Raw genomic sequence first — 69,342 nt, 5'->3', positions numbered from 1 at the left:
TAAACATTTCAGATGAAACACAGGGTTCAGAGAGTTCAGAGTGAGGACCACAACCTGGACCAGCAGTTGGGGGGAAGTTGGTTCATTGGCGGGAGGCAATTTTAATTAGGAGAGACAAGATGTCTTCTTAAGGTCTGTCCACATTTGACGGGAAAATCCAGCCTTTTGTTGTTCGGTGTGTTGTTTTGGGGACTGTACTTGAGCTCTTCCCATTTGGAATTCTCTCCGGAAAAATCTGAATTTCTCCATGCACTCTTTTCCTGCTTGTATCTGCCACCTCACTTGTCAGGGCCAAGAACGTGCCCTTAAATTTTTTTTGTGTGCCAACAGTATTTTGTGCAAAATCGGGCATCCGGACATGAGCAGAGAACTCTTTACGGGTTGGGATTCCTCTGTGAAGAACCACAAAGTAAAAAAGAAGAGATACAGTAGTAATAATGATGATGATGAAAAAAGGGAAATCAAAACACACACACACACATTGCCCAGAAGTCAAATCCCCAAATGGTGGAATGGCAGGGTTGTGCTTGGTGGAAAAAGGGAGAAGGAGAAGGTTTTTGAGGTCTCCTAACCATTATGAAGCATCCCTATGCAGCATGCCCGTTACTGGAGACCATGGGAAGGGAGGGTATTCTTACACCCAGGTCCTGCCTGCAGGTTTTCACTGGGGAGGAGGCTGAACTGGATGGGCCCCTATTGGCCTGATCCAGCAGGCTCTCCTGAGGTTCTTACGGTCCTTTCTAACAATATATATATACTGTACGGTTTTATAGGACTGACTACATAATTATCGCCACGAGTCCTTTTGTCCCCTTCTTGCTCTGCTTACAATCTCCTCTTCCACCCGCCTCCCAAACAATTCAGGATAACAGCTTTATGTACCTGCTGACGTGAGCTGTGGTCCCCTCATGCTTTGTGCTGCTCTTTGAGGAGCCCAAAGAGTCTCTGTTGCTGTTTTCCTACTCAAGGAAGATGCCCCAAGCAAGGGTTTTGCTCCTGAGGAGATGGGGGGGTGTCTCAGAGAGAGGGGTGGGGGGCTCCGTGCCCTGCATGGCCTGACTTATCTCCCACTGGAGCTGGAACATCTGCCTACTGGTAGGGCCGGCACTTAAGGGGCTTCCTGGCTTTGGAGAGGGACACGGCATGCCATGTCTCAAATTCAGCAGCGGGTGGCAAGTGGCAAAGGTAGCAGCCAACCAGCCTCTGGCAAGGCCGTCTCCCCTCCCCACCCTCTCCCACAACCTGGCCATGAGAGCTGAAGGAATTCAGGGCAACCCTTTGACCTAGCAAGCTCTTCCCTTGCCCAGAGGTGCAGAATACAGCCAAGGGGCGCCCTCCTCTCTGTGGGGCTGGGGTTCCTTCTAAGAAGAGACCTGGCGAGCCGCTGCCAGCCGATTCATGGAGGAAGGGGGCTAGCGAAGGCTGTTTCCCCCATGGGCTATGCTCTGCCCTCCAGTTGGAGGCAGCCCTGCTTCTGACTAGCAGCAGCTGCTGGATGAGGGGAGAGGGCTCTGGGTGCTAATCCTCCTGCTTGCTCGTTTGCCACAGGAACCTGGCCCACCACGATGAGAATCCTATCTTCCTATGCAAAGAGGCAAGCGCTCCGCATTCATTAAAGCCACTATATACACCCTCATTGATTCATCCCTCCAAGCGGTCCCCAAAGCTGGAGGAAACCAGAGCCTTACTCTTCCTTGCGCCCCCTCCCTCCACAACTCCAGCAGAGACTGCAGCAGGAAGACAAAACGGCGGTCTCCATCTCCGCCCTTCCAAACGTTGGATGGAAAGGAAATGTGACAGACAGAGCTGCGGGGGGGTGGATTTGCTGCCCCCTCTCAATGTTCTTGACGGTGCAATTACAGCCCCCCACGGCGCCTGTGGCAGCTCATCCGAGCATCAATCAGCCGTGCAGCGCCTCAAAGGCCCCCCCCCCCGCAGCTCCTTCCGTCTGGGCTTCCCAACAAGCCTCTGCCCCGAAGATCCTCCTCTAGGCGGAAGCAGACGAGGCTGCTGCTGCTCCTCCAGCCACAGCGCTGCTGCCTAGTTTTGGGGAGGGGGGCGCAGGGTCCGTAGGAGCAGCATATGCGCTGCGTTATAACGAGTCAGAGCGCAGGTCCATCTATGTCCTCAGTACTGTCTGCACGGGCCAGCAGCAGCACCTTTCCTGGGTTTTGTGCAGAGAGGCTCTCCAGCATGGTGTAGTGGTTAAGAGCGGTAGACTCGTAATCTGGGGAACTGGGTTCGCGTCCCCGCTCCTCCACATGCAGCTGCTGGGTGACCTTGGGCTAGTCACACTTCTCTGAAGTCTCTCAGCGTCACTCACCTCACAGAATGTTTGTTGTGGGGGGAGGAAGGGAATGGAGATTGTTAGCCGCTTCAAGACTCCTTCGGGTAGTGATAAAGCGGGATATCTAATGCAAACAACTTCTTCTTCTTCTTCTTCTTCTTCTTCTTCTTCTTCTTCTTCTTCTTCTTCTTCTTCTTCTTCTTCTTTTCCCAGCCTTGCCTGCTAAGCGGCCACTGAGCCGCTGCTGCGCTTCCCCCTAAAACGAAAGTGGGATCCTAGTCCTCTTGGTGCGGATTAAATACCCTGTTTCCCCTATTTTAAGACGTAGTCATAAAATAAGCCATATCAGGATTTTTAAGCATTTAAGGAATATAAGCCATACCCCGAAAATAAGATATAGCGATAGGCACAGCAGCAATGCCGGCCGCGGCAGGAGGAGGAGGAGGGAAAAAATAAGACATCCCCTGAAAATAAGCCATAGTGTGTTTTTCTGAGGAAAAATAAATATAAGACGGTGTCTTATTTTCGGAGAGACACGATAGCTGCTGCTTTGGCTATCCCTTGTAACCAAGTAAGATTGTCTTCCATTAACAGGGAGTCCATAAGTGACTGTGGAGGCCAATTCTGGATCCACACGTCCTTCCACAGTGGACATAGGTTTCCAGGCGGAAATTGATCACCGTGCGGATTTGCCAAGCGTGCCTTCCTCTTAGCACGTTTCTCCCTTGCGTCCTGAGTTTGAGCGTCTTCAAAGCCCATGACACCTTTGGTCAAGGCCGTTCTCCAACTGGAGCGCATGCAGGCCAGTGTTTCCCAATTGTCAGTGTTTATACTACATTTTTTTTAGATTTGCCTTGAGATAATCTTTTGTTGACTAAATAGCAAACGGACGGCCGCCTGAATACAATACAGCTGCCCTACCACTGAGCCTACCTCGTGTGGGATGGAACACTGGGGCAGACAAGTCACAACAGTTCCTAGAGTGTCCACTAACAGGAACTCACCTGGAGGGACACCTGACTACAGGTCAGTTCCTGTTCCCTCAGACATGCAAATGAGTTGGATTAGACAAAAGCCCTAGCCTGCAATCACTCTCTCTCTTAGCTACTTCCTCCCTCGATGAGGACACATCTCCAGAGAATCTCTAGTTAGCATGGTTCTCACTCTAGGCCTGCAGCCAAGAGTGCGACCAAATGGAGTCTTACTTTACAAAGTAGTCTCCACATGTATATATCTGTAACTTTTCTAAGCAAGCCTGCCTTTCTGAGATTATGCTGTAACTCAGGATGAAACTGTAAGTAAACTCTATCTTATTTTATAAACACTGTGTTGTGTATTTCTTTTAAGAGGGACAAAGGGGACCTTTGCCAGGAAGTGTAATATTGAACTATAAAGTGTAATATTGTTATAGAGATTCTAGCGAATCTAACGCACATGCTTTGCTGCGCACAAAAGGGGAATGTCACTCTGCTGATATTGGAAGCTTGCTAACACAAGCTTGGATAGGATCTATCTAATAATATATCCTAATCCACATCCCTAACATTCCCATAAAGGGTTATTACGGCCCAGGACTGCGTATTTTTGTGTATTTTTGAAGGATTGCTTTGGATTGTGATTTTGAACTGAGTAGGATTTTTTCAGTTAGAACTTCCTGGTGAGCACATGGTCTATTGTTATCCAGTGTGCCTAGGGGATTAGCTACCCCTCCCCTCCCTCAGAGTTTACAGCACTGAGAACTCAGAGGCAGTGAAGATTATTTTGCATTTTGAGATATTTTTAGAGATTTTGATTTTGGAATTTTTGGCAAATTTTTGAATTTTGAGAAATTTTTAGAATTTTGAGATTCCAAGAAGGCTTTTGCAGATTTTGATAGTGGAGTTAAGCCAGGATTCATGGCTCTAGATGATGACAATTATGTATTTTGGAAACAACGCCTGATAGCATTTTTAGATGCAAGGAATGTTTTGGATGCCATTGAAAAACCTATGCCTACTGGCACAACAGCAGAGGATTTAGCTAAGATAGCAAGTTGGAAACGCATGAACAGCGAGGCCAGATACATAATTTTGAGTGGACTTCGCAACAGGCATCTAACATCAGTTAATAGCAAAGATGATGCAGCTAAAATCTTAAAAGATATTGAGCGCAGGTATGGAGCATCTACTAAGAACTCCTACAGGAATTTGATGAGCAAATTAACTGCGCTGAGGATGAATTCAAGAGAAGAATTCACTGACCATATCAGCAAATTTAGTGAAATTGTTCAGAGGATTGATCTTACTACTAAAGCCCTTGATGAAGAAACAAAGGTTTCATTTTTGATAGCATCTCTAGGACCAAGCTTCAGTTCATTCAAGAGTTGCATGGATCACAAAAAGGACCTGACTTTTGAAGAACTGATTGATCATTTGAGAGAGGAATGCAGAGATTACCTTGATTCTTCAGAAAGGAATAGAGGGAGAAAGGACACTAATTATGCTTCCAAGCATTTTCAAAGGTCCAGACAAACGCCAAAGGAAATAATTTGCTTTAACTGCAATTTAAAAGGGCACATGGCGAAGGAATGCCGGGCACCTAGGAATAAATCCCGCCCCTTTCCACCAAAAGGCGAAAAGAAGGGGGGTCGTGGGCGTGCAATGATATTGCAAGAAAGAAATGTAGCTTTCCAGAGCTGTGAAGAAAAGCGCAATAAGTGGCTTCTGGACAGTGCAGCAAGCAGCCATTTCTGTTATAAAAGGGAATATTTCAATGAAATAGACAATAATAAACAGTCTGAGATTGAAATTGCTGATGGAAATGTTATAAAGTCAATAGGTGCAGGATCTTTGAACTTGAATTTCAAAGTGAACAATGAGTCTTTTGATACTACAGTGAGTAATGTTAAGTATGCACCAAAGCTGAACTGTAATCTAATAAGTGTGTCTAGCTTGGACAAGAAAGGTTTTGAAATTATATTTAAAAATGGACAATGCAATGTGATAAAAGATGGTGAAGTGTTTATTCAAGCCAAACTAATCAATGATGTGTATGAGATTGATATTTCAGAGAATGAGTCTGCAAGGGTTGCACAACCCAGCAGAAAGGATCAACCAGATCTGGAACTCTGGCACAAAAGGCTTGGACACAGGGATACCAACCTTATCCTGAAAATGCAGAAGGAAAATCTGGTAAAAGGTCTACAGGTAAAGAATTGCAGTACACCAATGCCAAACTGTACAACTTGCATAACTGAAAAGGCAGTCAAGCCTTCCTTCCCACGTTGTACAGAGAAGAGAAGCACAAAAGTCATGGACACTGTTCATACTGACCTATGTGGTCCGCTGAATGTACCTTCCCTAGGAAACAATAAGTACATTCTGATATTTATAGATGACTTCTCAAGATATTGTGTTGGATATTTTCTAGAGGAAAAGAGTCAGACACCGGAATTGTTCAAACTGTACTTAAACATGGTGAAGAACAAATTCCAGAGAGCTCCTTCCACCTTAATTTCGGATAATGGTGGAGAGTTTTGCTCACGGCAGATGAAGGCCATCATGGCACAAGAAGGCATAGCACATGTAACTACAGTTGCTTACACGCCTCAACAGAACTCCATTGCTGAGAGAAAGTTTAGGTCTATTATGGAGATGACAAGGTGCATGTTAAAAGAGGCCAACTTGTCACAGAAGCTATGGGGTGAAGCGGCGAATACGGCGATTTATTTGCAAAACAGATTGCCTACAAAGGGTGCAGAACGCACACCATTTGAACTTTGGCACGGGAGAGTCCCAAGTCTGCAGCACATACGTGTGTTTGGAAGTGTCTGTTATCACCACGTGCCCAAAGAGCGCAGACACAAGCTTGACTCCAGAGCAAAAGCAGGTATCCTGGTTGGATATGCTCCTGGAGGAAAGGGATATAGAGTTCTAGATCCAAAGAGTGGCAGAGTAGACCCATACCATGTGGTTCATTTTGATGAACTAGGAAAGTTTGATACAAAGAACACTGTTATTGACTGTTCTAGAGAGTCACCAGATGAAGAGTTTATAAGTTTTCCTTTAGCACAAGGAACTAATATACCTTCTAGTGTCACAACACCCCCTACAGGCGACACCCCAGAAGACGCAGAGGTCCAGACCCCTGGCGGCACCAGAGACGAAGAGGAGGAGCTGTACGTGGACATGCCAGCGTTGGAGGAGGATGAGGATGCTGATGCGGTTGCACAACCAGAGGTCAGATGCTCATCCAGAACCAACAAGGGCGTTCCGCCACTACGACTGTCCTACTTTGCAGGGTCGGCGTCTCCACCAGAACCTTCCACTTGGGAAGAGGTAGAGCAGATGCCAGCCACCGAAGCCAGTCTCTGGAGGAAAGCCGCGCAGGAGGAGATTGACGCACTGCACAAGAACAAGACCTGGACACTCACAGAATTACCTGCTGGTAAGAAAGCAATTGGGAGCAAATGGGTGTTCAAGGTTAAAAGGGGTTCAGAAGGGGAGGTGCAACGTTACAAAGCAAGACTAGTGGCACAAGGTTTTTCACAGCAATATGGCCACGACTATGACCAAGTCTTTGCACCGACAGTAAGATACAGTAGCGTAAGATTACTTTTAAGCATCGCAGCATCAAAAGGGATGGAGGTGAAACACATCGATATAGCTACTGCGTTTTTGCATGGGGAAATTTCTGAAGAAATTTACATGAAGCAGCCTAAAGGTTTTATAAAGCCAAATGAGGCACATTTGGTTTGCAAGCTTCAAAAGGGACTGTATGGTTTAAAACAAGCAGCCAGAGCCTGGAACTTGAAATTGCATGGAATGCTGGTGAAACTTGGGTACAAGCAAGGTGAAGCTGACAAGTGTTTGTACACTAAGCAGAGTAATGGACAATTTTCTTATATTCTTGCCTTCGTTGACGACCTTTTAATCGCAACGTCAAATGACAGGGATTATAAAAATGTAGTCCAGCACCTCAACAAGGAAGTGCAAGTGAAGGAATTAGGACCAGTTGAGTATTACCTCGGGATTCAAGTGGAAAGAGAACAGGATGGTTCATTTCTACTTAATCAGAAGCAAAAGATAATTGAACTGTTGGAGAGTATGCAATTGCAGGATGCAAAACCCGTCGACACCCCGATGGCTACAGACTTCTTAAAGAACCAAGAGGATTCGAAGCTGCTGCCAAACAACACAGAGTATCGTTCAGCAATTGGTAAACTTTTGTATTTAGTTACCACATGCAGACCTGATTTAGCCAATGCAGTAGGGATTCTCAGCAGGAAAGTGAGTAGTCCCACTGAGCATGATTGGGTTGGTGTGAAGAGGGTGGTTCGATATCTTAAGGGTACAATGGATTGTAAATTAAAGTTACCAGCTGTCAGTAACCCTAAGCTCATTGGGTACACTGATGCTGACTGGGCGGGTGATAATTCTGATTATAAATCCACAAGCGGGCATGTCTTTATGTATGGGGGCGGAGCTATTACATGGGGCAGTTATAAACAGAAATGTATAGCTTTATCGTCTACAGAATCGGAATATGTTGCGGCTACAGAAGCGTGCAGAGAGATTTCCTGGCTGGACCAACTCCTAACAGACTTTGGCGTGGAGAGAAAGGAACCTATAAGCCTGCTGGAGGACAACCAAAGCTGTCTAAAGCTGGCGCAGAATGAGAAGTTCCTAGCACGCTCAAAACACATTGGGGTCAGGTACCACTACGTTCGCCAGATGATACAAGATGGACTTGTCGAACTGTCATACTGCTGCACTTCAGAGATGACAGCAGACATCCTAACAAAACCCCTGCCAAGACAGAGTTTCCAGAACCTGCGTGTCAAGCTGGGACTCTTGGGTGGTTGAATGAAGTTGCTTATGTTTTGTTTTGTATGTAATGAATGTTGTGAATTGCCTGAGAAGGGGTTTGTGGGATGGAACACTGGGGCAGACAAGTCACAACAGTTCCTAGAGTGTCCACTAACAGGAACTCACCTGGAGGGACACCTGACTACAGGTCAGTTCCTGTTCCCTCAGACATGCAAATGAGTTGGATTAGACAAAAGCCCTAGCCTGCAATCACTCTCTCTCTTAGCTACTTCCTCCCTCGATGAGGACACATCTCCAGAGAATCTCTAGTTAGCATGGTTCTCACTCTAGGCCTGCAGCCAAGAGTGCGACCAAATGGAGTCTTACTTTACAAAGTAGTCTCCACATGTATATATCTGTAACTTTTCTAAGCAAGCCTGCCTTTCTGAGATTATGCTGTAACTCAGGATGAAACTGTAAGTAAACTCTATCTTATTTTATAAACACTGTGTTGTGTATTTCTTTTAAGAGGGACAAAGGGGACCTTTGCCAGGAAGTGTAATATTGAACTATAAAGTGTAATATTGTTATAGAGATTCTAGCGAATCTAACGCACATGCTTTGCTGCGCACAAAAGGGGAATGTCACTCTGCTGATATTGGAAGCTTGCTAACACAAGCTTGGATAGGATCTATCTAATAATATATCCTAATCCACATCCCTAACATTCCCATACCTCGCAGGGTTGGCGTGCGGAGGAACGGGAGAGCTCTTTAGCTGCGCGGGAGGGGCTTGCTCGCTCTCCCTCTCCCCTTTTTTCCATTCGGTTTCCAAGTGCATCTCCGGAGCGTGGGCGGCTGCGGTGGCGACAACAACAGCGCCACCCCTGCGAGGCTGGCCCAGCTGCCCCCTCTCGGGAGGGCGGTGGGTCAAGAGGCTTGTTTATCCCTCCGCTTTCCCCCACCCACCACCATGGGCTCCCCGGCAGCGAATCCCCGGCTTTTCCGCCGGACGTGTGCGCGCATGTCTCGGGGGAAGCCGAGCGCCGGGGTTGAGGCCAGTGCGACGTGCAACCACCAGAAGCGGAGCCGCAGTTGTCCGCCCTTTCCAAAACAGGGTGGTGGTTCCTGGACCTCTGGAGGAGCTAATGGCTTGTAAAGGTCCCGCACTCCCTGCCTCCGCCGGCGGACAGCTCTTCTTGGCAGCTGTGACCTTTACATGCAAGGCCACATTTCTGGGTTGCTGCTGCAGCTGCTGCAAATGTTTCTCTTTGCCTCATCAATCTTGCGGGTCCGGGAGGCTGCGGACCTTTCCAATTTCAGCTTACTCAGACAGGCGCTGCCGCTGTGCAAGCAGGCAAGCAGGAATGGCGGTGATGATTATCCATTAAATTCAGGGGTGCCAACTTGAATAAAATATTGTGGGGGGAGGTAGGGCTCCGCCCCACATAATCAATCACATGACACAGTGCAAGCGCACCATCCAAATGGCAATGGCCATCAACTTGGGGGGGCCCTCCAATATTTAATTGGGGGGCCGAAGACCCCTTGGCCCCTAGGAGTTGCATCCTATGATTAAACTTAAATGCTGCCCTTCATCCAAAGACCACAGCGTGGTTGACAATGTAAAAGCACAGAATGCATAACATGACAAGGAAGAAAAAACAATAATGCCCCCCCCTCACAAACACACAAAGGGTGGATCTGCACACTGAGGGGAGGGGGAACGCTATAAATAAATCATAAATTAAATTGTTATAACAAAAGGGGGGAATGCCATTTCAAATCACATAGAAAAGTTTTGTGCTCGACAGCACCATCTGGTGTTGCATGCTTATAACGTGTTCCAAACACTGTTTTGTTGACTAATGTAGCTGTCCATTAAAAGTCACATTTTAAAGGCCAGATATTGTTTAACAGCCAAAGGCCTGGTTGAAGAGGAAAGTTTTCACCTGGTGCCTAAACATATGCAGAAAAGGGCCATTCTCATGTTGCACCCCCACCCCAACTCTCACCTTCCATTGGACTTCAGAATGGGGGCTCATGCTGCTGCAGCACCCCAGAGAATTGCACTCTCCAGGTGGGCAGGGTACAAACAATAATATGCACTAATAATAATAATAATAATAATAATAATAATAATAATAATACCTGCCTTTGCAGGGGCAAAATTGGACTTAATTTCACCCTAGTCAAAGACCAATTTGGAATCCACCACATGCATTTGTGTATACACACACACATACACACACACACAGGCTGGGCTCAGGGCCGGATTGAGGTTTGATGAGGCCCTCAGCTCCTGAAGGTAATGGGGCCCTTGATATGTCCCGCTGTCCTTTGTCAACAACAAATTGTCCATTTTTTGTGTTGAATACATGCTACGGTATATGGTCATTTATGCACCTAATCCATTTGCACATAACAAACAGGAGCTTACACAACACAAAACACTGTTGCTGTTCCTTTAGAAACACAATTTGCAAAGACTGCAGTCTGACATGCAACCTGTCCATGCAGAATGTCGGCACCCTATACAGTATATAGAAAGGAGCAAACCAGTGATATTTGATGGAGCAGGCAGGGCCCATGACTTATATCCTAGGAGCCAACACAACACAAATACATGGTTGCTGTAGGTAGGTTTAATTTTATTTGTTTTTTATCTTATATTTTGGAAACGTACCTCCAGGGTTGTTGTTGTTCTTTACTTTTTTGAGGCCCCCCCCAAGAGAGTGGGGCCCTAAGCTAGAGCTTGTTTAGCTTATATGTAAATCCGGCACTGGCTAGGAGCCTCAATGACACCCCCCCTGGAGGCTTCACCTGGGGCAAAAAACCCAGCTACCCCCCCCAAATGGCTATTGCCTTTGGTCCCAGGCAGGACAAGGCCAGATGCCCAGGCAACCAAGAAGCTTCCCGTTCTCTTCCTTTAGCACCACACAGAAGCTGGAATGAAGAACCCCCCTGATCTGAGCTCAGTGGTGGCCGAGCACCTGCTCCCCAGGCCAAAGGTTGGGCTGCCTCCTGGAGGGCTGGGGAAGGAGCCCTGCTGGAGAGGCGCTGCTGCCTGTCAAGTTAGACTGCACTGGGCTAGGCAGAGCAATGGGCTGGCTCCCAAGAAAAGCCATTCACCCACCTGGAGATGCATCACAGGATCATAGTATTGTGGAAAGGACCCCAAGGGTCATCTAGTCCAACCCCCCCCAAATGCAGGGCCTTGCAGCTAGCTGCCCCCACAAGCTCCAACAGGGCCAGATTCTGACTCCCTTCACCCTGGGCCTCTCCCAGGAGCAAGACCTTGCAGGGATGTATATATTTATTTATTTATTGCAGTTATAGACCACCCTTTTCTCCCAGGAGCTCAAGGTGAGTTCGTGGCTCTTCCCCTCCTCGCTTAATGCCCACAACGGCCCTGCCAGGTAGGTGAAGCCAGAGACAGAGCGACTGATTCCCAAGGTCTTTCAGCAGCCCAGGCCACTTCCTGAATCTGCTCCCCGGTCCGTCCGTCCCCCCAAAACCCGGGCATTTCTCGCCTCCTATCACCCTGCGGACGCAAAAGGAGCCTGTCTCTGGGGCCAAGCGAGGCCCGCTCCCCCGGGTCTGCTGCCTTGCCTTGCCCTGCAAGCCTCAGGTTCTTCTTCGCAGACTGCTGGTTTCGACAAGATCAGCAGCTTTGGGATTCCTCCATCCCACCCCCGCCCCCCAAAAATGGCGTGACAAGATTTATTGATTAATTAAACGGCGAAATCCCCCCGTTTTTATTGCATCCGATGCTCTGCTTTCATTAGCATGGCTGCGGCTAAATTAATCCCGCTCCTTTATAGGCAGCCGAGCCTTATTTAATTTCTGAGATGCAAATGCGCAGCGAGAAGGTGGAGGGGTCTCTGCCGGTTGGTCCAGGGGAGGAGACGGCGGTCACGAGCCGGGAGCTCCTCGCCGCCGCCTCCGTCCTCGCATCCCGGCCGGGCGCCGCCTCCGATCGCTTTCCCGGCTGCGGCGGCGGGGCCGTAATTACAGGGAGCGCCGCGCACTCGCTTATCTTTAATTAGGAGCCGTCGATGAGGGCTCGGCTTTAATTAGCAGCTCAGTTTGACTTCTCCAAACCATCCTCTGCGAAGGAGAAGCGCCGGGAGAACCCACAGCCTGGATCCTGACACAAACACATACCGGCAGCAGGGAGGGGGCGCGAGGAAGTCCCAGGTGGCGGAGTCCCGGACTCCTGGGTTCCTCTCCCAGTTCCGAGATGGAGGGGCTGGCCCTGCGCCCAGTTTGTTGCTTTGGTTGCTGGGAGCAGCTCCGAAGGGCCCGATCCTGCCTGCAATCCCCAGCCTCTGCCTGCCTCGGGGGGCCGCCCCCCAGCTCCTTCTCAATGCCATCTGCTGTAGACCACAGGAGGCGGGGAGGGCTCTTGAGCTGGGATCCACAGAGGCATCATCTGGTTGGCCCCTGTGAGAAGATTAGATGGGCCGCTGGCCTCATCCAGCAGCCAGGCTTTTCTTAGGTTCTTATAGAACCTCCAGCTGCAGAGGCAGTCTATCCAGATTCCTGGGTTCTCACCACTGTGAGAAGAGGATGCTCATGCTGGCCTGATCCAGTTGCAGGTTCTTATGGGCAGTGCAAGGGAAGCAAACAATTCACGGAGGAAAGAGCAAAGAGGTTTGGGCACAATGCTCAGCCTCCTTTCTTTGGCCTGAACTCCACCACCACCACCACCACCACCCCGGCCGGCTGTCCTTTGTCCTACCTGGCCGGAGGGCGGATCAGACGCCAACCCAAGCAGGTGGGTGGCACCCGCTCCAGATAAGCCTGGCTCGGTCCCGCAAACCCCGCCCACCGGAGGGGAGGGCGGAAATTCTCCAGCCTAACTTCGCGGGGGGCGAATTATCCGTTCAGATACTGAGCACCCCAATCTGTGCTGAGGGACCCACTTCTTTTTTCCCCCGGAGGTCCAGTGGCGGTTTCCTGCTGGGGTCCAATTTGCAGCCGTTGATCCTAGCTCCCCCCCTCCACTGCTCCCCCCCCCTTGAAAAGGCCAAAGTGCTCCCAAGGTGACCCCTGGCCTGCTGGGCCCCTGGTGGGCCCTGAACGAGGAGGGGCTCTGCCTGGGGGACGATGCCTCCCCCCACCATCGCAGGAAGCGGCAGCGCCTCCACTGGGAGAGCTGCGCCCCCCGCCTGCCGCCTCTAATGTCCCCCTAGGCAGCGCTCTGGATAATTATCCTCCCCTACAAATACGTTGTAAATGAGATGAACAGAGTAGCTTTTAATTATGTCAATTAAAATGCAGCCTATTACGGTGCCTGAAACGCAAGCCAGGATGGCTTCGCACGGCTGCCATCAGGAAAGCCAGGAGGGGGCGCCCCGCTCTGCCCCCCCCACAGGGGCACCCGAAGCCCAGCAGGCTGACTCCAAGGGCCCTTGGGGGATAGGGGATGGGGAGCCCCCTTGCTTGCAGTGGGACTTATTCCCAAGGAAGTGCAGGAATGGCCCTAACCCTCTCTTCCTCCTCTTCCTCCTCCTCCTCCACCTCCTCCTCCTGTGGGCCCTTAATATCCTTGCCATGGAGATCATGTTCTGCGCTGCAGCCTGAGGGTCCACTAGCTCTCCTATAGCCCGTGATTCCCACACTGCAGTGAGCTGCACTAGATCTACCCATGGAAGATAGCGCAAGCTTGTTTTCTCCTGCTCTGGAGGACAGGACTCGAACCCATGGCGTCAAGTTACAAGAAAGGAGATTGGGACTGCAGGAAGGACTTTCTGAGGGTAGGAGGCTGTTCAAAAGTGGAACGGTCTCCCAGGAAAGGTTGTGGCCTTCCTTTGAGGTTTTTAAGCAGAGGTTGGATGGCTGTCTGTCATGGACTCTTTAGCTGAGATTCCTGCATTGCAAGAGGGGGTTGGACTAGATGACCCCCGGGGGTACATTCCAATTCTAGTTCTATGATTCAGTTTTTGACAGACTGTGACACTTTGGGCTCCAGCCTTCTCACCCCAACCCCAACCCCATCACCTGCCAGGAGATTTTTGGCCTCCTGAGAATTTATTAATATAAAATCAATTGCTCTGAATTATTCACCAGGCATCCATTAAAGATGCATGAGTGTTACCTGAGTGTAAACCACCATCTGATCGCTGCAGCACATGAGGAACGTGACAAAGCCACTCTCGGGTCATGGGGAGGGAGCTGGCCTGGCCAGGGGGCTGAGAGTGGGGCAGCCCTAGGCTGGTCCTTGCAGGTATTTTTTTTTTTTAGGGAGAGGACAGGGTAGTGTGGGTCTCGGTCACCTTGCCCCTCTGGCAAGGCTTCAGAAAAGGGTCTCTGGAGCTCCTTCCCCACAAAATGGGGGGAGCCAAAGAAAAGCACACACACACACAAGGTGCAGAGGACAAGTTGAAAAGCCTCAGTGACTTGATCCATGGGAACAGGGACGTCCAGGGACAAAAGGGCCTTTAACCAAGACAAATGTGCTGTGTATTTCATTAGAAAATGTCAATCACTTCTCCCACCTGGAAAAGTTATCTTTCCACAAGGGCCGACATTGATGCCGAAATCCAGCATTGCCTGAGCTCTGCGAGTGCGGCTTTCTCCCGATTGAAGTGCAGAGTGTTTGAGGACTGGGACATTCGCAGGGAAACCAAAGCTATTGTACTACCAACCTTACTATATGCTTGTGAAACATGGACCACTTATAAATGCCATCTCCAACTCCTCAAAAGATTCCATCAATGGTGTCTCTGAAAAAGTTTACACATCACTTGGGAAGACTGGGGAACTAATACTGTATCAGTGTACTGGAAAAAGCAAAGATCACCCGCAATGATTCTTCAACATCAACTTCATTGGACTGGTCGTGTTGTGCGGATGCCTGATGATCGTCTTCCAAAGCAACTACTCTATTCCGATCTTAAAAATGGAAAGCGTCATGCTGGTGGTCAACAAAAGAGGTTCAAAGATTCTCTCAAGGCAAATCTAAAAAAAAAAATGTAGTATGAACACCAACAACTGGGAAACACTGGCCTGCGAGTGCTCCAATTGGAGAACAGCCTTTACCAAAGGTGTCCTGGGCTTTTCAGACACTCAAACTCAGGATGCAAGGGAGAAACGTGCGATGAGGAAGGCACGCTTGGCAAACCCTCACCGTGATCAACTCCTGCCCGGAAACCAATGTCTCCACTGTGGAAGGACAGTGGATTCAGAATTGGCCTCCACAGTCCCTTACTGACTCATTGTTAAAATTGTGTTTATGGAAGACAATCTTACTCGGCTATGAGGGATCACCAAAGAAGAAGGATTTCATGGAGGGAGGGAAGCTGGTGAGGCTGTGATTGACCCACCCTTTGCCAGGAGAGAGGCCTCTGAGAAGCACCAAAAGATTTTGCAGCACTCATGGGCCCCCAACAAAGCAGAACCTTGGGAGAGCCAGAGCGGACAGAAGAAAGGACTTCTTCCTGCCGCTCAGTTAACCTGTGGAACTGCCTCCCACAAGAGGCAGCAATGGCCACCAACGGAGATGGCTTTAGGACAGGCATAGGCAACCTTGGCTCTCCAGATGTTTTGGAACTACAACTCCCATGATCCCTAGCTAACAGGGCCAGTGGTCAGGGATCATGGGAGTAGTAGTTCCAAAACATCTGAAGAGCCAAGGTTGCCCACGCCTGCTTTAGGAGAGGATTGGAGAAATTCATGAAGGACCAGGAGGAGGCTATTGATGACTACTAACCAAGACTCTGCCTCCACAGTTGGAGAAAGTAGCACAGCTGTCAAGTTTTCCCTTTTCTCGCGAGGAAGCCTGTTTAGCATAAGGGAACTTCCCTTTAAAAAGGGGAGAACTTGACAGCTATAGAAAGTAGTTGCTGGCATCCTTCAGTCTCGGGAGACAATAGAGCAGGCATCCCCAAACTGCAGCCCTCCAGATGTTTTGGCCTACAACTCCCATGATCCCTAGCTAACAGGACCAGTGGCCGGGGAAGATGGGAATTGTAGTCCAAAACATCTGGAGGGCCGAAGTTTGGGGATGCCTGCAATAGTGTGTGCTGTTGAACCAGGACTGGGGGGGGGCAGTTAAACAACCCCCCCCCCAAAAAAAAATCCCAAGTCCCCACCACAGCCTTGAACTAAGGCCAGGACAATGACCATTGACACAGGCACCATACATACACAACAGCAAAGCAGCTCTGAAAAGCCGTCTATAAAATTGTAGCAATAAGCAGATACCATGAATTGTACATACTGTTTCCTCTGACAATCCAATATAGGAAACTGTAGAAACTCCAATGGATTTCCTTGGTTCCAAAGGCTAATGGCTCCTCTGGAAGAGGGGGATCCAGGGCTCCCCCTGCTTCCATAATCCCTTAGGCATAAGATCACGTACTCCTCCCCCCTCCACAAGGTGTGAATTTAGCCACACAATAGGAGACAGGAGGGATTGAGGGCAGCACATACCCTCTAGGCCAGTGGTTCCCAACAGGTGGTCCGGGGACCCCCAGGGGGTCCGCGAGCTATGCCAGAGGGGTCCTCAAGATCCTATTAGAATAAAAAATATATTAAATATATTTCGTATGATAACAGATTTTTTGTTTTGGCCGCTTCCTGCATGAGCAGAGTCTAGCGCAAAACTAGAATTAGATAAAGGCAGTAGTTCTGCTGTATGCCGCAAGGACTACAAGAAACTTGGAGATAAGGCAATGAAAAAGATCCTTCCATTTGCAACCACATATCGGTGTGAGCAAGCATTTTCTTCCATGTGTTTCATGAAAAAACAAATACTGTATAGGAATCGGCTCAACATGCGGTCGGATTTCAGAGTGAAAGTTTCAAGTTTGGAACCTAATATTTCAGAAATAATGGACTCAAAGGACAGATTTAACTCATCTCATTAAGAACTGAAAATTAAAACTAACTGTATACTGATGGAGTACTCTGTTGTAACTGTAAAAAAAAACGTATAAATATAAAATATAAAAAGACTCTTAATTTGGCTCTCACATTTTAATTTTAGGATTAGGAATTAATGGGGGTCCTTGTCACAATAGCGGCTCGATGAGGGGTCCTCGAGAAAATTTTGTTGGGAACCCCTGCCCCAGACAGAAACCCATCGGGATGGCAGATTGAATCCTGATACTTTCAAAGCAGAAGCACAGGGGGATGTGTAAATACTATTATTGTTTTGGGGGGAAGAGGATAATTAAAAGGTGCTGGGAACTGGGGTTATTGACAGGGGTGGCTGATGGGCTCATGTTTCTCCATGCCAAACACTCCGACTTTGTAACATATTTGTGATGTATTGATGCTGCTGTTGAAAAATGTATTATGGGAAATGGGAAGAGGCCTTAAAAGTTCACGCAACCCCATGCTCCGGGATCCTACTCTTTGTGTGATTGAACCTTGTTGCAGCAAATAAAGATCAGGTCTACTGACCGCTTTTTGCTTCTTTAACTTGGCTGGAGACTCCTCCTTTTGCTGACCGGAGGGACCTGCAGGGAGTGGCACCCCGATGTACTGGGCAGCAGAGTAAATCCGCACCCCATGATTTTTCCTTTGGGGGTGAAGTCGAACCATTGGAGAGTCACAGCACCTACTGTGGCTGTAGAGAGACCAATAGGGGAGAGACAGGTTGTGTTGCGGCTGGGGCAGATGAAGGCATATGGCTGTGCAGATGCACAATAGCTTTTTTTTCCTCTGCACTCCTCGCTCCAGCATCACTGGAGACAGCAAAGCTCCAAACCCCAGTTTCTGGAAACCGCAGGAGAGGAGAGGGCTCTTGTGCTCAAGCTCTGCAAGATAAATCAGTCCATCTGCCAAGAGCAACCAGAACAGCAGCTGCCCCTCCAGGGTGTGGCTCATGGTGGCCTTTCATGAGATCTTTGGTTCTTGGGTCTCTTTTGCTGTGAGGACAGGATGCTGCACTCAACGGGTCCTCTTTGGCCTGATCCAGCAGCCAGGCTCATTGTTATTATCATCATCATCATTATTATTAGAATTCATATACCGCCCTATACCCAGAGGTCTCTGGGTGTTTCACATAAAAGGATTACAGTATATAAAATTAAAATAAAAGCAATAACCCAAGAATACTCCCAATAATATGGGGTTTTCCTGTTCTTAAGCCACAGAACCTCCTCGGGGCGCATACCCAGGTGCTGCTCTCAGAAATCCAGGCTGCAGCAAAAGCGTAACACAGCGTCTACTTTTGGTTTGGCCACAAGGCTTCCAGCTGAGCCCCTTAGAATCATAGAATCGTAGAGTTGGAAGAGACCACAAAGGCCATCCAGTCCAACCCCCTGCCGAGCAGGAAACACCATCAAAGCATTCTTGACATATGCCTGTCAAGCCTCTGCTTAAAGACCTCCAAAGAAGGAGACTCCACCACACTCCTTGGTAGCAAATTCCACTGCCGAACAGCTCTTACTGTCAGGAAGTTCTTCCTAATGTTTAGGTGGAATCTTCTTTCTTGTAGTTTGAATCCATTGCTCCGTGTCCGCTTCTCTGGAGCAGCAGAAAACAACCTTTCTCCCTCCTCTATATGACATGATATTTGAACATGGCTATCATATCACCCCTTAACCTTCTCTTCTCCAGGCTAAACATGCCCAGCTCCCTAAGCCGTTCCTCATAAGGCATCGTTTCCAGGCCTATGACCATTTTGGTTGCCCTCTTCTGGACACGTTCCAGCTTGTCAGTATCCTTCTTGAACTGTGGTGCCCAGAACTCGACACAGTACTCCAGGTGAGGTCTGACTTCTTTGGCTCTGGCTTGTGCCTCCACACCAGCAGCGAGATTTAAGTATTTACATCATCATCATCATCCGGGTCCCACTAGAGCCTCTGCTGCACAGCCCACCTGCTTCTGCAGCCTCCTCTCCTCTCCCCCCCACGAGGGTTGGCATTGCTGGGGCTGGTTGCCCAAGCCTCTCCTGAAGGAGAAGATGGAGAGGAAACCCCCCACCCCCAGTGTTTCTACAGCTCTCCACCCTCCCCGCTAGGCCAGGGGGAAGGAGAGGCTGCTCCTTCTCCTCCTCCTCCCTGGGCTGCCTTCCTTTGCCACCAGGCCTTGGCACCCAGCCCAACACTCCTTCCCCAGAGGTCTCAAGTATGCACAGTGCCACCCTGGCCCATAAACAGCACCAGCCAGGGGAAGGTGCATTATGCCACATTTATGGGCCAGCCATAAAGCATTAACACTCCCTTCTTACGAGGCGGGCCTTCTGCCTCCACTCTTAATGGCAGGTGAGCTGAGGAGGGGGAGGGAGGCTACTTCTCTGGCTCTGATGGCTTATCTCAAGAGGGGAAGCAAAAGGGCAAGAAGCAAGGCACTTGAGTGGCCACCCTCGGTTCCTTGGGGTGCAGAGATTCATTGGGGCTACAAAGGGGTCTGGGTTTGGTGATCCGCAATTCCTCCTGTATTTTTATCTTGTGAACTGCCCTGAGACCTTTGGATGAAGGGCAGCACATAAAATTAAAATCATCATCATTACCACCTCATCCATCTATGTTTAAAATTTAATAAATAAGTAAAATTTGAAGCGTAACCTCAGACAGGATGGCCTACACCGCAGGGTTGTTGGGAGAGAATAAAAGGTGAGAAGAGCCTGCTGTTTGGGGCCAAAGGGGGCCTGACTAGTCCAGGGCCCTGTTCTCCCAGGGGCCGGCCACCCAGAGGCTCCGCTGGGAATCCCACAGGACTCTTCGCAGCGTCCCAAAACTGGCAGCCATTGGCAGAAGGATGGAGGAAGAGGAAAAGGCTTGTTCCACCCACTGCAAACCTTTGGGGAACAAGATCGCAAGAGGCTAAGGAGAGCCCTGCTCCTGGATCACGCCAGGAAAGCATCTAGTCCAGCCTCCCGTCCTCATGGGGGACAACCAGATGTCTCTTTTCGGGAACCCATGAGCAGGATTTGCACCCAAGAGCAGCCCTGTCCCCTCCTGTGGCTTCTAGGAACTGGCATTCAGAAGCATAGCTGCCTCTGAGCGCAGAGACAGGGATGAGCCATCCCTGGCTAGAGGCCATCAATAGTCCTCTTCTCCTTGGTGGCCTCCAGTGGAAGGGAGTTCCACGGTTTAAGCCAATGGCAGCCCCCACTCCAGCCCCCTGGAACCTCTCCACCCCCCACATGCCCCCTTGCTCCTCTCTTGGCTGCAGAACCAGGGACTTGTCCCAGCCACCTTCCTGCCCGCCCCATCCCTCCTCCGTCGATTCCTCTGCCGACGCAGAGCTCTCCCTGTTGAAGATTTAACCCGGCACATGTTTAAACCTGTCAGCCGCGGCATGGCTGGGTCGTGAGTTATGCCCCTGCCCTTAATCTCAGCTGCAATCCATTATGTTTTATGGGTCCTCCTGGCGTAGAGGGAGGGAGGGAGGGAGGAGGGGGCCTCCCCAGCAGCAAGCAGCTTCCTTGGGGGGAAATGAGTGAGCTGGCTTGATCAGGTCCAAAGCGGCTCCTCTAGTCCAGCCTCCTGTTCTCACATTATGGGAAACCCGCAAGCAGGATCCGAGCGCAAGAGCAACACTATCTCCTCCTGCAACTCCCAGCCACTGGGATTCAGAAGCATTGATTGCCTCCACGGCCAGGAGGCATGGATAGCTCTCTGCTCCTCCGTGAATTTGCCCGATTGTCAGTTAAATCCATCAGAGAGGACGGTCATCCCTGCCTCCATTCATCAGACACGTTAAAGGAGCCTGATTGGCAGCCAGGCCCTTCTTGCAGATTCCTATGGAAAGACACTATTGGATAATGTATTAAGGAAGGACAGTTGTCTCTGGAGTCATAATGCAATTTAGGGCCTCTGCTCTCGCTCCCTCCTCTCTACTATTCTTTTCCTTTCTTGCTTTGACTCACAGGTTGGAGTCATAGATGCATGAGTCGAGATTCCTGCATTGCAGGGGGTTGGACTAAATGACCCTCAGGGTCCCTGAATCCTCCTCCTCCTCCTTTGGCAATCCCTCGTAGCTGAGTAAGATTGTCTTCCATAAACACAGTTTTAACAATGAGTCCGTAAGTGACTGTGGAGGCCAATTCTGGATCCACACGTCCTTCCACAGTGGGGACATAGGTTTCCGGGTAGGAGTTGATCACGGTGTGGATTTGCCAAGCGTGCCTTCCTCCTAGCACGTTTCTCCCTTGCGTCCTGAGTTCGAGTGTCTTCAAAGCCCATGAGACCTTTGGTAAAGGCCGTTCTCCAACTGGAGCGCTCGCAGGCCAGTGTTCCCCAGTTGTCAGTGTTTATACTACATTTTTTTAGATTTGTCTTGAGACAGTCTTTAAACCTCTTTTGTTGACCACCAGCATTACGCTTATCATTTATAACTTTGGAATAGAGTAGTTGCTTTGGAAGACACTAATCAGGCATCCGCACATGACCAGTCCAACGAAGTTGATGTTGAAGAATCATTGCTTCGACACTGTTGATCTTTGCTTCTCCCAGTACACTGGCATTAGTTCACCTGTCTTCCTAAGTGATGTGTAAATTTTTTGGGAGACACCTCCCTGAAGCCACAGCGCTCCTCAAGGGCCAGTTTCGCAGCTCAGCTTTGAGCCTGTGATGCTCAAAGTTTGAAGAGACTTGGGGGGGGAGGATGTTGCTTTGTTTCAATAGTGCAGCAGCAGCGCCATCTCCTGCACCAAAGTGGAGTTGCACTGCATGTCAGCAAGGGAGTTCAGCAAAAGTTTCCAGCCACCAAAAATATTTCCCAGCAGGACTCTGGAAGAAATGATGCTACAGCATCACGTCTGAAACAGATGCAGTTTCTTTCCGCTGAACGGATCAGTTCAGGTGGGCGGAGTGTATTGCAATCTAGCAAACGGAGAGATGCTCACGGGGGGGGGGGGCACTCCTTCCTTGAATGCAAGATCACATTCTGCTTGTGGGATGTGATGCATAAGTAGCAGTCAAGTACAACATTCCTTGTTTTTCTAGAGTGGACATGCAAGAGGGTGTTTGGTCCAGCCAGTCGAAAACTTCCCATTTCCTCCTGGCTGGGACATACTTCCTTTGCATGTGACTAGAGGTGGGCATGACCTTGCCTGCCCAGGTAAAGAAAAGGGCAAGGCACACAGCCCACTTCCCTTTTTCGACTCTTCTCAACCTTCCTTTCATCTTGTGAGGAGCAGTGACTGCTAGTCTGCAGTCACTGGGATTATCCCTCTATATGGGATAGACCAGGGGTCAGCAAACTTTTTCAACAGGGTCCCTCGGACCTTGTGGGGGGCCGGACTGTATTTTGGGGGGGAAATGAAAGAATTCCTATGCCCCACAAATAACCCAGAGATGCATTTTAAATAAAAGGACACATTCTACTCATGTAAAAACATGCTGATTCCCGGATTGTCTGCGGGCCGAATTTAGAAGGCGATTGGGCCGCATCCGGCCCCCGGGCCTTAGTTTGGGGATTTGTAACTAAGTCTGCCTTCAGGGGTCCAACTGTGAACTGATGGTATGATTAAACTTCTTTTATATACTTTACACAAGATGGTGGCATGTTTATTCATTTAAGAGGGATATAAAGGGGACTTACCAGGAAAGTAATATTGAGAGGCTTATTTAACAAGCCTGCAACCAGCTACCTGCTGTGTGTTTAAAAGGGGAATGTAAAACTCTGCTAAATTATAGAACTTGCTAGTGCAAGTTAGGAAGGATATTAATAAATATATCCTCTCCTGCCTCCTGAACATCCCCACTCTGCTGGTGGGGAAGAGACATGCTCCCCCAAAGCCCAACATCCCACCCTCCCTTGAGGAACGGCTTCAGTTGTGGCCGCAGGAGAGGCAAGGGCCCGTCCTTTCGCTGCAAACAGCCTGGAAACGAGCAGAGAAACTCAAAGAATGGCCATTTCAAAAGGAACTCCCTCCCATTGGAAGCAGGGATGGCCACAAACCTGGGTAGCTTTAGAAGAGGAGAAATTCATGCAGGAGGGAATTCATGCTATGGAGGGCTACCAGCCACAATGGCTCGGCTCTGCACTCCACAGGTGAGACGCAGCTATGCTTCTGAATCCCCGGGGGGGGGGAGCATTTCTCTTGCGCTTGGATCCAGCTTGCTGGTTTCCCACAGGCAACTGTTCAGCCGCTGTGAGAACAGGATGCCAGCCTAGATGGTGTTACCGGAATTTATGTAAAGATACTGGCTCACTGGGAAAACTTTAGAAAGTCGCATAAAATCGCTCCAGTATCGGATTTGCGCCATTCCAACTTTGTTCTGTTCAGGAAAGGAATGGCTACCAAGGGGGGAGCCTAGGATGTGGGCAGCCATAATTCCTCAAAGGTACTCAGCAGTGCCAGAAAGGTAGCCATCCCACAGACAATGAATTACGTTCTCAGTCAGGACAAAGGAGTGTGATTACCTTGACCAGGAAAAACAGAAACTTGTAGATATTCCTTCTGTATCACTTGATGGGGGTAAGGTGGTGGGCAAGGGAGAGTTGGGGGCAAACCTGCCAGAAAACCCCTCCTTGTTTGTGACATCTGTATGATGTACCTGTGATGTGTGCATGATGCTTCACCCAAGGTGTTAACAATGGGCCACAGGCCCCGATCCAGCAGGCTACTCTTAGGAAAGACCCAAGTGTATCTCCACTGGTGCCGTTATTGCTACTGAACCCAGGACTCCTGGACTTGGGGAAATCCAGGTAGCCTTTGCTCTAGGGTGGCGCCCCACTAGAAGCCACAAGGCAGAGCCCAGTTCTTTAATCAAAACCGCACGTTTTTATTTACACTCTTCCAGGATACCCCCTACCCCCCATAAAAAAAGTCCAGGCTCATCGCAGCTCAAGTAGGAAGGAGAGGGGCAGGGGGTCAGTCCATGAGGCTGAGGGAAAGCTCCCCCGACCTCGAGAAGCCCCCGCCAGCGCCGCTGATCTCAGGGGGGCGCCTGGTGCTGCTTCCGGTGGCGCAGGATTTCAGTGGGCGTGAGGAGGAGGCTCTGCTGGCAGGCGGGGCAGTGGTACGGGCGCTGCAGGGCGGAGGCGCCCGATGGGGTCACCGTTTCTTCTTCTGGGGAGGAGCAAGAACCTTGTGAAAACTCACACAAAACACAACAGCCCAAAAACGTGCAATGTGGGGCTTCCCTTGCACCTGGTCTGGAGGCCGCAGCTGGTGCAGAAGGCTGCTGAAGCGCGATTGCTGATCAGAGTGAGGCCTTGCCAGCACAAAGCACTTCAGTGATCTGTACTGGTTGCCCCTTTGCCACCCAGCCCGGGTTCAAGGGGTTGCCACTGGTATATAAAAAGCCCTTAACAACTTGGGAAGTCCCTGCCTCTTGACATCACAAAGGCCTTTCCGCGGCACTGCCCCAAAACCTCCTTGCTTAGACGAGGGCTCCGCAGGCGTGTCGAGTGCGGGTGCACATCCTGATCTGTTTTTGGTTTATTCCTGATTTTGCCCTTTGAATGTTTCCAAGAGTTGTCTCTGGCGCTCCTTTCACCCTCTCTGCAAACCGCACTGTGAAAAATCTCGTGGGACGAAGGACTGGAGCTCTTGCCTCGCAGAGAACAAAGTCCCTCCCAGCCCCCCCCAGAAAGTATAACCGCCCCATTGGAAGCCCCCAAACTGCAAAGCCTTTGGGGAAATGTCCCAGCAACTGCCCCCTGCTCCCCCCGGGGGGGGGCTCACCTTCCTGGCTGGGTTGCTCCCCCTCTTGGCCTGGGGGCTGGCAGGCCTCCTCGTGAGCCAGGCGCTCCATCGGGGTGAAGGGCATGTAGAGGCCGCAGCGAGGGCAGGTCCAGAAGCTGCGGAGGCAGTCGCTGTACAGGTCTCCCTCTGTGCCCTGCAGGAGACGGAGGGGCCAAGAGGGGTTGGAGCCCACCCAACCCCCCCAGGCAAGGGAGGGGCAGGCTCTGCGCCCCACAACCAGGCTCCAACCTGCCACCTGGCCTGTCCCCGCCCACCCCCAGAGTACAAAGCGCATTTCTGCACTGCAGAGGTTTGGGCTACGTGGCCTCCAGGTACCTCCTCCCGACTCTACGACTCCCCTGAACTCACCGCCAGGCAGTTGAACGTCAAGAAGCTGCCCACTCTGCAGCCGCCCTTTTCCTCGTCAGGGGCCACCTCCAGCCCCTGGAAGAGGCCGGGAGGTACCTCCCCTCCGGCAGAAGCCACCTGAGGACCCACATAGAGGTTCTGCTGTTCCAGGGGCATCAGGCGCCGCAGGCTGTAGGGCACCTGAAGGGGCAGCAGAATAATAATAATTATTATTTATTTAATAATTATTTATTTCCTTGACATCTGGCGGGAGGGCATTCCACAGGGAGGGCGCCACTACCAAGAAGGCCCTCTGCCTGCTCCTGGATCTGGAGGCTCAGTAAGAAAGAGCCCACCTGCTGTGCCTGGTGCCTCTAGGGAGATGCCCACAAGCAGGATCCGACCTCCCCTCTTGCAGTCTCCAGCCACTTGAGGCCTCCTGCCTGCATGGAAACCAGGAGCCACAGATTGCCCCCCTGGCCCAGCCGGCCCACCCACCCACCCACTTCTGCCCGCCCCGCAGGGCCGCCCAACGCACCTCGGCCTTCAGAAAGTCCAGCAGCTCCTGGGTGAGTTGGCGCACCTGCCGGGCGCTGGGCCGCCCCTCCTCGGCCTCCTCCCCCCGGGCCCCTCGGCTCTCCAGCTGCCGGTCCAGGACCTTCTCCCAGGAAGCCCGGAGGCGGAGGGCCGCACGCAGCAGGCGGAGGGCCGCTTCCGGGGAAGGAACTCGCAGCTCCAGCCACGAGTCGGCCACGAGGCGGGTGCAGTCGCCGTTCGTGTCCACGGAGCGAGCCAAGAGCAGCAGCGACTGTGAGGCAGGTGGAGAGAGGCGCCGGTTGCAGAGTGGCAGAATCGCAGGGGACCCCCGGGGGTCATCCAGTCCAACCCCCTGCGAGGCAGGAGCACAGCTGTGGCACCCCCAGCAGATAACCACCGGAGCTCTGCCAAAAAGCCTCCCGGGTGTTTCAGGGGAGGGGAGAGAGCTAGGACGCCTGGGTCCCCCTCACTTGGGGGGGGGGGAGGATGATCACCTGAAGAGCTGGCAGACGGAGGCAGTTCACCAGGTAGGGCTTGTTTGTCTCAAGCAGCGAGACAAAGGCCAGGATCTGGTGGCGGCTGCTCAGGCCCTCCTTGGCATCTGCGAAGAGGGAAGGAGAGTTTCATAGGCTGCCCCACACTCAGCACCAACCCGGGGGGGGGGGTCCCTTGGCAACCATAACAGAGGGGCGGCATCCAGCACACAAACCCTGACTCTGCCTCCGTCACAAATCTGGCTGAGGATAGAGTGGGATGTAACATAAGCAGTCAAATACAACACTTCCTGTTTGTCCAGAGTGAACACGCAGGGGGGGGGTGTTACTCCAGGCAGGAGGACTTCCTGTCACACCTGGTCTGGAGCATCCTCCCCCTGCGTGTGACCCTGGGAGACCCCATAAAAGGGCTGGTCATGCAGCCATCTTCCCTTCTTCTTTCTTTTATTCCATCTTGCTATTATTTTGCTGTCAGCAGCACATGACTTCAATCCCCATATGGAATGAACTCACACTCTCTTCTGTAACTACAAGGTAAAGCCTGCCTTCAGGACCATAATGTGAACTGAATGTAAACTTCTTGTTACTTTTAAGAGAAGACTGCTGTGTCTTTATTCTTTTTAGGGGGGGATAAAAGGGAATTTACCAGAAACAATCGAATCTGGACAAAGCCAGACTGGATTCCTTAACTCAGCCACAGGCAAACTTGGCCCTCCAGATGTTTTGGGACTGCAACTCCCATCATCCGTGACCACTGGTCCTGTTAGCTAGGGATGATGGGAGCTGTAGTCCCAAAACATCTGGAGGGCCGAGTGTGCCTATGGCCTGGCTTAACTTAAGAGATTCAAACAAATCTACCAACCAGCTTCCTGCTATATACTGGGTGATGTGCTCTGCTACGGACTCACAAGTGCGAGTGAGGAAGGATAATATTTAATCAATATATCCTCTCCTACTATCCACAACATTCCCCCAGACAGGAGGCTGAGCTAGACAGGAGGCCCTTGGGGCCGACAGAGTCAGCGCTTAGAACAACATGACCGTAGGCCTGGAAGGGACCTCTGCTTTGCATCCATGGCAGGTGGGCGCCCAGCCTCTGCTTAAAAACTGCAGAGCTGGAAGGAACACCTCCCCCCCTTAAAACTTCCAGGAATCAGCCACCCACTTCAATTCCCGCTTCAATCAAACTCGCACTCGCACCCCTGGCTCCAACTTTCCCCCATGGCTGAGTCTGCTCATTCCCACCCAGTACAGGATCATGCCCCCCACTCTGCCCCCTCCCCAAGGGTCTTCCCTTGCCCAGGATGCAGGAGCCCAATGGGGGAAAGATGCTGAGAGCCTCCGATGGAGGGAGGGAGGGCAGGGGGCACCCCTCTTACCTCTCTGCCCCCCACGTTCTGGACCCCTTTCCTGTGCTGGTTGCAGCAGCTCTGGGGAGGCAGAGAAGATGCTGGTGGGGTGGAGGACGACCCCCACCTTCTCCTTGGTGTGGAAGATCTGGGGAGCAAAGAGGAGGGGGTCTCAGCGAGGGGGCTGGCTCCCCAGGCCCCTCCTCGCCCAGCGACTCCTCCCAGCTCCCTCCCACCCACAAGGCCCAGGCGCTCACCTGGTCAGAGTCCTTGCGGGTCTGGTTGAAGGGGTCTGGCACGGCCAGCTGTGGGTAGAGGCCGCGCCCCAAGACCAGCTGCAGGAGGGCTAGCCGGCCGGGCGACAAAGCCTGCGCCACAGAAGAGGCTGCCCGCAGCTCGGCAACGTCATGGCGCAGCTGGAACTTGACATCCTGTTTGTGGGGGGGAGTAGGAGTAGGAGGATCAGGGCATGACATCCCCACGGGCCTAGGGATCGAGGTAGACTGCCTCTGGACTGGGAGGCTCCATCGGAACAGAGGAAGAGCCCAGCTGCTGGGCCCCCAAGGGGAAGGAGCTGAACCCCAGAGGTACCCCCTCCGGACCCCCTCACCTGGATGTCGAGGCCGCGTTCGGGCTCCCCTTCCCCACCCGAGGAAGAGCTGCCCCCCTCTTCCTCCAGACGCAGCACCTTCCTCCGCCGCCCCTCCCCCCGATCGTGCTCCCGCTTGATCCTCTGCAACTCCCGGCGCTTGCGGTGGCGGCTCTGGCGGGCATGGGTGTCGCTGGGCCGGGCGGGGGGCTCCAGCAGCCGGTGGTCCCGCAGTAGCTCCTGGCAGAGGAGGAGGAGGATAATAATAATAATAATAATAATAATAATAATAATAATAATAATAATAATAATTTATTATTTATAACCCTTCCATCTGGCTGGGTTTCCCCAGCCACTCTGGGTGGCTCCCAATAGAATATTAAAAAATACTGAATTAATTTGGGAGCCTTTGACTGTGATGGAGACGAAGCAGGGAGGGCGGGCAAAAGGTATGAGAGGCTGCCATACCTGGTGGCAATGTACAGTTATTCAGAAGGCCTGGTAAGTGACATATAAAGGTTTGAAGAGAATGTTGGAAATGATTTTTGTTTTTTTTAAAAAACCAAAAAACCAGAAGCTATGATTTTGAAAGGTACAGGACTTAATGGATTTTCTGTGCAAAAGAATTTGTTCCCGCCAGGCCAAGACCAGACCATCCCTATAGAAGGAAGAAGCCACTGCCAAAGATAAAGGAGATTGGAAAAACAAATTAATGAACCATGCAGGACATATTAGATAATCTGAAACCCAAGAAAGAAAAATGACATTGTTCTTCGTTTTTAATAAAAAAGGGGGGAGGGATGTTCAATGCATACTTTGTAAGCTTTGTGTTCAGGCTTTTACGTTAGCTGAACTTTTAAAGGTCACTTGTAACAACATGAACGAGGTTTCTAAAATTGGACTGTGAAGAATGTAAGATTTTATGGACGTGTGTGAATAAGCACAAAATAATGGAACCAGGAGGGGCAGTGGAGGGAAGTCAATTAAGATGTATGATTTAAAACTTTGACTGGGTTATCTGTGGGTCCTGCCTGGTGTTTTTACATGAGTAGAATGTGTGCTTTTATTTAAAATGCAGCTCAGGGTTATTTCTGGGGCATAGGAATTCGTTCATTTCCCCCACACACACACCAAAAATAATAATAGTCCGGCCCCCCACAAGATCTGAGGGACAGTGGACCGGCCCCCTGCTGAAAAACTTGGCTGACCCCTGATCCAGACTGACCCTCCCAAACCTACAGCAGCAAGTTCTAAACCAGTGGCATGTGGTTAAATGTTTCATAGGGGAACAGTTGGGGGCAGGGGTGCCAACTTGCGAGGGTGATGTTTTGGGGGTGGGTGTCATTATTGTGATGCCCCAAAGTTGTGCATGTGAGCCTTGTGCCTCCCTCCCTAAGCCGGGCAGAGGCTTCCCAGGCTTGGGAAGGAGGTCGCCAAGTTGTAATACTTGGCGACAGAGCCTGAGCTGGGTATGTTTAGCCTGGAGAAGAGAAGGTTAAGGGGTGATATGATAGCCATGTTCAAATATATAAAAGGTTGTTTTCTGCTGCTCCAGAGAAGCGGACACGGAGCAATGGATTCAAACTACAAGAAAGAAGATTCCACCTAAACATTAGGAAGAACTTCCTGACAGTAAGAGCTGTTCGGCAGTGGAATTTGCTGCCAAAAAGTGTGGTGGAGTCTCCTTCTTTGGCGGTCTTTAAGCAGAGGCTTGACAGCCATATGTCAATAATGCTTTGATGGTGTTTCCTGCTTGGCAGGGGGTTGGACTGGATGGCCCTTGTGGTCTCTTCCAACTCTATGATTCTATGATTCTAATACTCTAATTTACCCAGAACATTTAGGGGACTAGTCTAGCACATTATTGTTCCAAACGGAGTTAAAAACGCATAGAGCTGTTTAGCATCTCTTCAGCTCCCTATTCTGCTTAAAGTCAAGGGAGCCCAGAAGCAGAGTTTATGGAAAGTGTCTCCTGCAAAGCTTTGAAATCTCTCTCCGATTCACACTGGGGCTGCCACACTTTCTGAAAGTGATCCTGCTGGAGGGTTTCATGGGAAGTACAAATTGCTGCCCCCCCCCCAGGGGGACCGTAGGCGGCCACTAGTGTAGAGCTTGTGGCCCATGGGGTCGTTTAACTGGCCCATGGACCCTCACCGCCCGCTCGGTCGGCTCCCATGCACCGCACTAAACCGGCGAGGAGCAGAGGGGGGAACCACTTTCTGTGACGCTGGCTGGCGCATGCCCCCTCCGCGCCGGAAGGAGCGCTGGAAATAGCGTTCGCGTGTGTGTGTGCGCGCACTCTGGCCCACCGTGGCGTCTGCCAAACCGTGAACCAGCCCAAGCCACAAAAACTTTGCCGACCCCTGGTGTAGAGCATGCACCACTCTGGCGAGACAGTCGGCAAGCAGGGAGGGTCTCATCCTGCAGACCAGATGGAGCTGGTAGACAGCTGCCCTGGACGCAGAAGGATTGTGCGCGCTCGGAAGGGGCATCCCAGGGGCCATCTAGACCAACCCCTCCCCCCCGATTCACACCTACCTGGAACTGGCGCCGCAAGTTGGCCGCTTCGTAGAGCCGGTGCTCCTCCAGGCCCCGCCGGCGGCACCAACGGCGGGATCCACTCCGATTGTCTGATTTCTCCTGCCGGACAACAAGGACGTTTGACTCCATCAGGACGGACCAAGACAGACAGATGCAGAGACAAAGGCCAGAAGGCCAAAACTCAGGAAGAGTCCTGAGTCCTTTTTGTTGGGGATAATTCAGAAATAAATTCCCAGGTGTCAAAAATAGTTATTTATGCTTGCCACTACTGTCCCAACTAAAGAGGATTGGCAACTTAAGTGGACAGAATATGCGCAGCTTGCGGACTTAACATATAGAATAAGAGAACAAGAGGAACACACGTTTAGAGAAGATTGGAAACCGTTTATTGTATATATGGGGGGGAATTATGTACGTCTGCAAACATGGGCCGCATTAAGATAAATTCAACAACATAAATAAGTTTTGATGGATGTAATAATGGAATAAAGGGGTCCCTGACCATCAGGTCCAGTCGTGTCCGACTCTGGGGTTGCGGCGCTCATCTCGCTCTATAGGCCGAGGGAGCCAGCGTTTGTCCGCAGACAGCTTCCGGGTCATGTGGCCAGCATGACAAAGCTGCTTATGGGGAACCAGAGCAGCGCATGGAAACGCCGTTTACCTTCCCGCCGGAGCGGTCCCTATTTATCTACTTGCACTTTGATGTGCTTTCGAACTGCTAGGTGGGCAGGAGCTGGGACCAAGCAACGGGAGGTCACCCCGTTGCAGGGATTCGAACCGCCGACCTTCTGATCAGCAAGCCCTAGACTCTGTGGTTTAACCCACAGCGCCACCTGGGTCCCAATAATGGAATACTGAATGGTTTTAGTTTATGTAAAATACACAGGGATTTATGATATGCAAAATGAACCACGGAAACAGAAGAAGGGAAGTTTGTTTAAGGTTGTTTAAGGGAAGGTTGTTTAAACGGATTTTCTGAAATGCAAAACAGAAAATTTAATAAAAATTATACAAAAAACAACAACAACAACCCAGGAAGAGACCCTCTGGATCAGGCCAAAGGGGGGCCATCCAGTCCAGAATCCTCTTCTCCCCTTGGCCAAATGCCCCCCCCAAACCCAGGAATCCAGATAGACTGCCTCTGGAGCTGGAGGCTCCACAAGAAGAAAAGAAGGGCCTACCAGATCAGGCAGAGACAGAGTGTTTCTCACCCACCTGCACCCAGGCATCAAAGACATTGAGCAGCGTCAGGGGGTCTCCCAGGGGGCTCTCCAGAGGCCGACGGGCGGTTGCACAGTCCGGGTCGCTGCGCCCGCTGCTGCTGCGCAGGAAGGGGGAGGGAACACTGAGCGCAGCTGCGACCGATAGGGTGGGGGCCGCCAGGCCAAAGAGGGTCCCCAGAACCAGCATCTTCCCTGTGGAAAAATGGAGCAGCCTCAGCCAGAGAGCAAAAGCTACTTCACCCCCCCAAAAGCCACCCAGGCAGCGTCTCTTCCAACGTTCCTCATTTAATCCCCACAACAACAGCCCTGCAAGGTAGGCTAGGCTGAGAGGCAGGGACTGCCCCCCCCCCGGTCACCCAGTAAGAAGTTCATGGCCGATAATTAGTGAAATGTGTAAAATTAGTGAAATGTATAAACTTGAAAAGTATAAATAAAACAAAATAAAATAAAGCGAATGGGTAATATTTAAGGAATATCTTAAAAATTATACAGATAAGGCAAATCTCCCGATAGATACAGAATGAATCTAGGAAACAGAGAAAATGCATAGCAAACTCTGGTTAGGGAAAAAAAGATTTGGAAAAGAAGAATAACTAAAATGAAATGCCTATAGGACAATAAGTGGTCAAATAGCACATTGCGAAGACTTGGAAGTCAAATGTGTAAGGTGCGTCTACATTAGGTATTAAGGTAATGTATGTAATGTATGTTTTGTATATACAGTATTGTATTGTTTAAGTGTATTTTAAATGTTGTATAATAAATAAAATAAAATAAAATAATTCATGGCTGAGTAGGGGGAATCGAACTCTGGTCTCCCCTGAACTACGCCTAACACTCTAACCACACCACCGGCTCTCACCCAGAATAAGATTCCTGGCATAGGGAGTGGGGGAGATACGCCCACTCTCAGTGCCCCCCCAGGGGCAGTCTCCCCGTGGCACTCTGCACATGCTCACTCCGAAACGCCACAGCACAAGGCACAAACCCAAGGCACAAACTCTGCGCATCCGGCAGAGGCTCCCGTGGGTGACTGGCACAGACATGCCCCCCCCCATTCCATGTCACCCCCCCCTTTCCAGACTCACCAATCACCACATCCACGGGCAGCTCAGCCAGCAGGCTCCCGATGGGCGTGAGGTTCTCCTCTGGGTCCAGGGCCCCCTGCTGCTTCAGGTAGCTGACGGCCGTCTCCAGGCTGGCTGGCGGGGGGGGCTCCAGGAAGGGGAAGGCGCGGGGGTCGCCCAGCCCCATGCTCTTCATCTGGGGGGGGGGCAACAGAGCCAAGGAGAGAGGCTTCCTTCACATTCCACCCCCCAATGCCAAATTCCTCCCCCGCCCCCCAAGCGGCATGAGCCCAGGCGGATGAAGAATTGCAAAATTGTTGGGCTGGGAGGGGTCCCCGAGGGTCATCCAGCCCAACCCCCTGCAATCTACCACCCGACGGGGGACTCGATCCCACGACCCTGAGATTAAGTCTCACGCTTTACCAACTATGGGGAACGTCGCCTGCCTTCCCACTCGCTATGTGTCAGAACCAGTGCCAGATTTAGGTAATAATAATAATAATGTTGGGCGGCTTCCAACAAAAATTAACATTCATTAAAATGTCACACATAAAAAACTTCCCTAAACAGGGCTGCCTTCAGATGCCTTCTAAATGTCAGGTAGTTGTTTATCTCTTTGACCACTACTGAGAAGGCCCTCTGCCTGGTTCCCTGTAGCTTCGCTTCTCGTAGGGAGGGAACTGCCAGAAGGCCCTCGGAGCTGGACCTCAGTGTCTGGGCAGAACGATGGGGGTGGAGACGCTCCTTCAGGTATACTGGGCCAAGGCTAAACAAGCTCCAGCTTAGGGCCCCACTCTCTTTGGGGGCCCCAAAGAAGTTAAAAGAAAAAAAATGGATGTACATTTCCAAAATAAAAGATCAAAAACAAATAAAATGAAACCTACACACAGCAAAGGTGTTTTGTGTTGTGTCGGCTCCTATGATGTAAGTCATAGGCCCCGCCTGCTCCCTCAAATATCCCTGGTTTGCTCCTTTCTATATATAGGGTGTCGACATTCTGCATGGACTGGTTGCACGGCAACATGTGCAAAGGGCTTTAGGTACCTATGAGGTCCATAAATTACCATATCGCATAGATTCAACACAAAAACAGTGATCATTTGTTGTTGACAAAGGACAGCTGGACATAGAAAGAGCCCCATTCCCTTCAGGAGCTGAGGGCCTCATCCAACTTCAATCCGGCCCTGGTCAGAACAGCCATTTCACCCCCAAAAACCCACAAATGCCATCACTGAAATCCCAGAATTGTAGAGAGGGAAGAGACCCCAGAGGGTCTTCTAGTCCAACCCCAAAATACTGCAGTAATCTCAGCTAAAGAATCGAGGGCCACCGGACCTCTGCTCAAAAATCCTCCAGTGAAGGAGTCTCTCTTTTGAGGTCGCAGAATTGCAGAGGCAGGAGGGACCCCCAAGGGTCCTCTAGTCCACCCCCTCGCAGTGCAGGAATCACAGCTGAGGAGGCCGTGACAGGGAGCCGCCCATTTAAATGGGGGTCCCAGCTCTGAAAACTTTGGCAGGATTTGAGTAATGCTTGTAATGCACTAAAAATTAAGGTAAAATTGAAATATTTAAGAAAAATGGAGAAAATAATATTATGAATGATAAATTATTATTTATACCCCGCCCATCGGGCAGGGTTTCCCCAGCCACTCTGGGCGGCTTCCAACAAAAGATTTAAAATACATTAAAGCATCAGACATTAAAAACTTCCCTAAACAGGGTTGCCTTCCATTGTCTTCTAAACAATAATAATAATAATTTATTATTTATTATAGGTGAAGCAGTTGAAATAAGATGGACAAGGGTAACCATGGAAGGCGGAGGGGAGTCAAAGGATTTGGGGAATCCTAATTGATGTTGTTAATTTAATTCTGTAGCATAAAATTGAAAAAAAAATTAAACAAAAAGTGGGTCCCTGCCCCCCTGGAGCGAAGGGGCTGGGCACCCCCTTCCTCTGCCCACCTGCAGAACAAGGGCGTCGAGCGCCACCCGCTGGATCTCTGGCACCGGGTAGGGGGCAAAGGCATCGTAGTCAGACTCGGCGTAGAGGCGGAAGCAGACGCCCGGCCCTGTCCTGCCCGCCCGGCCCTTGCGTTGCTCGGCGCTGGCGCGGCTGATCCAGAACTCCTGCAGGCGCTGCAGCTTAGCCTTGGGGTCATAGCTCAGCTCCTTCACCTTCCCTGCCAGAGAGAGAGCAGGAAGGTTCAAGGGAGCCCCGTTGCCCCATATGTCACATTCACTGGGGGGCAGTTTACCTGCCAGTCTATTTAATACGATAATAGTAAGCTGGTGTGAATTTTAACCCGTTCCAGTACTTTCTGTATGCCCTAAACTAGTGTGAATTTTTCCTGAAAATTTATTATTTTATCTTTGCTACAATCAAGGGGTGCAAAGATTTCGATTCATGGAGGCTACTGATGGCTCCTAGCCAGGCCGGATCTGCTCTGTCTCCACGGTCAGAGGCAGCGATGCTTCTGAATGTCAGTGGCTGGGAATTGCAGGAGGGGAGAGCTGTGTTCGAATCCTGATCACCAGCTTTCCATATCAGACACCTGGTTGGCCACTGGGGTGGGGGGAGAAGAGGCTGAGCTAGATGGGTCCCCTCCGGCCTGATCCTGCAGGCTGCACTTGGGTTCTCACGTTCAGAAATACCAGGGAGATACTTTTACTAGGGGGCGCTGTGGGTTTAACCACAGAGCCTAGGGCTTGCCGATCAGAAGGTTGGCAGTTCAAATCCCCCGTTGATCGGTCCCAGCTCCTGCCAACCTAGCAGTTCGAAAGCACGTCAAAGTGCAAGTAGATAAATAGGTACTGCTCCGGCAGGAAGGTAAACAGTGTTTCCATGCGCTGCTCTGGTTCGCCAGAAGCGGCTTTGTCATGCTGGCCACATGACCTGGAAGCTGTACACCGGCTCCCTCAGCCAATAAGGCAAGATGAGCGCTGCAACCCCAGAGTCGGTCACAACTGGACCTAATGGTCAGGGGTCCCTTTACCTTACTTTTACTAGGGCAACCGAAATGCCACAGAATCGTTGTGGGCAAGCTTTCGAGTTCCTCAGAAGAGGAAGTTCTTGCCGCTTGGCACACGGTAACATTCCGGTTGGCTAGGATTTTAATAGCAAAGAATTGGAAAGGTGATAACAAAAAAGGGCTGGCAAGCGAAAATAATAGAATATTTACAACTTGCAAAGATGACAGGGAGAATGAGAGGAAATTCAATACAGAAAGTTAATAAAGACTGGATCATATTTAAAGAGTATCTTAAAAGTTACTGTGACAATGTCAACCTCCTGACAGGCTAGAATGAATCTTGAAATACAGAGAAAGTACATAGTAAAATTTCTCTGATAAAAAATGGGAAGGAAAAATATGAATAATGAGATGTGCATAGATTAACAAAATGTGACACAGTATAATGAGAAGAATCGGAAGTTAGTGTACGGTGTGTCTAGGTAGTGGTGTGTAATGTATGTATTGTCTAAGTTGTATGTAAACTGATGTAAATTGATGTATAATAAAGGTGATTTTTTTAAAAACAAACATTCTGCTTGGCCTAATAAAGGTGTTTCTGGAATCCCTAGGCCCCAGGCAATCTTCCTGCCCCCCAAGTCTTTGGGTGTTCTTGCAGAACTTCAGATGGCTCACCTGGTTGGGCCCACAATCTCTCCGCCTTAAGGGCTAGAAAGTGGCTTGGAAAAGAGAGGGGGGGCTGAGGTTCAAGGGTGCCAGGATGCCAGGATGCCAATATGGCAACTTCCAAATTCATGCTGCAGCTGCAAGAGCTGGCCCACTTGCGTCCACAGCCTTCCTCAGACCTCTCCCTCCCAGAGACCCACAGACAGGCTCAGCAAGCGTCTCCACAAAGGACTGGCTGCCCCCATGATATCGAGTGCCAGAACAACTTGGCCACAATAAAGAAATTCTACCCATGGTATGGCTGTTTTCCACCTTCCCATTTCGACTCTCTGGCACCTGATTTGCATAACCTAGCAATCCTAAAATATAGACGCACTTTGACTCTCGCAAGATTGAATGTATTGCCCTCGATTTGAGGGACGGACTTGAGGGGCGATTCCAACAGATTCCACATGAAGAACGCTTATGTCTCTGTAGATTCAGGCAGTCCTGAATCGGTGGCGCATGCCCTTCTGGCTTGCACTCTTGATAAAGACTTGAGGAATGAGGTCATCACCCCTCTTTTATTGTCCAGCCACTGCCCCAGTGTCCTTTCTCTTGGCAGATCAAGATGAGCAGGTGACAGCAAAGGTGGCAAGGTTTTTAGCTGGGGCAATCAGAATAAGATCCACTATTTGACTATTGACTCAAAACCCTAAAAAGTATTTTATATAACTGACTTTTTATTTCTGTTCTTTGTATACTGTATTGTTTTATTGTTGTGGCCAGTGGCTGATGCAAATAAAGATTCATTCATTCATTCAAACCGGCTGCCCCCCAGAGCCCGGGGCAGAAGCGGCCGCCCCTTACCCGAGTCCACGACGAATCGGACGCCGTCGATGGTCACCGAGGTCTCGGCGATGTTGGTGGAAACGATGCACTTCCGGACTCCTGGGGGAGGCAAGTCAAATACCTGCAAGGCAGAGGGCATTTTGCATCTCCAGGGCCCACAGGGAACGACCCGCGTGTGCCAAGGGAGCCTCGGGGTGGGGAGACCTGGGGGCAGAGCCCTCAATAATCTGATTTTTTAAAAAGGGTCCCCCAGGCAGGCACTCAACACCCCCCCTCTTTCAGGGAGCCCCCCCCAAAAAAAATGCCCTGGCACCACCCACCTTGTCCTGCTCGGCCACGGACAGGGTGCTGTGGAGAGGGAGAACCACCCAGCGCTGGGTGTGAGTGGCGTAGGTCTGTGCCGCCTCCACGACAGCCCCAATCTCAGCCACGCCACTGAGGAAGACAAGCAGGTCTCCCCTCTCCTCGGGAGGGTACTTGTGGTCGATGGCTTGCAGCACCCGCAGGAAGGGGCGGGGGTCCAGTCTCTCCTTGCGCCCGCTAGCACCCTCCTCGGGGCGGAGGGGCTCGTACAGGACCTGTGCGGGGGGGGGGAGGAGGCAAGCCGTGAGATGCTGCAGGCCTGGGCTGGGCCTGTCTGGCCCTTCCCCAGCCAGGCAGCCGTTCCTTCCCTTCGTAGCCCATCTCCAAGGAGCCCGAGGGGCCACACTCCCCTCCTCGTGGAATCCCCACAACAACCGCCCTGCTAGGTAGGTCACGCCGAGAGAGGCAGCGTCCCAAGGACACTCCCGGAGAGCTTCACGCCCAAATGGGGAGATCAGAGCCCAGGCCTCCGGCACTCTTAACCACGACACAACCACTGCCACACAAGGCAAGTTTCTAGCCCTCAACGTTACAGAAGTGAAGCTGGGAAAACACAGGGGCTGTTTCCGGAGATAGGGCACAAATTAGGAAGTTGTGGAAGAGGCAGTCAAAGGGTGAGGGTTCGAGGAGAGAGCAAAACCTCCCCACCCCAACCGCACATGAAAAACTGAGAATTGTGCCATCTAGCCCAGGGGTCCCCAAACTACGGCCCGGGGCCCGGATGCGGCCCAATTGGCCTGCCAATCCGGCCCACGACGACCCCCGCCGCCCGCCCCCGCCGCCCACTCTTACGGCGCGCAGCGTGGCAGCGCTCTTCCGGGTCGGGGAAAAAGCGCCGAAAATCCTTTGTGCGCATGCGTATGGGCCTCTCCCGACCCGGAAGAGGTCATTTCTGGTGCACTTCCGGGTCGGGGGAGGCCCATACGCATGCGCACAACGGATTTTCGGTGCTTTTTCCACCCTGGAAGCGCACCGCCGCGCCAGTAAGCGCCCTCCCCTGCCCGCTGGCCCGCACAGGCACGCGCTCCCCCGTCCTCCGGCCCGCCGCGCGATCGGCGCGGTGGGAACCGGCCCAAATGCCGGTAAGTAGTACTATTCCTGGGGACCAGGGGCTCTGAACAGGCAGCCTGTTCAGAGCCCCTGGTCCCCAGGAATAGTACTAATAATAATAATAATAATAATTATAATTATACCCTGCCCATCTGGCTGGGTTTCCCCAGCCACTCTGGGCAGTTCCCAACAGAATATTAAAAACATGATAAAACATCAAATATTAAAAACTTCCCTAAACAGGGCTGCCTTCAGATGTGTTATAAAAGTCAGATAGTTGTTTATTTCCCATCTGATGGGAGAGCATTCCACAGGGTGGGCGCCACCACTGAGAAGACCGTCTGCCTGGTTCCCTGTCTCCACCCCCATCGTTCTGCCCGGACACTGAGGTCCAGCGCCGAGGGCCTTCTGGCAGTTCCCTTGTTGCGAGAAGCCAAGTTACAACTACCAGGCTTTTAGAAGACATCTGAAGGCAGCCCTGTTTGGGGAAGCTTTTAATGTTTAATAGATTGTTGTATTTTAATATTCTGTTGTAAGCCGCCAAGAGTGGCTGGGGAAACCCAGCCAGATGGGCGGGGTATAAATATTATTATTATAAATTATTATTATTATTATTTTCACTTCTTGCAGAGAGGGAACCCCCAGAGGGCCCTCGGAGCTGGACCTCCGTGTCTGGGCTGAACAATGGGGGTGGAGACGCTCCTTCAGGAATACTGAGGCAAATGAGCCACAGAGCCGCCCCACCCCAGAAGCAGCCACAACCTACCCACCCGCCACTCCCCCCTGGCCTCCCCCTCACCGTGATGGGGAAGAGCCGACCGGGGACCTGCACCACGGGAGCCCCCCCAAAGTAGTCCGCAAAGAGACGGATGTTGATGGTGGCCGACATGAGCACCAGCTTGAGGTCGGGGCGGGTGGGCAGGATCCTGCGCAGGACGCCCAGGAGGAAGTCGCTGTGCAGGTGGCGCTCATGGACCTCGTCCGCAATCAGCACCCGGTAGCCAGGGAGGGAGGGGTCCCGCTGGGCCTGGCGCAGGAGAAGCCCCTCCGTCAAGAAGACGATCCGCGTGGCCGGCGAGCGAGTGCTCTCAAAACGGATCTGGTAGCCAACCTGCCGGCAGGGGAGAAAGAGGGGGGGTCAGCATCCAGGAAGGCCAGGGGGAGGGGCTTGGTCTAGGGCAGGCACCCCCAAACTTCGGCCCTCCAGATGTTTTGGAATACAATTCCCATCATCCCTGTCCACTGGTCCTGTTAGCTAGGGATCATGGGAGTTGTAGGCCAAAACATCTGGAGGGTCGCAGTTTGGGGATGCCTGGTCTAGGGGCACACAAGACCCCCAGGGGCTCACCAGCTCAACAAGCAGAGCGGGTTTCAACAACCTCGTCAGCCCATGAGCAGGGCTGGATCAGGCCATTGCCCGCCTCACCCAGCACCCTGTCCTCACCAGGAGGAGGGAAGCACCTTATGGGAAGCCCACAAGCAGAATGCGAAAGCAAAAACAACACCCTCCCCTCCTGCAGTTTCCAGATCTGGAAGCATTGGTGCCTCGGACCGTAGGCACTCTGCACATGCTCCTGCGTCCTCCAGCTCCCCAGCTCCCAGTGTTAGAAACTCAGATATGTAAGCTAGGTGCGAAATGACTCCTTAAACCAAGGTTGCAGACGCCAAAACGGAATGTCTAGTTGCCCTTTGGGGGCAAGATGGCTCTCAAGACTTAATTTTCAAATGATGGACTGACTGCGATGGATTCTCAGTTAAGCATTTGGCTAGTTCAGAGGACAACCGTGAGCCGGGTTAATTAAAGAAGGGAAGTCCCTTGATCCAGGGACAGTGCACATGTACAAGGCATGACCAGAAAGTTCGGTGAATGGTCACAGAAACCGGACAGCGAGAAATATTCAAACATACAATTGGCATTGGAAACCCACGAAATGCTCACCATTGCGTACGGAGATGAAGCTATAACTCAAAAGACAGTGTATGAGTGGTTTAAGCGTTTCCGTGAAGGGTGGCAAACCATCGAAGACGACCCTCGGTCTGGCAGACCGGCGGCAAGCAGAACGGCAGCAAAGGTCGACCGAGTCCGTGAGTTACTGATGTGGGATCGGCATTTGTCCATCCGAATGATGGTGGAAGAATTGCATATTCTGCGTGAAATCGTTCCTGAGGTTACTGAGTTGTCCCACCCTCCCTATTCTCCCGATCTGACCCCACCGGATTTCTTTCTTTTTCCAAAACTGAAATCTGCACTGAAAGGGCACAGATTTTCCAGCACTTCACACCTCCAAGCAGCTGTGATGAGGGAACTGAAAGCAGTACGAAAAGAGGACTTCTCCAGAAGTTTCCAACAGTTCCACATACATTGTCAATGGTGCATTGTATCAGAGAGGGCCTACTTTGAAGGCATGTATGTTCGAATATTCCTATATTTCGTATATTTCTTACTGTCCGATTTCTGTGACGATTCACCGAACTTTCTGCTCACACTTTGTATATTGGCCTCTTCCGACCTCTTTTTCTTAATGGTGGCAGACCGTTCATAACATAGAAATATTCTTCCCTGCTGTGAGCAGGGCAGTGGGTTGGGGGAAGCGAAGACAAGCGACAACAATTCACTGTAACATTGTTCACGGCCCCTGTCCTGGTTGCACAGAAAAAGTGTTTTGGTATAGTGCACTCTGCACATGCTCCTGGGGTCCTCATGCTCCTCAGCTCCAGCCCTCTTCCAGGAGCCCACCTGGAACCCACTGGACGTGATGCAGTAGAGGAAAGGGCACTCTGCCCATGCTCCCTCACCTGCTCGCCGTACTGCTGGAGGCTCTCGTAGGCCACCCTCTGGGCCAGGGCCACGCAGGCCAGGCGCCGGGGCTGTGTGCATGCCACGTGGCTGTAGCCGGCGGCCAGCAGGTACTGCGGCACCTGCGTGGACTTGCCACAGCCCGTGTCTCCAGCCACCACCACCACCTGGCTGCTCGCCACGGCCGCCAGCAGCCGCTCTTGGTAGCGCGCGATGGGCAGGGCGGCACGCTCCCGCTGCAGCCGTGCCAGGCGGGAGAAGCTCTGCTTCTGGCCGAAGTCCCAGAAGTGCGCGAGGGCTGCACGGAGCTCCCGCAGGCACTCGGGAGCCATGCCAGACACCTCCCGACGCGGTGCCCGCAGGTTGGTGCGCAGTCGGGGGTCGTAGGGCTGCGGGGACCCCATCGTCACTCCAGGGCCGGGCTCAGCCGGGGGGGCTCCTTCCCGAGGCTCCTTTGCACTGGGGAAGCGCCGCCGCAGCCGCTCGAAGAAGGTCCAGAACTGGGTGCGCTCATCGCTGCTCGAGCGGGGAAAGTATAGCTCCTCCAGGCGGGCGCGGAGGGCTGGGCAGCCCCAGTGCCCCTCGGGGGGCTCCGACGACATCCTGGATCTCTTCTCACAGGCGCCCGGGAGGATGAACCTGGAATAATATTTATTTATTTATTTATTTATTTATTTATTTATACCCTGCCCATCGGGCTGGGTTTCCCCAGCCACTCTGGGCGGCTTCCAGCAAAATATTAAAATACCATAATTCACCAAAGATTAAAAGCTTCCCTAAACAGGGCTGTCTGGAAGGGGCGGGATCGTGAGACCTGACGGACACGCAGCCGGGAAAACCCCCGACGCCTCCCGCTCCCCTCCCCTCGGGCCACCCAACGGCCGGAGACCCTTCCCCGGGCGCTTCCCCCCGTCCTGCCCGCAGCCCTGCATTCCCACGTTCTCTTTACACGCGTCTCCCTTGCCTTGGCACGTCGAGGGTGGCAGGCAGGCGGCTGAGCATGCGCAGTTGCTCGTCGCGGGCAAGCACACGGGCAGCCGACGCTCCCGATGCGCGTCATGCCCGCCTCCCGTACCCTATAGATCTAGAAGCCGGGTAGAGAAACGCGCGCACGGGCAACTGCCGGGCTCCTTTGGAGACTCCGTGGGCGCTTTGCTCGCGGTCTCTGCTGAGTGCAGACGGGCGCTGTACACGTGCGCCCCACGGCTAGATTAGGGCTGGGGGCGCGTGCAGGGGGAGGGGGCTGGAGTGAAGAAGCTTTTGTCCAGGGGAGCCCCGTTGGACCGCGCCTGAGGCTCAAACCTCGGGGAGGGGAAAGAGACTGGGCGGAGAGATGCGACGGGGCGGAAAAGGAGTCTCACAGGCAGCCTGGACAACCGGAGCCTGTTTTCCCTTCCTTCCACCCCCGGTGCCCAAAAAGGCCAACTGGGGAAGAATCGCCTGCATTTCCCTTTTGGGGAATCCGCGGACCGCCCTGCTGCAGGAGTGTCCTCAAAGACCGTCCCTCGATGGCAATAGGAGCAACGGCCCACCCTGCGGGACTGTTGTGGGCAGTGCCGGATTTACATATCAGCCCTAGTTTAGGGCCCCATTTTCGGGGGGGGGCAAAAAATTAAGGAAAACAAAACTGGATGTACATTTCCAGAATACGTATAAGATAAAAAACAAATAAAATAAAACCTACATACAGCAACATTGTTTTATGTTGTGGTACCACAAAAGCGACAATAAATGTTGGAAATGTAAACAGGATGTTGGCTCATTCTACCATATGTGGTGGACATGCCCTAAGATAAAAGGCTTCTGGGAAATGATTTACAATGAATTGAAAAAGATGTTTAAGAACACATTTTCGAAAAAACCGGAAGCCTTTTTGCTTGGAATAATTGGGGAAGAAATCCCCAAGGATGATGTTAATCTGTTTATGTATGCCACCACAGCCGCTAGGATTTTATTAGCAAAATATTGGAAAAAAGAAGAATTGCCTTCGAAGCAGGAATGGCAAATGAAAATGATGGACTATATGGAATTGGCAGAATTGACAGGAAGACTCCGGGACCAGACAAATGACAAAGTTTCAAAGGACTGGAAGAAATTTAAAATGTATATAGGGAATGTATTCGATAATTAGAGTTTGAAAATCCAGGAAAGTAAAGAGGTTAAGGCATTAGGGAAACAATAGAAGATTTAAAGTTTGAAATTAGGGTAAATGATATGAAGATGAATTAACTTAGAAGTTTTAAAGGGATTGCATGATGGGAAAGAAGATGATTTAGAAACTGCTATAGAAGTTTAAAAAAATGGAAAACAGATAGTAGGGAATTGGGGAAGCCTGAAGACAATGAGTATTATAATGGATGAGAAATGATATATTTTTCTGTTATATTTTTGTATTTTGTATTTTGATGTTTTTGATATGTTTTTGTATTTTGTATTTTGTATGTTTGTTGTATGTTTGTTGAAAAAATGTTCAATAAAAAATATTATAAAAAAAAACATTGTTTTATGTTGTGTATGTGTAGGCTCCTAGGATGTACATATTTTGTTATGTGCAAATGGCTCTAGAATAGATACCTATTAGGTCCATCAAAACATCCCCCAGTATATAGCAGGAAGCTAGTTGGTAGATTAGTTTGAGTCTCTTTGCTTAAGCAATCCAATCTGGTTTTGTCCAGATTGGGTTATTCCTGGTAATTACCCCTTTTATCCCTCCTAAAAAGAATAAAGACACAAATCTTCTTTAAAAGTAATAAGAAGTTTACTCACATCCAGTTCACAGTTGGATCCCTGAAGGCAGGCTTCAGCTTGTAGTTACAGAAGAGAGTTTGAGTTCATCCCAACTGGGAATGAGCCCATGTGCTGCTGGCTGAGAGCCAGCAGACAGCAAAATACACCAGTGTCAGAATGAAACGAAGAAGAACAACAAGAAGGGCAACAAGGGAAGATGGCTGCATGACCCAGAGGCAGCTGTGGACCTCACTAGCGTGAGGAACGATAATATTTAATCAATATATCCTCTCCTCTTATCCACAACAATCCCACAGAAAGGGTGACCCCTGGCTCTTTCTGACCAAGGGGACGCCAGAGTCAGTTGCCCAGGTCCCTCACCTTTCTCAGGTGGGCAGCCCGTTTTTTGCATGTGAAGAGGATGGCTGGACACTCTCCACCTGTCCGGGGTGGGGGCTTCATAAGAACTGCTGGACTGGAGTATTTGGGGGAAAGTTTTGTCGGGGGGGGTTGCTTTTATTGATACTAATTTTTATGTGGAAATTGTTCAGTTTGGTTATGTAGTCTTTGCTGTGTTTTGTTTATTTTTATGACTACTTTGCTGTGTTTGTAACTATGTAAATCTTGTCAGATTGTAAGCCGCCTTGAGCATTGTTTAAACTGTGGAAAGGCAGCATACAAATAAAATGATGGTGGTGATGATGGTGGCAGCTGAACTAGGGGGATCGGTGAGGGGGGGGGAATCAGGGCTTTTCTCCCCCTGGGGAAGGCAGAGTTTGGGGTGACTTCATGTGCGTGGATGGAGTGACGCTTCCATTTCCTGCCAGAACAGCAAAAGAAGAAAATAAATTCTGCTGCCTCATCAAAACAGGCCTCTGAAAAAGAGGAAATGTTCTGTGGTGACGTGACCTCTCGGCTGAACTTCTCCACACCAGAAACGACATTGCACAACCAGAGTGTCACCCACAGCAACCAAACAAGTTGCACTCCACCTCTGTTGAAACCACAGGAGGGGTTAGTTAGACCCTGCTTGCAGGTTCCCCTCGAAAGGGGCCTCTGGTCAGCCACTAGGAGAACAGGAGGTTGGACTAGATGGGTGACAGTCCTGGCCTTGCAGGCTGTCCTCCTGTTCTTCTGCAGAGCGAGGGGCGTGAGGAACCGGGCTTTGTCACAGGGACCTTGCTCCATCTCAGGGGATGAGGGCCCCACGAGGCCCCCAGAGACATGTTGCCTGCCCCACTCTGAGCCTCTTGCTACCCAACATGACCCCAGGCATCCTGGCTTGGACTAGAGAGTGAGGCAAGAATGCCTGGCCAACTGCAGGGAAAGAGCCTCGAAAGAGAGAGATTGTCTTCCATGAACACGGACTTGACAGGGAGTCCGTAAGTGACTGTGGAGGCCAATTCTGGATCCCAATGTCCTCCCACAGTGCGGACATAGGTTTCTGGGCGAGAGTTGATCACAGTATGGATTTGCCAAGCGTGCCTTCCTCCTAGCATGTTTCTCCCTTGCGTCCTGCGTTCAAGTGTCTTCAAAACCCATGACACCTTTGGTCAAGGCTGTTCTCCAACTGGAGTGGTCACAGGCTGGTGTTTCCCAGTTGTCGGTATTTATACTACATTTTTAAAAAGTTGCCCTGAGAGAGTCTTCAAACCTCTTTTGTTGACCACCAGCATTACGCTTTCCATTTATAAGTTCGGAATAGAGTACTGTAGTTGCTTTGATATTGTTTGTATGTTTCATTTAGGCCTATCTGTGCATTCTTTTACAACTGAATTACATTTAAAAAACTGTCAACTCACATAAGATTGTCATTTTCTTTGCTGAAACCTTTTATTAAGAAATAATAAATATTTGCTTTTCTGTGAAAGAATTCATTACAAGGTGAAATGCATGAGGAATTGAAGGGGGGGCGTTGAGGAGAGGTGGAAAGAAGAGCTAATTTGTCTGTGGCTGGGGGGGGGGGTTGCAATCTGGACAGTTCTGCCAGGGGCTCAATATCACCTAGCTACGGCTTTGCTTTGAAGCTTTATGGCTTTAAAGAAACTCTGTGCATCATGAGTGTCGGCTAAGTGCTGGATCTCTTGAGCTTCTTTTATCCATCAGGTATTCTTTAGTTCTTTGGTTCTTTGAACCTCCGCCTTAGCGTTGGCATAGGTCAGCCCTCCAAGTGTTTTGGGAGTACAACTCCCATCATCCCTAGCTAACAGGACGGGGCAGGGGGGAGGGACACACAGTAGAGAAAATTGTGGGATGTAACATAAACAGTCAAGTGCACCACTTCCTGTTTGCCCAGAGTGGACACACAGGGGGATGTTACTCCAGCCAGGAGGACTTCCTGTCCCACCTGGTCTGGAGCATCCTCCTGCTGCGTGTGACCAGGTAGGCGGGTGTGACCCTGGGAGACCCCATAAAAGGGCTGGTCAAGCAGACAGGACCCAGTGGTCAGGGATGATGGGAGTTGTAGTCCCAAAATATCTGGAGGGCTGAGTTTGCCTATGCCTGGCATAGGGGTTTTTTTTCTTAGTGGCCCCACTCTGACCCTCTTGCTATCTGACATGACCCCAGGCATCCTGACTTGGACTGGAGAAAAAGAGTGAGGCAGGAATGCCTGGCCAACTCCAGGGAAAGAGCCTTGAAGAGAGGCAGCGGTGGTGCAGTGGTTAGAGGGCGGGACTGGGATCTGGGAGAGGCAAGGGTTCGAACCCACCAGCTCCGCCATGAAGCTCCCACTGGCTGACCTGGGGGCCAGTCTGTGTCTTCTCTCAGCCTAACGCACCTTGCAAGGTTGTTGTGGGGATTAAACGAGGAGAGGGTGGAACCATGTGGGCCACCTTGAGCTCATGAACAGAAATAAACAAGAGCTCTCACCTGAGCCTCGTGAGCAAAGCTCATCGTCTGTCTCAAGGTGAATTTCTCCCAATTATATATCCACAGGGATAGTCAGTGGGCAGGGGATGCACACACAGGCACCTGGGGGGGGCAAAAGGTGGGGCAGGGGGGAGGGACACACAGTAGAGAAAATTGTGGGATGTAACATAAACAGTCAAGTGCACCACTTCCTGTTTGCCCAGAGTGGACACACAGGGGGATGTTACTCCAGCCAGGAGGACTTCCTGTCCCACCTGGTCTGGAGCATCCTCCTGCTGCGTGTGACCAGGTAGGCGGGTGTGACCCTGGGAGACCCCATAAAAGGGCTGGTCAAGCAGACATCTTACCTTCTTCTTTGTTTTATTCCATCTTGATGTCTTTTGCTGTCTGCTGGCTCTCAGCCAGCAGCACATGGGCTCAATCCCCTCAATATGGGATAAACCCGCTCTCTCTTCTGTAACTACAAGCTAAAGCCTGCCTTTAAGGAACCTACTGTGAACTGAACGTAAGTAAACGTCTTGTTATTCTTAATAGAATACTGTTGTGTCTTTATTATTTTAAAGAGAGATAAAAGGGGAAATTACCAGGAATAACCCAATCTGGACAAGCCAGACTGGATTGCTAACTCAAGAGATTCAAACGAATCTACCAACTGGGGAATGTACTCTGCTACTGAGTCACTAGTGTGAGTGAGGAAGGATAATATTTAATCAATATATCCTCTCCTACTAAACAGTTTCCTCTGCGCATCTGTGGGCAAACTGGAGGAGGGCATCAAAGGGGTTGTGCCCCCCATCCCTTGGAGTCACCCAGTCCAAAAAAACACAGAGACTTGTCTTGAAAGGTTTTCGTGTATCACTTATTATGGCTCCATTGGTAATTTTTGTAATTTTGTCGATCTTTTCACGCATAGTAAGTTGAGCAACGTTTGAACTATGGAAAGACAGCGCACAAATAAAGGAGGAGGGTGGCTTGGTAAATCTATTGTGATTGTTTTGTTTATTTCATAAAGTGCATGCATAGCTTGATTGTTTTAAAAAAAACACGCCTCAAAGCAGTTTACAAAAAGATAAGAAAACTGAGAAAAATGTACAACAGTACTTTAAAACATACAAAAGTTAAAATACTCCAACAGGTTAAAATCCACCTCCTACGCTTCTGGGTCGGCTTGTCTGACCAGAATGTTTTTCGCAGGCGCCGAAAAGAGCACAGGGAAGGAGCCTGCTTGATGTCAATGGACAGGGAGTTCCCCCGTGAAGGTGGGGGTGCGTGCGAATGGTCTCAGGGGTCTAGGAGCCTGCAGAGACTGCCTGGGTGGGGCTGCCCCCCTCCCAGAGCTAAGCAAGTAAGAGGATGGGCGTTGCGCAGACAGAGCGCCCTAGCAGGGTCTCCTTTGTTGTGGCCCCCTCCTCACACGGCGGTGCTGGCGCTACGGTCGCTGGGGTCGCTGCGGTCCTCCGTGGTGGCCGCTGCGCACGTGTCTTGCGTCCCCGCGTGGCCGTCGGCGAAGGAGCGTCCGAACGTGGACTCCTCACTGAAGACGTTGCGCAGAAGCGCCTTGACGGAGCGGCGCACCTTGCTCTGGAAGTCGTGGCCCGCGAGGACGTAGATGACCGGGTTGATGCAGCTGTTGACGTAGGCCAAGCTCACGATCAGGGGGTCCGCCTTGTTCACTGAGCGGGCGAGCGGGCTGTCCGCGGGCTCGGAGGCCAGGATGAGGCCAGCCACTTGGTAGGGCCCCCAGCAGACGAAGAAGCTCACCACCACCACCAGCACCACCTTGAGGGTCTTCTGCGAGCGCTGCCCGAAGCGGGAGCTGCGCACCCGGTGCAGGAGCAGCCCGTAGCACACGCAGATGACCGCCAGCGGGAGCGCGAAGGCCAGCGCGAAGCGCGTGGAAGCCACGGAGACCTCGGTCACGCGGGGATCCCCGGGGAAAGCGGCGTAGCTGGTGCGGCACGTGCTCTTGTCGTAATACGTGTAGGTGCTGCGGGAGAAGAAGGTGGGCGCAGTGAGCGCCAGCGCCAGCAGCCAGGCCAGGGCGCACGACCCCCAGGCCAGGCGCACCGAGCGGTGGTTCTGGCACCAGATGGGCCGTAGCACCAGGCAGCAGCGGTCGATGCTGATGAGGACCAGCAGGTTGATGCTGGCGAACATGTTGAGGATGGTGAGCGACGGGAAGAGCTTGCAGGCAAAGTCGCCCAGCGCCCAGCGGTGGTCGGAGGCGAGTGGCGCGGCCAGGAAGGGCAGCGCCAGGCAGCAGAGCAAGTCGGCCACGGCCAGGTTGAGGAACCAGGTGGTGTTGACGGTGCGCCGCATCTGGAAGCCCACCACCCAGACCACGGCGCCGTTGCCCAGCACGCCCACCACGAACACGAGCGCGTAGAGGGTCAGCGCCACCCACAGGAGGGCGCCCAGGCCGGGCTCCTCGAACACCAGAGGGCCCGAGTCGGAGGGGTCCGGGTCGGAACCGTTGTACTCCGTGTAGAAGTCGGTGAAGTCGTCCATCGCTGAGCCGCGGGGAGTCCTGCAGGGGGCGGGCAGGTGGGAGAGAAGAGTCAGGGCCAGAGATGGGAGCCCTCTCTAGCCTAGGCAAAGCCCGGCCTCTTGGAAATCATGGACCTGTAGAACTGAAAGGGAACCCAGCGGTCATCCAGTCCAACCCCTTGCAATGCAGGAATAGCAGCTGAAGAACCACAGAATCGTAGATAGTCCGGCCCCTTGCAATGCACTTGTGGTGCTCATATCCACAAGGCTGGGGCTGGACTCAATGTGTGTCCCCTCTCCAGCCTGGTCCCCTCCCCAAAAGGTTACCTTTGCGTACAGGAACATCTACAGAACGAGAGAACATTTGCCCAAAGCTCTGATTATGCAGGTGACCCTAAATTTTATTTGTTTGTTTGTTTGTTTTCCTCAGGCCGGGACACAAGTAAAAACAAACATATTAATAGACCAGTGTTGCTTTCCTAGGAAGGGAGTTCCAACGTTTGGGAACAGCCCCCTCTTCCCGGCTGTAGCTGCCGAGTTTTTTTTAAAAAAAATCAGTTTGTATTAGTTGTCTATTGCAGAGTTAATTACACAGCGCATATTTTCTTTATAATAAAGATAGTGGCGTCGTTGTTAAGGTCCTGCTCCGTACAGCGCTAGGCTATTTTAGGTGCTGGGTAAGAAACTTACTTTTTTGCAACAAAAGCAGAGAGAGCCTCCAAATAGAAGGGGGGGGAAATCTTGCAAATTTTACTCATGAAGCTTCGGGACGCAATAATAAAATACAACATAAACTGAAGAGACTATATGGCAGCAGAGGTCAGAGGACCATCTTTTGGGGGTTCTGTGAGTCAAGCTCTGGGCAGCGGGTCGGACCACATGACCCTTAGTGTGGGGGGGGACGGATGGGGGGAAACGACACCCCGGGGAAGCCCTAACCCGTTTTGACTCCGCGGTCTTATTCTCTGGCGAATTCTGATATGAAGTCGATTTAAGCTGCTTCAGGGAGGCACCGCATTTAAGGCTGGTTTCTTCCGGAACAGCTGGGCTCCTATAATTCAGGAATTGCTTCCAGTCGTTCAGAGCATTGCACCAGGGTTCAGAGCATCCACGGTCCACCCCTGGAGGGTCTGTCTGTCCGGGTACGAACATCAAGAGAGACCCCCACCCCACCCCCGTTGCCTTTTTGCCCGCAAAGCAGACATGCCGCAAATTAAACCATGTTCTCTTCCCTGCGCCAAGGCAATGCCCGGGATGCCTCCCAGTCCAGCCCCCCATCCTCGCCCTCCAGCCTCCCGTCGCCCCCTTTGCCCCGAATGTCGCTTCCCTGCTGCTGCCAGAGCCACCAGCTGGCCGGAGGGAGCTCAGGAAGGCGCCTCCTCTGAAACGGGGAGCAGCAGCGTTTCAGGGCTCCTGGGATTTCACAGACGCAATCCCCGGGTGGAAAAGCGACAGGCACTTGAGAGAATCCTGGTGGCTGCACAGAAAAATGGGCAACCAAAGTTCCTGGAATGAGGCGCGCCTTGTTTGGAAAGCTGTGAGTGGAGCTGCTTGAGACCAGGAGAGGTCGCCCAGAAGGGGGGGACGGAGAGGGTGGGGGTCCCGAGGACATCTAGGGGCGGCCAATGGGGCCAAGCGCAGGCTGGGGAGGTGCAAGTCTGACCTCGAATCCCTCTCGCATTTTTTCCTCAAGGAGCTCCAGGTGGCAGACGCGTGTTTCTTCTCCTCCCAGTTAATCCCCATGACAACCCTGCGAGATAGGCTAGGCTGAGAATTAGAGACCCAGGGTGTAGATTTTTTTTATTTAAAAAACATTCCAATATTAGTCGTCTTGAACCTTTGGCTAGAAGGTATCAGGCTTGATTTTGCGTGGCTGCATTTTATGACTGCTTCCGCAGAAGGCAGATGAGAACCTTTTGCAGGTGCAAATAAGTTACGAGGAATTCAGCCTCAGTGTCACAACTTCCACTCTTCCTCCGAGCTTCTGTCCTCCGCCCTCTTTCTCTCTCTTCCCCGGCTTCTTCCCCTTTTGCCCCCTCCCCCCCCCTTTGCCAGCCCTCAACCCAGCCGGGCCCTCCTGGGCTCCCCCTGTTCCCACGCGCCATAGACCCTGCAAAGCGCGCCCATTACCGAAGAGCAGATGGGGAGGGGGCAGAGAATCGGAGCGCGGAGGGGGGGGGGAGAGAAGTTGCGTTTGCCGGGGGCATTATTACCCAATCTGTTTTTGCAGCAGAAGCAGAATCGTGTGACCCGGAGGCAGGCAGGCAGGCAGAGAAGACAACAGGGTCTTCACGGGGGCTTTGGCAGCCTACTTGAGGCAACCTGGGACTCCGCAATTGTGGCAGGCCTGCAGCTCCTTTCATCATCATCATCATCACCACCACCACCACCACTACCGGACCTCATTCCTTGAAGGAACCCCCAAAGGCATCAAACATAAAGGGAATGAGAAGCACTCAAACCCCGTTGGAGAGGGAGGGAGAGAGGGGCAGCGGCTCCCCCCCCCCAGCATTGCGATACAACCTGTTTTGGGGGGTTCACTAGGGTGGGGGGGGCAGCAGCTCCTGGCTTGACAGGGGAACGGATCGCGAACTACCCGGAGCCAAATTACTTTTTTTGGGGGGAATAACTCCGGGTGCAAAAATAGATCGGGGTACAGCAGCAGGAGCCCCTTCCCTAAACACGCCTCTCCCAGCTCCCCGCCATGGCAGACTGCCACCTCTGCGCTCTGCTTGCGCGCAGGAGCTTTTCATCAGCACCGCTCAGATCCGAGGCGGCTCTCCCCGCTTCCCTTTGGGGTGACCGGGTTGGGGGGGGGCGATCTCTCACACACTCACCCTGCGGAGCAAGAACCAGGCACCCGCTCCCTCTCTCCTGCTTCTGGGGCGGCTGCTGACCGGCTTCCTCCCCGTTTATACCGCCAAAAAGAGGAAGTCGGGATCTGGTTTACAAAATTCGCTAAATTTCACTCGCTGCCTCAGTTTCTCCCCCTGAGGAGCCTTCAGACGACGCCCGGTCGCTGCTCCTCCATCTGCTGTCCCGGCACCAGTCCCCCCCCCGGACCTTTTTAGGGACTTGGGGGGGGGTTAGATAGCGGTTCCCTTGGGGGACGGTGGGATTACCTGGGGTGGGGGCGCTAAGAGCAGCGCGGGCGCCACGGGGCGCAGGAAGTGGCAGCGATTCTCCGAAAAGAGTGTCTTCGAAAAGCTGCTCTCACAAGCTTATCTCTTCCGTTACATGATTTCCATCGAAGTTTCAATTGATGGCAAAGCGTCTGCAAACCAAGCCTTATGTATGAGGAAAGGTTGAGGGAGTTGGGGATGTTTAGCTTGGAAAAGAGGGAGGCAAGAGTAGAAATGATAGCCACCTTCAAACATCCCAAGGGCTGTCGCATGGAAGAGGGAGGAAGCTCTCGTTTTCTCCCGCTTCGGAGGGTAGGGCTCGAACCCATGTTTTCTAGTTACAAGGAAGGAGATTCCGACTCAAGATCGGGAAGAACTTTCTGATGGGAAGAGCCCTTCGGGAGGGGAACAGACAACGGTGGCCTCTCCTTCCTTGGAGGTTTTTAAGCAGAGGTTGGATGGTCAAGGATGCTTTAGCTGAGATTCCTGCATTGCAAGAGGGGGTTGAACTAGATGGCCCTTTGGGTCCCTTCCAACTCCACAGTTTTTGTTGCTGTTTAGACTTCTACTGTGTTATCATCTCCCTTAGTGGGTCAGGAGAGAGCCCTTGGGAGGGGTTGCCTACCTGCAGCGGCTAAGGTAGAACCTCCATGCTCAGATCTACTCTACCACTGGAAAGCAGGGGGGGAGGGAAGGGCAAGTTGCAGCTGGGTGGGCTTCCTACAGGCACCTTCCAGCCCCTCTCCTAGGGAAAATAGGGGGCTGGACCTTGCAGCCTTTCTAAGTCTCAGAGCGGCCAGTGAGCCCATAGCCATACTTGGGGAGATTCTCACCCTACAGTTTCCTACCCAAGAGATGCAGTAACTATTTAAAAAGAGGACACACTGAATCCAGCCCAAGGCATCCGACGACACCCTCACCCCAACCCCTGGAGAGGAAGACCCCTCCCTCCTGAGAACCCCCACACCCAGATTCACTCTAGCAAGGGAGGACAAAGCAGGCAATCGCAGGAAAGGCTTTATTGACAGGAAACCCTTTCATTTGCACATGATATGGGGCAGCCCCACAGACAGCCCTCACTCCAGCAGAGGGGGCAGCCCCTCCTGATATACAAGGAGCTGCTGCTGCCGCTGCTACCCCGTGCCAGACTGGAGGCCTTGCTCTCCCCACCCTCAGAGCCCCCCAATCCTGGAAATGGCATAAAGAGCGATGCACAGAAGGGGGAACGATGACAGGGACTGCAAGGGGTGCAAAGCAAATCCTCCCCCTGAAAAATGTTGCCTCATCTGGCAGGGGTCACATGCAGGTGGAGGGGGGGCACTTTCCCCGCCTGCCAGGTTGACTTGCGTGAACAGCAGCAAAAGGCATTGATTGGTGCAGGGAAGGGCAGGGGCTGGCGTCCCCCCACTCATTGGAGGCTGTGCAAGGGAGTGGTCCAAGCAGGAGGGGGGGGAGGGCTCCAGATCCCACCCCCTCCATGGAGGAAGCTGCTCTGGCTCCAAACTCTCAGGATCTGCCCCACAACCCCTTGGTGATCAGAGCGACAGGTAATGTCCTCCTGGGCCTCAGGCTTCCTCCGTCTGCTCCTGGGGGGACGGGAGGGAAAGAGAGTCAGTCACAAGCAGGAGGGGAGGACAGGCCCCACCCGAGACCCTTCCCGACATGCGCACACACGTGCACACACCTGGGCGCAGGTGAGCCAGGCAGAGAAGGGATGGGCCAGTGGAGATGAAGCGACCCATTAAAACAAACAAACAAACAAAAAACACCAGCACGCCATTTGGTGTTTCTTAGCTCTTGCCTTGAAATTTAACATGCGTTTTAGTCTCGCTGGGAGTTCGTGCTTTGTTTTGATTGGGACGGGCCCAAAATAAGCAGCCCACGCCAAAAGTGAATAATGAAATAATCATGATACGAGAGCCTTCTTCAAATATCTGAAAGGCTGGAAATGGAGCAAGCCACCTGCCAGGGATTTCTGCATTGCAGGAGGTTCGGGGCAAGATGGACTATGGGCACCTTCTAAGCCCACAATTCTACAAACCAGCGGCAAAAACGCCAAAAGAATTCTCAAGAGCCATTGAAGTCTCTCAATCCCCTGTGGGTCTTTGCGGAAATTTTTTGAAGAGGAAGCCCTGCTCTCTGCTCTTGCCAAAGCCAAATAATCTTGAAAATCAGGTGCAAGAAACAATGGCCACTTCCTCTTCCCAGGTAAAAAGTATTATCATTAATTCTGTTGGGAGCCAGATGGGTGGGGAATAAAAATAAAATATAATAATACCGTAATAATAAGCATTATCCTCCTGCAGGCTAATAAGTATGACCTGAATGGGCTTGTCTTGCAGTGCCCTGCTTTCCCAGCAGAGGGCAGCATCCCCGTTTAAACAGGCCAACTGCACAGCTGAAGAAACATGGAATTGCAGGGCTGGGTGGGACACTGGGGGGTCATCCAGTCCAACCCCCACAACGCAGTTGTAACTGAGGAGAGGAACATCCCATCGGGCCCAAGGCAACTGCCTTCCCCTTCCCAAACATGCAGCAGCATCCCTTTGCTCTCTGCCCCCCCCCAAAGAAACTCCTACTGGAGGGGGTCTCCCCTCTGCCACAGCCCATTAATCAACCCAGCTGGCAAATCATGAGACAGAGAAGCAGGGGGGGGGTCACCCCAAGGCAGTGGGGGCTGCATGCATAGAAGAGGAGAAGAGCCCAAAGAGAAGCGTCAGAGAGAAAGAGAAAAGGTTTAATGCTGCAAACAGAAGCAGAGAAACAGACAAGCACTTTTCCCCAACCAGCAACGATATGTAGCTCCTGCCCCCCCCCAAAGAACAGCCTGCAGGATCAGGCCCTTGGCCCAGCTGGTCCAGCATGCAGCCCTCGCAGTGGCTAAATGCCCCATAGAGCCTAGGAACCAAGATAGACTGCCTCTGGACCTGGAGGTTCTATTAGCATATCAGAAGAGCCTGGCTGCCGGATCTGGGCCAGCCTCCTGTTCTTATAACGGCCAACCAGGTGCCCCAATGGGAAACCTGCAGCCAGGATTTGACCACAAGACCCAACACTCTCCCTTCCTGCGGCTCTCAGCAACGGGTCTTCAGAAGCATTGCTCAGGGTGGATTTGATTTAAATCAAATTGATTTAAATCACAAGTCAGTAAGACTTGATTTAAATCAAAAAATTTTACAGAAAGACTCATTCTTGCTGGTATAATCTTAATATTTACAACCAGATGAGATGAAGGTTTCACTTTTGGAATAATAAATTTTCAGAGTAGTTTTTACATTTATATCAAAAATTACTGATTTGGTGATACTATTAGAAACACATAGACAGATAATTGTGAAATTATTGCATGTCAACACTAAAAGGTTGGAGGAGACCTGGATTTAGCAGGGGGTTTGGCTAGATGACCCCTGGGGATCCCTGCCAACCCTACGATTCTGTGATTCTATGAGGCTGCTCAGAGCCCTTGGAATGCACCAAGCCCCTCCCCACAAAGGGGCTTCTGGCCAGCCCCCCCTTCCAAGCGTCAGGGTAGAATCTAGACAACCAAAATTCAAATCCCCCCCCCCCGGCCAGGAAGCTGGTTGGGCGCGACCTTGGGCCAGTCACTGCCTCTGTCCCAACCCACCTCACAAGGTCGTCGTGAGGATTACATGAGGACTAGGACCTTGTGGACCAAATTAGAGATCCCTCCTCCACCTCTGAGGCTCACGGGGGGAGGCGGGCCTCACTCTTTCAGCCTACCTCAGCTGGGTTGTTGTGGGGATTAAATGGGGCGAAGGGGAACCCATCTTGAGCTCCTTGGGGTTAATAAAAATAAATACGATGCAATCCCTGAATGTGGTTTCCTATTTGTGTGTCTTAAGAATCTACTTCCTCCCCGCTTTAAATAATTGCTTTAAATAATTGCGGCCAGGATTCCACCAGGGAAGGACTGGGGGAATTCCTACAGGGACTCTCCAGCCTCCTCCTGTTCTGCCCTTCTTTCCCAGAATTGCAGCCCCTCCTCACTTTGAACCCCACTCACTCCCACCAGCTCTGGCCAGCCTCTTTGCACCCAGGGGCTCGGGGGGGGGGAGAGGGGAGCACTCTGCGTTCCTGGCCCAGCAGAAAGGCAGCTGTGCCCATTTCCTAGGCCGGTTGAATGTTGCCAGGGAAGGGAAGGAGCAAAATTCCCCTCATTCCGAGGGGAATTCCCCCCCCCCCTTGTTAATCATGCTGTTTTAAGTGTGCATTTTATATCTGACTTCACTTAGCAATGTTTTTTTAAAGAAAGTATTTTATTAAAAAAATGTTAACTTGGTTTGTGTCAAATATGTGTAGTAGTTCACCTCCTTTGTAATGTTTTATTTTGATATCTTTAAGATAATATTTTAGTTTTCTTTCCGTATATAAGACTATATTTCCCCCCAAAAGTTTCAAGTTAAAATTGGGGGTTGTCTTATACATGGAATGCTGCAATTAAATATATAAATAAATTTATTTCTTAATTTTGGGCTCAAAAAATAGGGGTCATCTTATACACGAAAAATACGGCATGTTGCTTTGACTGTATATAGTGGAACCTCATGTTGCGAACGGGATCCGTTCCGGCGGCCCGTTCGCAACATGAAAAGGCCGCAACATAAAGTGCCGCATCTGCGCATGCGCGATGCAATGTGGCGCTTCTGCGCATGTGCGCAGGTTACGGATGCGCCGAAACCGAAAATAACCCGTTCCGGGACTTCCGGGTTGGGCGCGTCCGTAATCTGAAAAGATGCAACATATCATTTGACTTTCTTCAGAAATGTTTGATTCTAGATTGTTTCATTAAAACGGTATATAAAGCGGTATAGAAACGAAATAAATAATGCACAAAAGAGCCACTTCAGGAACGCCCCCCCCCGAGCCGCTCAGCTGTGCCCATGGGGGGCCTTGCCTTTAATGCCCAGGGAGGAGGGTGATGCAGACCCCCTAAAACAACAGCCCACGGGGGGCCACCGTTTGGGGCAGAGCTCCTTCCCTGCAGACAGAAAGTCCATAGTTTTGGCCCTCAAACGACAGCATCTGCGGGTGGGGCTGGGAGAGACCCCCGCCCCCCCAGCCTGAAACCTCAGAGAGGCACTGCTGCTAGGAAGTGGGCGATCAGGCCAGCCATGCAGAGAGGAGGACGGGTGTGCATGCAAGGGGGGGCTAGAAGAGGGAGCAGCCAGGAGGTGGCGCTGCAGAGCCAGGGCAGGGAGACAGAGGTCCTCGCTCCCCATGCCAGGGCCGCCCCGCAGGGAGGGCTGCCGCTAGAGCCCACTGGGGGGCAGCTTACAGAAACGCACCCGCTGGAAACCGGTGATCTCCACCGCGCCGGACGCAGCTGCCGGACCCTGATCCATAGCAGCGCCTGGGGGGAGAGAGAGGAAAGGGCTTCAGTCCCCCAGGGAGAGCCATGTCTGGCAGAGAGGAGTGGGGGGGGGGTCCTCGCTTGCCCCTCGCAGCACCTGGCTCTCCAAGCTCCTGGGCAGCCTCTCCTCCTCCTCCTCCTCCGGGGGTCACGACTTCGGGGTCCTCCTCTTCCTTCTCCTCTCTTGCCACAGTTGAGGGGGCCGCTATGGGTCCAGGAGGGGCCGCCCCTTCTGCTTGGGGGGAGCCCTGCTTGGCTGGAGGGTCTGAGGCCTTCATCCCTGCAAAACGAGAAGGAAGAAGCAATGGCTGCACAAGCTGGAGGGGGAGAGAGAGGATTTCCCAGCCCCCTCAGTTACTTTATGCGCTGGGAGGACCCAGACCGAGTTCTGACCCATGGAAACAGCAGGGCCTGGGACCCAGGATCCCAGAACCGGACCCCCCACCCCATCCCTCCTGGCTCCTCACCTGCCAGGGGATTCTGGGTGGGGTTGGCCTGGGGGGAACTCAGCTCCATCTCCTCTCCCCAGTCGGAGACGGGGCAGTAGCCCTCGGCCGGCGAGAAGGGGGTGAGCGGCTTCCCCTCTGCGCTGGGGGTCTCTGCATCAGGGGCAGGCATGGTCAGAGAGAGTTGGCCATTTCGCCCCGGGGGCCGGGGAGGCAAGCCAGGCCCTTCGCCGTCCTCCGGCTCCTCAGCAGAGAGGCCTTGGCTGCCGCTGCCTTCGGCCTCCTCCTCTTCTCCCTCGCTGACGTCCTCCCACTGGTCTTCCTCCTCCTCCTCCTCTTCCTCCTTCTCCCTGGGGCTGGGGGAGGTGGGGGGCCCCACCTGCAGAAGGAGGACAACGCCAGGGGTCAGCGGGCCAAGGCCGAACACTTCAAAGAACCACATAGAGAGGCCAAAAAGGGCACCGAAGGCAGGACCTGAACCCATTCTACTGTCTCTTTCATTTTGCTACAACCTCATTTCCTCTTTCATTTAAATGCTACAAACAATTTGAGCTAGCAAGGCAAACATACTTGGTACACTTTGACCTGTGAATCTTTGATAAGCTACCTCTGTTTATTATAAGTAATATAACTTTGTCTTTAGAAAATTACATGTATTCCTGAAATAAGGATTATTATTTTAAGATGGTTTATCATTTAAAGCACAGACAAGCTATTTTTGTACACTATAAGCAATTTAACTCTTTATTTAGAAAACAGAATGTAAGTTTGATGTAAGGTTAGTTACTCACAGATATACCTGTTATGTTCATTTAAACATAGTCTCTGTCTTTTACATATGATAAAACTTTATGTTTAGAGATCTGAATGAATTTTTATTATAAGGAGAATTATTCTAAGATTTATTTCAAATTTCTCAATATTCCAGCTGACGAAGAATAGTCGAAACAGGGCCATGTCCTGATTTTTACTGGAATTTACCTTAATTTGCCTTCAATATTGGGATTGATTCCTATTTAAACTCCGCATCACATCAATTAAACCTTGTGAAGATTTATTTGAAATCCATCTTCTTGTGGCCTGAGTTCTTGCAATTTATCGTTTATTTCAGGACCTGAACCCATGGCTTCAAATTCGTAAAGCACAGAACTGTAGAGCCGGAAAGGGTCCCCCAGCGGTCATCCAGCCCAACCCCCTACAATACAGGAATATTTACTAAAGCATTCATGGCAGAAATGGCAAAATTCTGACTCAACGTTAGTTGATGGCGTTGGAAGGGGAAACCTAGCCAGATGGGAAGGTATAATAATAATAATAATAATAATTAATAATAATAACTCCTTCCTCAGAGGTTTTTAAGTGGAGGTTGGACAGCCATCAGCCACGGATGCTTCAGCTGAGATTCCTACCTTGCAGGGGGTGGACTAGATGGCACCTTGGGATCCCTTCCAGCCCCAACAGTCCTGTCTTTCCATGGTCCTGTGCTGCTTAGTGGCAGCGACAACGATCGAGAGATGTCGTTTTCACTTTAGGACACTGGCTCTCCAAGTACGTGGCAGGAAGAGTCAAGAGCAAGCAGAGAAACATTTCAGCATTTCAGTGCAGTGTAGTCTACAGTCCGACCTCGGAAGTCGAACAGAATCCGTTCCGGAAGTCTGTTTGACTTTCAGAATGTTCGGAAACCAAATCACAGCTTCCGATTGGCTGCAGGAAGCTCCTGCAGCCAATAGGAAGCCCCGTCGGACAGTCGGCTTCCAAAAATAGTTCGCAAACCGGAACAGTCACTTCCGGGTTTTTGCGGCATTTGGGAGCCAAAACGATTTTTATTCTGAAGAGAAAAGAGTTTGAGAGCCACTCTTTAGGGGAAGCCGGTGAAAGACCAAGACCCCACCCCCAAAAATCCCTCCCCACCCATCTGACCTGCTGGGCAGCAGCCCTGCCTGCCTCCTCCTGCTCTGGGGCTCGATCTGCCGCCGGCTCCTCCTCTTGCCCCTCCCAGCGATCATCATGCATGCTGGCAGGAGAGAGACCCAGAGTTAAGACTCGCCCCGATAGCTGAACCAGGACGGAGGTGCCACCCCCCACCACCCCCAGGGGGAGAAGCAGGGGGTGTCCTGGGTCCGCCCCACGGATCTCCGGATCTTCGCAGAGACCAGCCTCACCTGTAGGGCTTGGGGGGTCCCGCTCCCCCTCCTCCTCGCCTGCCTGCTCCGCGGCCACGGCCCTTCCTGCGTCGCTCCGGCTGCGGTTCAGCCAGGAACTGCCCGAAAGTGGGGGGTTTGGGGGGCCGCCTGGGCTCATCTGTAGGGGAAGAGGAAGGAAGGAAGGAATCAGGAGGGCAGAGAGCAGCCAAGGAGGGCTGCCTCTGGATTGTGATGGTTCTCCTGCCAGCAAATGGTTAAAGAACGGCAGCCTCTGATTGGCCGTGGTTCCAGGAGGGAGGGTTCAAAAAGAGAGGCTTTAGAGGGAGAGAGTTAGTTGAGTGGAGGTGGTTGAGGAGGGAGGTTGGGAGTTGGGGAGGGAGATAGAATAGGAGTCAGGCTGAAATATAAAGTGTGTTTATAGGAGACTGTTACCATAAATCAGGAGTCGGCAAGGCTTACTGAGCATGGGCCGGATCACTCCTGCGGAGATTCTCAGTGGGTCAGACCAGCGCAGCACGACGCCGAACATTGCACCTGCGCATGTCTGCAGCACCGGAAATCGCTTCTGAGCATGCCCAGACGCCGAAAATTGTGCCTGCACAAAAGCGATTTCCAGAGCTGCGGACATGCACAGGCACAATTTCCGGCATCTGGGCATGCGCAGAAGCAATTTCTGGAGCCACGGAAGAGAGTCCCCGCGCCACGCTGTGCCGGTTTAGCGCAGCGCGTGGGGACTCACCGAACAGGTGGCTTGGTTCGGGGGTGGCTCATGCACCGGTTAAGCAACCCTCCCGGGCTGCTTCTGGCCCATGGGCCTTAGATTGGTGACCTCTGTCATAAATAAAGAAGTCTTTAAAGGATTAAGGGACACAGGAGTGGAAGTTTGAGGCCAAACTTGCTAAGGTGCCCATTCAGTACCAGGACTTTAAAGGGAGTACAGATTCGGGATCTGGGAAAAATGGAATATCCGATTCTCATAGGGAAGGATTTAGCCCGGCAGGTTCAAGAAATAAAAGTGGTCACAAGGGGGAGACCAGAAGCCTCGGAGTTGCAGGCAGCCTTGACAGAAACCTCGCAAGCAGAAACCCCAGAGGCAGAAGAAGAAACTGTGAATTTACAAACTGGGGGTCAGAATAGTTCCCAGTTCCTTGGGGAACAAAGGCAGGATGCGTCCCTGCAAGAACTGTAGCAAAAGGCGGGAAACGCCGAGACTGATGTCTCCATATAGACCGGGGTGACGAACCTTTTACAGACCGAGTGCCCAAACCGCAACCCAAAAACCACGAGTTTATTGCAAAGAGCCAACGCGGCAATTTAATACGGGATAATAAACAAATATACTGTGACAAGATGAGGGGAGACTGCCCAGAGTTGTTGAGCCTGTTGGGTGGGGAGGTGCCATAGAACAGGGATGTACAACCAGCAGATCCCCAGCTGATCCTGGTAGGTCACAGGATCCTTACCATGCACAAAAAGTAATGGGGGGGGAGCTAAAAAACTCTGTGCAATCTTCCCCCCAAAAGCTCAACAACACTGGGCGATCCACCCACCCCACACACGCTCCTCCTCCCTCCAATGACAATAGATAGATCACTGGCAGTTTTTTAATACTGGGAGTAGATCACAGTCTCTTGGGAGTTGGATAGGCCTGCCCTATAGGAACTTGGCTGGAAGGGAGGGGCTGTTGCTCTGGAGGACCTGCCCCTCCAGTCTTGACTTCCTGTCCCCTCTAGGAATGCAGCTCTTAACCCTTGCCAAGCCGTGCCCCCTAAGCGCCCCCTTCTCTCCCTCTCCCCAAAGCAGGAGTCCTGGAGGAGCCCCGGGCACGCCCAGAGGAGGAGATTCATTTTGGGGGGGGGCCCTCCTGGCTGGCCTCTGAGCTGCTCCCCCCCTTGGCCAGAAACAGGAGAAGGAGCTGGCAGGGAAAAGGGTCTGCAGGAGGCAGGAATCCCCCTAGGATGGGAGAGTTGGAAGGGAACCGAGGATCAGCCAGCCAACCCCTTGAAACGCAGGCAAGACAGGTGGCCACCCAACCTCTGCTTAGAGACCTCCAGTGAGATCAAAGGAAAGCAAGAAAGGGGAAGGATACATCTGTCCTGAAGCGGAGCAGAGTGTGCAGCGGGTCCTTGAGGAAGCAGAGGGGGAAAGGGGGCCCAGGGTGGAGATCTGAGACTAGTGTATTATTATATATTTAAGTGAGAGCGGGAACCTCAGCGTGAGCGGTGCCTGAAGCACCTAAGCTCGTCGCACGGGTCTGGACCCAGGAGCCCGCCCAGAGGGTCGCCCCAAAGCCCCTTCAAAAATTCTCCTTACCATGCCTGCCACCACCTGGACCGCTGGGCTTGGCACCCTCTTTAAACCTGGGAAAGGGAAAGGGGGGAGGAGGACAGTGAGGAGGATCAGCCAGGGGTTGGGTTGGGCTGGATGACCCTTGGGGGTCCAAATTCTGTGATTCTAGGAGGCTGCTCAGAGCCCTTGGAATACAATAACAATAACAATAACATTTTATTATTTATACCCCACCCATCTGGCTGGGTTTCCCCAGCCACTCTGGGCGGCTTCCAACAAAAAAATAAAATAATCGATTAAACATTAAAAGCCTCCCTAAACAGGGCTGCCTTCAGATGTCTTCTAAAAATCTGGTAGCTGTTTTTCTCTTTGACATCCGATGGGAGGGCGTTCCACGGGGCGGGTGCAACTACCGAGAAGGCCCTCTGCCTGGTTCCCTGCAACTTGGAAGGCACCAAACCCCTCCAAAAAGGCGCTTCTGCCCAGCCAATCCCCCCCCCCCACTTCCAAGTGGAGATCGCAAGGAATCTTCTTTGCCTTCTGCAATGTTTAATCGCTGGTTTTTTCTTAGGGATGATTTTATTGCTTTGTAAACTGCTTTGGAGCTTTATTTTTTAATTATAATATTATGAAACAGGTAACTAAAGGGCCCCCCCTCCCCTTGCATTCCCTGCTCTGCAAGTGAGTGGTGCCCAGGGTCACCCAGTCCCGTCCCCCCACTGAAAGTGAGAGTCCAATCTGCCCCCCACCCGCCAGACCAGGATTCCCCCTCCCAGGAAAGCCCCTCCTCCCGTGCCCCCTGCCCCCCAACTTACGCGTCCTCCATCTTCTGTGCGTCCCACTCGCGGCGCCACTCCCCCGTGGGCTGCCTGTGCCTGGCCAGGCGCTCCTGGTCAATCTGCTCCCGCTCCTGCTTCCACCGGACGTACTCGGCACGCTCCCGGCCCGTCATGGAGAGTGTCATGTCCAAATCGGACGCAACCGGAACCCCCCGGCGCCGGGCACCACCACGACCCTGCCGGGGAGAGCCAGTTCTCAAGCAGAGGTCAGACCCCTGCGCTGCCCGGGGTTGGGCTGGATGACCCTTGGGGGGACCCACTCTAAAGTTCTATGATTCTAGATGGAGAAAGGGAGATCAGGTACCAAGGGCAAAGAGGAGCAGATGGGTGGAGGGAACCCTTTGCTGCAAAGATGCAGCCCCCAAAACCAGGAGAGCTGCAAATGGGGGTCTGGGGCACCGAGCCAGACCCCTTCATTCCAGGGCAGGGAACCATTCCCTGGAGAGGGCCACATTCCTTTTCTGGGGGTCGCATCTCCCAAGGGCCGCATGCCACGGGTGGGGTCGAAAGCGGGCACAACATCAGATGCCCATTTTACTTTCAGACATCTCCCCCCCCCCCGGCAGCTGACCAGGAAGACTTCCATGGCGGCCAAATGCCCCTGCTGAGAGCATGAACCAGGGCCAATGAAGGGAGGGGCCCCACAGAGGGCCAGGGGGCCACATGGCACATACACATCCCTGGGGCAGAAACACATTCTCTCCGCCTCCCGGCAGCTCCTTTCCTTCTGGGGTGGTGTTCCGTACAGTGGAAACTTGGTTCTCAAAATTAATCCGTTCCAGGAGTCCGTTCGACTCCCAAAACCATTCAAAAACCAAGGTGCGGCTTCTGAGTGGCTACAGGAGCTTCCTGCACTCGAGCAGAAGCCACGCTGGATGTTCGACTTCCAAAAAAACGTTCGAAAACCAGAACACTTACCATTTTTTCCGTGTATAACACGCCTCCATGTCCCTCCTATTTGGGGGGGGGACTCCAAATTGAGAAAATGATGGGAGATTGTATCCGTGTATAAATTGACCCACAATTTGGAATGTAGTTTTTCAATTAAAAAAAACCTAGTCTTCGGCATTTGGGAGCCAAAGCATACGAGTACCAAGGCATTTGAGAACCAAGTTACAACTGTACAGAGTATGCTTAGTGTTAAGACTTATTATAAGTTATGGCAAGTTTAAGTTAAGTCTGCTGCAAACTGGATTTCTTATGGACAGGGCCAATCCTGAATGTTTTGGATTTGTGACCATTGTGCTCATTTGCCTTCAGTAGCAGCAAAGCTCTTCTGGATGAAATACAATGGCCTCTGGTCTATTTTGGGAGGATCCTGCAACGTGTTTAAGTTGTCACTCTGCTCACTCCACTGAAATCTACTCTGGATCAACATTGAGTAGAATTTCAATGAAAGAATTAGGCCACATACCGGGGGCGACCACTGCTTGCCCTGCTCAATGCCCGTCTTGACCTTCTCAAAGTCAGCGCCCCCCCAATTGCGGACGTGGCGCCGGCTGCCCTCCCGCCGGTCAGTCTCGGCAAAGGCGCCACTGCGCCGAGGGTCATCCAGGAAGTTCCGGACGGGATTCTTCTCCTGGGCACCGTCCTGCTGGGAAGAGAGAGGGGGGAGACCCCCAGGTCCAGGCCAGGCCAGAGGCTCATTGCCCATACGGATCCCACCTCCCGACAGCACAAGCCCCCTCCCCTCCCCACCCCCCAGACTCACCCGTTGACTGCGTTCGTACTCTGCAATCTTCTCCATTTCCTCGTTCATCTTTTCAATGTTTTGCCGGCGACGCTCTTCCCATTCCTGCTCAAGATAGAGGGGCTCAGAGAGGGCGGTCCGGTCTCCCCACTTCCCACCCCCCTCCCAAGGCCCGAGACCCCTCACCTTAGACCTCCGGTCAGGCCCGGCGTCGCCAGCAGGGCCCCCCCGGCCCCTCTCCCTTTGTCCGCGGACCCCTCGCCCTCTCCCCCGCTTGCTGGCCCCTGGGCCATCCGGGCCGGCCCCTTCCCATCGGGGCTGCTCCGGGGGTCCCTCAGCTCGTGGGGAGCGGGGGCCAGGGTAGGGGGTGCCTCGGACGGAGCCCCAGGGGGTGGCTGGGCTGGAGCGGAAGGGCTTCCTGTCGCTGCTGACCCGGCGCTTCTCCTGTGGGGAGACAGAAAAGGGTGATGGAGGAGCCCCCTTGCCCCCCCTCCCTAGCCATGCCCCCCACCCTTCTGCCTCCCCCCCCACAGCACCCACGCAGCCCTCACCTCCGGGGACAGCAAGACCTGCACCGTCAGGGTGGGGGCATCCAGTTCCCCCCGTCGGCGCTCTGGGCCCTCCCCCTCCGCAGAGCGGGGGTGGCGATGGACCCCTGTCACGGCAATGCCTTCCTGCTCGGCCTTCTTGCGGTCTTCTTCTATCTCCTGGGGGGGGGAGAGAGAAAAGTGCATTAGGTGGGGAGGCAAGCAGCCCACCCCCAAGAAATCACAGGCCTCTTGGGGGACCCCCCTCCACAGCTGCTTTTCTGCATCTTCGGAGGGAGAAGAAGAGTCCGGGGGGAGGGGCTCCCTTGGAAGGCATTTCCGGCCAGGGGTTCTTGAACTGTGTTCCCTGCCAGGGGGGTTGGGCTAGATGACCTCCATATCTCTGCATGATCTTGGAAGGTGGTAGACTCCCCTTCTCAGGAAGCCTTGAAGCAGAGGGGCCGTGCCCCCCCCCGTCCCTGGGGATTTTTTTAGGCACGACTGCTGTGCAATTTGCAGGGGGGGTTCGGCTAGAGGACCCCTGGGGTCCCCTTCCAGCTCTGCCATTGCATGGCTGCCCCTGGCAAGGTCAAGCGAAGCAAAGGCGCCTGGGCCTCGCTAAGCAGCTTAGCCGGACAACGCCTCTTCCTCCCGCCCGGATTAGCCGCCCGAGGGACTCTGTGCACGTGCAGAGAGCCAGACTCCCCTGTCCGCCCCACCCGCCCAGGCGATGCCCCTTAATCCGGATCCAGCTGCTGCGTCTACACGGCCCACCTGGTAGCGCTTGATGAGCGCCTGGTTCTTGCGCCGCAGGGCTTCGATTCGCTTGTCCAGCTCGGCGTCTTTCTCCTCCTTCGACTTCAGGTCTAAGGAAGCGGACTGGGCGGGGGGAGAGAAAGATAGTTCAGGGGGCTCCTCCTCCTCCTCCGGCTGCGCCCCGTCGGGGAGGGCGAGACGACGCGGAGGCGCCGGCCTGGCCCGGGACAGGCGCTGGTCCGGCCCGCAGGAGCCTCGGCGGCGAAGGCGCCGCTCTCCCCCCCCCGCCCTTCCTCCGCCTTACCATCGCGCTCGAAAGGGCGTCCGGAGACGCCGCGTCCGGAGAAGGGACCTGACCGTCCGAGGTCCGCGCCTCCGCCCGTCTGGGGAACCCAGGCGTCCGAGCTCTGCCGCCCTCCTCCGCCAGGAGACGCGGAAATTCTTCTGCTCCGCCCTCCCCGCCCCCACGTGGGTCCCTCTTCCGCTTCCTTCCCACGGGCGGGGGGGGGAAGGGGCTCGTCACGTGATTCCCGCTCCACCCTCCCCATTCCCGGAACAGGCGGCTGCGCAGAAAGGCGCGGAGGCTGCGCTGCGCACCTTCCCGCGCGCGATCCTCCGCGTCCCCTGCGCCTAGGCTCGGAGCTGCTGATGGGGTGCAGAGGGGGGAGCCCCGCAGCGAGGTTGGGGGGCAGCAGGCGCTGGGTTTGGGCGAGGAGCTTCTCCCTCGGCTTTGGAGCGCTCGCTGCTGCAAAGGAGCCGCGATCCTGGGACCGGCGCCCGTCCAACGTGGGCGGATCGGTCGCAGCCTCAGTGGCCTCACCTCGGCCTCAGGGGGCAGAAGTGTCGACCGACCTCTCAGGAGTGGTGTTGAGAGCAACCTTAGATATGGAGAGTTGGAAAGGGACCCCGAGGGTCATCCAGCCCAACCCCCTGCAAGGCAAGAATCTCAGACTGGTGCGCATCCGAAACCTCCGCGGAAGGAGAGTCCCCGCCCCGCCTTCCGAGGGAGTCAGCGGTGGGGAGCAGCGGGGCTCCTCCGTTGCATTAGTTTCACAACAAAACTGGGCAAACTGGTCATTGTGGGGACAGCCCTTTCGAAATTTATGCCAGAGATTTTGCTTTGATTCATTGTAGGGACCCAGGTGGCGCTGTGGTTAAACCACTGAGCCTAGGGCTTGCTGATCAGAAGGTCGGCAGTTCGAATCCCTGCGACGGGGTGAGCTCCCGTTGCTCGGTCCCAGCTCCTGCCAACCTAGCAGTTCGAAAGCACGTCAGAATGCAAGTAGATGAATAGGAACCGCTACAGCGGGAAGGTAAACGGCGTTTCCATGTGCTGCTCTGGTTTGCCAGAAGCGCCTTTGTCATGCTGGCCACATGACCTGGAAGCTATACGCTGGCTCCCTCGGCCAATAATGCGAGATGAGCGCGCAACCCCAGAGTCGGTCACGACTGGACCAAATGGTCAGGGGTCCCTTTACCTTATTGTAATTGTTCATGTATTTATTAAATTTAAATACTGCCTATCATCCGAAGGTCACAGGGTGGTTGTCAACATAAAAACATAATAACAAAAAGCAATGAACCGCCACCTCCCCAGTCACATTTAAGAAGCCATAGATTGTTTTAAAAGATTTTCCTCTTCCCTCCCAGTTCCTTTTTCCTTGTATGCCGTTGTTTCTTTGTGTGGTTGCGTTTTAGATTGTAAGCCCACAATGCAGGGAGCATCTTGTTTTGACTTCATTTTTAACTGTTCCGGAAGCTTTTTCGGCTGAAAAGGAGCAGGGGGAAAATGCTCTCAATAATAAACATAACAATACTGTAATTCATCCAAAGTGGTGGAAGGGAGCATGGGCACAAATAAACGAGCCAGTGGCTCTCAAAGGTTTGACTGCGTCACACTGGCGTGGCAGGGAATATGGCAAGTGTGGCAGGAGAATCCCAGAACAAAGAAACATTTAAAGATTTTAGTGCTGTACAGTCTAGCATCAAAATATTTTTCTTTATTTGAAAAATATGGCCAGATGTCTTTTCAAAAGGGGAGCAAAAGGATCAAGTGAGACTGAGGACAACCCTGGTTGTGATCAAACACAGCACTGGGGAAGATCCCTTTATCAATATATTTGGGGAATGAATCACATTCTTAGGTAGCTGCAATGTTCTATAATTTCTGGATGTCCCAGGAATAGTATTATAAAGCAGTTGTTCCGTTTCATTTTCTTATCAATAAAAAAGTTGGTGTGGCACAAGCAAATTTTTATTCTGAAAGCGTGGCCCAGAAAAGAACCACAATGTCCTAAACCCCAAATTATATATTTTTAGAACCACAATGTCCTAACCCAAAATAATAATAATAACAATACATTTTTAGGCGCCAGGCAAAACGTTCCTCTTCAACCATGCCTTGGGCTGATTAATATTCTCCAGCCTTTTAAATGTGTTTGTGGGAAGGGGGTGTTGTTGTTTTGTTGTTTTCATTTTAACTGTTTACTTGTGTATTACCTTGTATTTTATCCTGTCAACCGCCCTGAGCGTGTGATAAAGGGTGACATTTAGGGAAGTTTTTAATGTTTGATGTTTT

At 52.1% G+C, this 69,342-nt stretch overlaps 3 protein-coding genes across 5 annotated transcripts; all 3 read right to left on the bottom strand.

Annotated features, from left to right (window-relative positions):
* Nucleotides 1-23,352: 23,352 nt before the first annotated feature.
* DHX34 (DExH-box helicase 34) lies at nt 23,353-42,288 on the bottom strand. Of its 2 annotated transcripts, none has more exons than XM_035118514.2 (16): nt 41,495-42,288; nt 39,498-39,809; nt 37,606-37,863; nt 37,304-37,406; nt 34,782-34,999; nt 32,842-33,016; nt 31,746-31,945; nt 30,528-30,629; nt 28,011-28,229; nt 27,658-27,831; nt 27,431-27,548; nt 26,052-26,158; nt 25,559-25,828; nt 25,042-25,221; nt 24,673-24,826; nt 23,353-24,054 (listed from the first exon to the last, which is right to left on the bottom strand). In XM_035118514.2, exons 1-16 carry the CDS (start codon nt 42,095-42,097, stop codon nt 23,921-23,923), a joined length of 3,327 nt encoding a protein of 1,108 aa, XP_034974405.2. In that variant the 5' UTR covers nt 42,098-42,288; the 3' UTR covers nt 23,353-23,920. The 2 variants fall into 2 exon arrangements, with proteins under 2 accessions (XP_034974405.2, XP_034974407.1); XM_035118516.2 differs by having other exon boundaries at nt 40,638-41,636.
* A 5,785-nt stretch (nt 42,289-48,073) lies between these two features.
* C5AR1 (complement C5a receptor 1) lies at nt 48,074-53,603 on the bottom strand. Its single transcript, XM_035118532.2, has 2 exons — nt 52,418-53,603; nt 48,074-49,620 (listed from the first exon to the last, which is right to left on the bottom strand). Exon 2 carries the CDS (start codon nt 49,599-49,601, stop codon nt 48,504-48,506), a length of 1,098 nt encoding a protein of 365 aa, XP_034974423.1. The 5' UTR covers nt 49,602-49,620; nt 52,418-53,603; the 3' UTR covers nt 48,074-48,503.
* A 64-nt stretch (nt 53,604-53,667) lies between these two features.
* On the bottom strand, nt 53,668-67,246 carry CCDC9 (coiled-coil domain containing 9). Of its 2 annotated transcripts, none has more exons than XM_035118521.2 (14): nt 67,069-67,246; nt 66,783-66,887; nt 66,033-66,188; nt 65,668-65,925; nt 65,503-65,586; nt 65,206-65,385; nt 63,768-63,967; nt 62,977-63,023; nt 60,682-60,820; nt 60,440-60,533; nt 58,541-58,898; nt 58,171-58,353; nt 58,009-58,073; nt 53,668-54,288 (listed from the first exon to the last, which is right to left on the bottom strand). In XM_035118521.2, exons 1-14 carry the CDS (start codon nt 67,069-67,071, stop codon nt 54,268-54,270), a joined length of 1,893 nt encoding a protein of 630 aa, XP_034974412.2. In that variant the 5' UTR covers nt 67,072-67,246; the 3' UTR covers nt 53,668-54,267. The 2 variants fall into 2 exon arrangements, with proteins under 2 accessions (XP_034974412.2, XP_034974413.2); XM_035118522.2 differs by having other exon boundaries at nt 65,206-65,382.
* Between the last annotated feature and the right edge of the window lie 2,096 nt (nt 67,247-69,342).

Source organism: Zootoca vivipara, chromosome 6 (genome assembly GCF_963506605.1).
Source record: "Zootoca vivipara chromosome 6, rZooViv1.1, whole genome shotgun sequence".
NCBI lineage: Eukaryota > Metazoa > Chordata > Lepidosauria > Squamata > Lacertidae > Zootoca > Zootoca vivipara.
The sequence above is the reverse complement of the archived record's forward strand: the minus strand, read 5'-3'. Positions and strand labels throughout refer to the sequence as shown.

What these genes read in the sequence shown, in the direction of transcription:
- DHX34 (XM_035118514.2), bottom strand. Translation starts at nt 42,097, where the DNA reads ATGTCGTCGGAGCCCCCCGAGGGGCACTGGGGCTGCCCAGCCCTCCGC. An exon ending in TCCGTCTGCCAGCTCTTCAG is followed by an intron (nt 25,829 to 26,051) that starts GTGATCATCCTC and finishes CCTGCCTCACAG; the next exon opens with TCGCTGCTGCTCTTGGCTCG. An exon ending in TGACGTTCAACTGCCTGGCG is followed by an intron (nt 24,827 to 25,041) that starts GTGAGTTCAGGG and finishes CGTCTCCTGCAG; the next exon opens with GGCACAGAGGGAGACCTGTA.
- C5AR1 (XM_035118532.2), bottom strand. Translation starts at nt 49,601, where the DNA reads ATGGACGACTTCACCGACTTCTACACGGAGTACAACGGTTCCGACCCG.
- CCDC9 (XM_035118521.2), bottom strand. An exon ending in CGCTCATCAAGCGCTACCAG is followed by an intron (nt 66,189 to 66,782) that starts GTGGGCCGTGTA and finishes TCCCCCCCCCAG; the next exon opens with GAGATAGAAGAAGACCGCAA. An exon ending in CACCCAGAATCCCCTGGCAG is followed by an intron (nt 58,354 to 58,540) that starts GTGAGGAGCCAG and finishes CTCGTTTTGCAG; the next exon opens with GGATGAAGGCCTCAGACCCT.